At 40.4% G+C, this 72,089-nt stretch overlaps 1 long non-coding RNA gene across 1 annotated transcript; it reads right to left on the minus strand.

The window, feature by feature from the left end:
- Positions 1-905: 905 nt before the first annotated feature.
- On the minus strand, positions 906-35,396 carry LOC140704213 (uncharacterized). The gene is made up of 2 exons (XR_013542170.1): positions 22,510-35,396; positions 906-17,528 (listed from the first exon to the last, which is right to left on the minus strand). It is a non-coding gene; the product is annotated as an uncharacterized LOC140704213 (long non-coding RNA).
- Between the last annotated feature and the right edge of the window lie 36,693 nt (positions 35,397-72,089).

Below are 72,089 nucleotides of genomic sequence, written 5' to 3' on the forward strand. Positions count from 1 at the left end.
ATTTGGAATTAATGTTTTTTAGGACTCCTAATCATGAGAAGTGCCTTCATAAAGACTCTACTCTTCATTAAACTGGTGTCCACATGTAAAAAGCAATGAAAACTGCAGTGGTAAGGGGTGAAACTAGCAGAGTCCCCCTTCTTATGCATAATATTTGGAGATACGAGTACCACTTTTGATGATGATGATGATGATGATGATGATGATGATGATGATGATGATGATGATGATGATGATGATGATGATGATGATGATGGTGTCTCTATCACCCACAAAAAAATAACAGAAAGTCCTTGGGGGTGCACATTTGGCTTGTTGCCACATGATTCCCACAACAGCTAACATAGAGAAGGTTAGAAGCCTGATAAGGACCGTGACTGGCCAAAAAGAGAATTCCCTCCCCCACCACCATTTCAGCAAAACTTCCCAATTCCCGAGTTGCAATGGGGCACAAAAGGGGGCACTTGTGGAAAACAAGAAGGGCTTCCTGGCCATGCCAAATAGCAACTTTGGCAACTGAACAATTGCTAGGTTCTCAGGGTAGGAAGAAAACATGGCACACTCCTTATCTCTGCCCCATGGTTCTGAGGCTGCTCAGGTCCTTCCTTGACTGCTATTCAAAGGTTTGCACAAGATCAGGTGGATGGAATACGACTTAACTGTTTGTCCTTCAGGAAGATTCAAGTGCAGCTGCCATTGTTCTGTTGTTCATCCCATTCTACTGGCAACAGAAGCACAAATAACCCAGTGTGTTGTCAAACATACATTTTTCAAAGTAGGACGAATCCAAAATGAAGTTCCTCAGAAAATGTTAAACAAAATAGCAATCTTCTTGCAATACACTACACAGACTGCTTTTTTTCTTTTTAAAGGATAGACTTTATTGTCAGCTTTGTATGCTAAAATTTTCCCCTTCGTGATTTTGTTTTGGACTAACCACGTTCATGGTTGTTGTAGGTTTTCCAGGCTGTTTGGCCATGTTGTGGAAGTTTTTCTTCCTAACATTTCACCAATCTTTGTGGCTGGCATTTTCCGAGGGCAGGAATTAGCACTCTGTGTTCTGTCTCATTTCCATGGATGGACTGGAGAAGCTGGAGAAGACAACATACCCCGAAGGAGCCGCTGCTCCCCACCCTCAACTGAGTTGTCTCTTCATTTCTTTCCAGAGCACGTATTTTACATTGTTGTGGATATTTTGTCTAAATTTTAACCTTGATGAGAACAAGGATGCCTTATTATCTATTCATTTCATCATGATACATTTCACTTTTTAAAGCTTGTTAAGAACCCGCAGATCCTGCCGAGATTTTCTTTGATTTCCAGGCCCATCTCAACTCCGCTTTTGTTTCCTATATCGTTCTGCATAAGCACACTTGCCTCATCATTAAAGCTCATCAGATAGATCCAGAGAGCCCTCATTCTCTGTCATTTATTTCAATGGATAAGTGGTTAAATAGCAAGCAAGAGGGTTGGCAACACCAAATGAGTGGAAGATTTTCAAAAGTATGGTGGTACAATGCAAGGTGGCTGAAGTGCTTAAATGCCAGCAATCAGAATAATAATGAAGGGATGAAGCAGGCTGTTTTTAAAGTGCAAAGGGAGACACTAATGTGCTTTCTCCCTCTCCAAAGGCATCTCACACACACACACACATATGACAAAATGAACACCTGCTGAACACTTTCAGCTCGGATTGTGTTTAATGAAAGTTGCAGGTGCTTAGCATCTCTCCGAGATTGGCCAAAAGAAACCATAAACACTTTAATTTCGATCCCCTGACACCTTTGCATCTCCACATCACAGCACGATGTGGCTGATTACTGCTGCATAAAACATTTAGTGCTAAAGACAGCATTTTAGAAGGAAACCAGCCTTTTAGAATGTTACCATATTTCCTCATTTGTTCTTTGGCTCCAGGAATCATCTCTCTCTCTCTCTTTCATGGATATCATAGCACAGTTCAATGTTAAAAGTAATCATTATCCCAAAGATAGCCTATATGTTCTTAAGCTCTAAAATTTTTAATTAAAAATATCATTTATGAAGATGTAAACTTGGCATTTCTTTGTTCATAAATTAGGGATGCAAATTTGCCCTAAGAATGCACACACACACACACACACCCTAATCCCCTTCAGGTAAAAAGGCAAGATTTATTATTGTTGTTCCTGGTGATTCCTGAGATAATTTGTGGATTAGGGAGACTTTTTTTGTGTAAAACATAAAAACGATAATAACGTCTGCCTTGTCATTGTATGGATTTAGTGGAAACATTTGATGGGTTGCTTACGTCTTTGTGAGTAATCATCCTCTCCTTTTGTGTTTGCTGCATATAGGCAATTAGCTTCAGAAAGGAAAAAAAAATTAGAAATGCAGCATGCGAACTGTGGGGATCACAATAGGAAAGGGAGAAACACCATTTCTCTCAGCCTCACACTGGACACAGAAACTCCCACAATGGCCGGAGAATCCTCATGAGATGGTCTAAGTCATCTTCAGACAACCTGTCTCAACCACTGAAAAGACATTGGCAAGATTTTGTCACACCTCTATTCACAAGAGATAAATGATTGTTCTGTTTCATTTCTTATTGATGTGTCCACCTTTTTGACAGCAGAGTTTCTATGTCTTTATCACTCTAAGAATAAGCAGAAATAAGATAAGTATATCTTCCCCCAGTCATGCTACCATGTTGGAAAAGATTACATATGCACAAATTCTACTGGGTATGCCTTGCATACTTCCCAGGGAGGGGAGAAGTGGTAGAGAGATTCTGGTATCAGTAAAAAATTGGAATCCAAATTAGTTTTTGGAGTTTTAGCTGTCCAATATTATTGTACAGAGTTCCATACCAGAATATAATTGTGTCATTTTGAATTTGACCTAAAGTCATATTACTGATAATGGATTCTGGATATACAACTTACAGTATAAGCACTTTTGTGAACAATTGTGTTGGAGGTAGGGTGGCTGAATGAAAAGGAGAGCAGGACTCCTATACATTTAAGAGTTGTGCTGAAGAGGGAATATCAGCAAGTACAACTTGCCTACTGAAATTCCAATTTCCGTAAAACTATTATGGGTATAGGAGCCCAGTATCCCTCCCAGTGTATATCCTTCTCATAATGAGAGGATATTCAATTCTGTAAAAAAAGAAAAGAAAAAAAGAAACACAATACCCTCCCATTTATGAATGTGGGATATTGTGCTTCTGTTTCCACAATTCAAAAAGCCAGGAAATGGCCCAGTACTGCTGTATAATATTGTGCCCACATTACCAGCAGGAAAAATGATGCAAAGCTTTACATAACAACGGGCAGTCTGAAGGTTAACAACACCAATGGCAGCAGTCAAGATGATCTTTAGGATATGCTCTTCTGCTCACAACCATTCATAGAGTGACACCACACTCATGGGGACAGTTTTACTTTTAAAAAATCATGACTTAAAAATCATTTGCTCAAACATCTCCACATTTGGCACTTCTCAAGAACAGTCTGTTCACTGCTTCTGTGCCAAATTTGGTACTACTCCATGGTACAGTGTCAAAGTTATAGTCTTTTGGTTGGGGTCCCTCTATTTTTTCAGTTGGCTTATGGAATGCTGAGCTGAGCTGTCACACAATATACAGTATATTGCTGCTCTCTTGTGCAGCAATAATACACTGCTATCCATTTAGAGTGCATCTACAATTGTTATAGGAGAAATTCATGCCCCCTCAAGCACAAGAGGGTATCCTGAAGACCAGTGATTCCGAAAATTCGATCTCCAGATGTTATTGGACTGAAACTTCCAGAGCCTTCACCACTAGCATGCTGGCACAAGATTTGGGGGTGTTGTTGGGAAGCACTGGTGCCATTGATGTTGTCAACATTCAGGCTGCGCTTTGCTATGTAAAGCTTCGCATCCTTTTTCCTAATAGCAATGCAAAGGTGTGAGTAAGAGCAATACATGCAATGGAGAAACAGACACATACCTAATCTCTTAGGTAGAGTAATGTTGCGATGAGCACTCCACAGCATGCAGAGCAAAAAGCTATGTTCCAATTTCCAAACCCTTTCCCTGGGTATGTAACCTGAGGAAAAAATCTATATCAGACCAAAAGGACCACGAACATCTTGTACAATAGGAGGTCTTATTTCCATTGTTTTATGCCAGCTAGTCACAACGTTCTAAAATTTTCTGTCACTCTGGTAAACAAAAAATTATTTTGCAAAGCTTCGCATTCTTTTGTAAACACTGTAAACCAACAAAATGAAATCAATATTTTCACCTGGTTAATTATGGAATCACAGGAACTTCATCGGAACCCCAAGAATATTTTTATATAACATAATAAGAATATTGTACCCCCAAAACTGAAAACCTTTTTTTTTAAGCTTTTAATTTGAAACAGGTATAGAAAGACATTTATTCCATTAATTTATCCACTACATCCAGTGGCAGGTAAGTGAATTCTTTAAAGAGTGTTTTTTCCAGTTCAACTCCCCGAGGGAATTTCTATGGCTGAGTAGAGATTCGAACCCTGGTCTTCACAGTCCAAGTCTATCACTGTATCCACTATACCACACTGGATGTCTCCAATAAAAGGGATAATAAGTAAAATTTATAAAATATTAATAGAAGCAGAGGACTCAAAAGATTTTCTTAAGACAATATGGGAATATGATCTGGGAGAGAAATTTGTTTGGAATGATATATCTGGTTTGGAATAATATGTAGGATACAACATGAAAAAGCACATGTTGGAGAACAAGGGTCACAAAGAGATCCAGATTATGTGAGCAGTCCATTAGCTTTCGCCTCACAATGGGATGATTGTGAAGCTGCCAACAAAATTGCTCGAGCCATCCGCCGAGATACTAGATGCTGCAGCTAAGAGAAAAAGGAAAAATGTCACCTAGCATTGCTACTTGGGTGGCATTTACTGCCTTTTGAGAAGGAAAACAACAAACCTTGCAGTACAATAAGGAACATCCTTGGTACCCAATCACTAACAGATGTACTTGATATCACCTTTACAGCAGTCCATCGGATTTTGTAGATGTAGCATTTAGACCATTTTGTGCACAAGTGAAAAATGCATTCTGCCCCTGCCTTATTATTTGTGGCTGTTGGATGCTTCCTGCTGTACAAAACCAACTTTATGCTTTCTTACCTAGATCTACTAATAAATATTTCTTCCAGATTCCCAGTAGGCACACACTGTTCAGTAGTGAGCAGGCTGGGTGGCCATGTATCCAATATGACAGGGGATAACCTTGTGTTCAGACAGTCAAAACATAATCTGAACTCCTATCCAGCCCTTGACTTGTGCCCATAAAAAAGGAGAACAGGGGCCTTGAAGGTTTCTATCTCATTAGCACTTGGATAGCAGATGGAACTGGCACACAAGTCATCGGGTCATCAATCATCTTTCCCAGTGGGCTAACCATGTTCATTTCAACGTAAATTATAGCAGTCGTTTCTAAAGTTGCATCTATATGATGATGGTGATTCAAAAACACCAGGCACAGTCAATCAAAACTATAAAAACATTGACTAGTATTATATAACAGATACAAGCGTTAACAAAAAATGCAAGTATATGTTAAATATTGGTGCAGTGTCTACTCTGTTCCTAATATTGCTGTTTTTGGAGCTCTGATGGTGTGATTTCTGAGATCTGCAACTGCTTATATTACTGTGTGAAATTTCTTGATATTGTTCCCAAAGCCCCTATGACTACAGGGACCACTGAAGTGTGTTTGATCCACAAGTGAGATGTTTTGATGGCCAGATATCTGTATTTGTTAGCTTTTCCAGTTCCTTGTTTTCAGCTCTGGCATCCCCTGGAATTGCAATGTCAGTGATCAAATGTCAATGACATTTCTATTACTACTGTGTCTTGTGTGTTATGTTGAAGGTGTCTATCCATTTGGATCCAGAAATCCCAGAAGATCTTGACTTCCTCATTTTCTGACACCTTCTCCACCTGATGTTCCCATGGGCTTTTGGAGGCCAGAAAGTTATATTTTTGCATAATGACCAGGGCACTAACTTTGCCTCTCTATCGTGTCTAACTTTGTAATCTGTTTGTGCAATCTTTGGACATTCACAGATGAGGTGTGACATAGTTTCATCTTTTTCTTGGCAGAGATGACATTTGCTGTTAGCATTGATTTCTTGGATCTAGTTTGTTTGAAGGGCTTGTTCCTGTGCAGCAAAAATCAAGCCTTCAGGGTTTTTTCTTAAGGGTCCCCAGTTTTAGCCATGCCCATGTTGAATTATGATCATGCTTTTCATCCATATTTCTCAGGTGTTCTCTATGTAGTGATTTATTTTTTCCAGCTGTTTAATATATTTTCAAATTGTTGTTTCTTATATTGAACCATTGTTTCTGTTGTTTTAAAAATATTTTCTATTTTCATTGCCTTAAATAATTTTTCTCAGTTTGTACTGATATACTCGTTTGTACTGATATAATCGTGCTTTAGGCATCTGGCTGCGGAGCCAGAGGTTGGGAGTTCGATTCCCCACTGGGCCTCCTTAGCAGGGGCTCAGGATGATCCATATGGTTCCTTCCATTCCCCCTCATGGATTGCTCCCCTTCATGGATTGCTGCCTTGTTGTGGCGAAGGGGCTTGAGTAACTCAGAGAAGCTATGGGCTATGCCGTGCAGGGCCACCTAAGACGGAATGGTCATAGTGGAGAGTTCCAACTAAACACAATCCACCTGGAGTAGGAATTGGCAATGCCAAGAATGCCCCAAGATCAGAAACAAAAGGCTAAAAGATATGACGCTGGAAGATGGGCCCCTCAGGTCGGAAGGCATCCAACATGCTACTGAGGAAGAGCAGAGGACAAATACAAGTAGCTCCAGAGCTAATGAAGTGGTTGGGCCAAAGCCGAAAGGACGCTCAGCTGTGGATGTGCCTGGAAGTGAAAGGAAAGTCCAATGCTGCAAAGAAAAATACTGCATAGGAACCTGGAAGGTAAGATCTTGGGAAGATGGAGGTGGTCAAACAGGAGATGGCAAGAATAAACATCAACATCCTGGGCATCAGTGAACTAAAATGGAAACGAATGGGCAAATTCAACTCAGATGATTATCATATCTACTATTGTGGGCAAGAATCCCACAGAAGGAATGGAGTAGCCCTCATAGTCAACAAAAGAGTGGGAAAAGCTATAATGGGATATAATCTCAAAAAAGATAGAATGATGTCAATACAAATCCAAGGTAGACCTTTCAACATCACAATAATCCAAGTTTATGCACCAACCACCATTGCTGAGGAGACTGAAATTGAACAATTTTATGAAGATTTACAACACCTTCTAGAACTGACACCAAAGAAAGACGTTCTTCTCCTTATAGGGGACTGGAATGCTAAAATAGGGAGTCAAGAGATAAAAGGAACAACAGAGATGTTTGGCCTTGGAGTTCAGAATCAGGCAAGGCAAAGGCTAATAGAGTTTTGTCAAGAGAACAAGCTGGTCATAATAAACACTCTTTTCCAACAACACAAGAGGTGACTCTATACATGGAAATCACCAGATGGGCAATATCGAAATCAGATTGATTATATTCTCTGCAGCCAAAGATGGAGAAGCTCTATACAGTCAGCAAAAACAAGACCTGGAGATGATTGTGGCTCTGATCATCATCTTCTCATAGCAAAATTCATTCTTAAACTGAAGACAGTAGGAAAAACCACTGGGCTACTCAGGTATAATCTACACCAAATCCCTTATGAATATACAGTGGAAGTGAAGAACAGATTCAAGGAACTCAATTTGGTGGACAGAGTGCCTGAAGAACTTTGGATAGAGGCTCGTAACATTGTACAGGAGGCAGCAACAAAAACCAACCCAAAGAAAAGGCAATGCAAGAAAGCAAAGTGGCTGTCCAATGAGGCCTTAGAAATAGAGAGGAGAAGGGAAACAAAATGCAAGGGAGAAAAGGGAAGTTACAGAAAATTGAATGCAGACTTTCAAAGAATAGCAAGGAGAGACAAGAGGGCCTTCTTAAATGAACAATGCAAAGAAATAGAGGAAAATAACAGAAAAGGAAGAACCAGAGATCTGTTCAGGAAAACTGGAGATAATCGAGGAACATTTTGTGCAAAGATGGACATGATAAAGGACAAAAATGGGAGAGACCTAACAGAAGCAGAAGACATTAAGAAGAGGTGGCAATAATACACAGAAGAATTATATCAGAAAGATTTGGATACCCTGGACAACCCAGACAATGTAGTTGCTGACCTTGAGCCAGACATCCTGGAGAGTGAAGTCAAGTGGGCCTTAGAAAGCCTGGCTAACAACAAAGCCAGTGGAGGTGATGGCATTCCAGCTGAACTATTTAAAATCTTAAAAGATGATGCTGTTAAGGTGCTACATTCAATATGCCAGCAAGTTTGGAAAACTCAACAGTGGCCAGAGGATTGAAAAAGATCAGTCTACATCCAAATCCCAAAGAAGGGCAGTACCAAAGCATGCTCCAACTACTGTACAATTGCACTCATTTCACACGCTAGCAAGGTTATGCTCAAAATCCTCCAAGGTAAGCTTCAGCAGTATGTGGACCAAGAACTCCCAGAAGTACAAGCTGGATTACGAAGGGGCAGAGGAACTAGAGACCAAATTGCTAACATGCGCTGGATCATGGAGAAAGCCAGAGAGTTCCAGAAAAATATCTACTTCTGCTTCATTGACTATGCAAAACCCTTTGACTGTGTGGAACACAGCAAACTATGGCAAGTCCTTAAAGAAATGGGAGTGCCTGACCACCTTATCTATCTCCTGAGAAACCTATATGTGGGACAGGAAGCAACAGTTAGAACTGAATATGGAACAACTGATTGGTTCAAAATTGGGAAAGGAGTATGACAAGGCTGTATATTGTCCCTCGGCGTATTTAACTTATATGCAGAATGCATCATGCGGAAGGCTGGACTGGAGGACTCCCAAGCTGGAATTAAGATTGCTGGAAGAAATATCAACAACCTCCAATATGCAGATGATACCACTCTGATGGCAGAAAGTGAGGAGGAATTAAAGAACCTTGTAATGAGGGTGAAAGAGGAGAGTGCAAAAAATGGTCTGAAACTCAACATAAAAAAAACTAAGACCATGGCCACTGGTCCCATCACCTCCTGGGAAATCGAAGGGGAAGATATGGAGGCAGTGACAGATTCTACTTTCTTGGGCTCCATGATCACTTCAGATGGAGACAGTAGCGACGAAATTAAAAGATGCCTGCTTCTTGGGAGGAAAGCGATGACAAACCTTGACAGCATCTTAAAAAGCAGAGACATCACCTTGCCAACAAAAGTCCGAATAGTCAAAGCTATGGTTTTCCCTGTAGTGATGTATGGAAGTGAGAGCTGGACCATAAAGAAAGCTGACTGCCGAAGAATTGATGCCTTTGATTTTTCTTGCTGGAGGAGGCTTTTAACAGTCCCCTGGACTGCAAGGAGAACAAACCTATCAATTCTAAAGGAAATCAATTCTGAGTGTTCACTGGAAGGACTGATCCTGAAGCTGAGGCTCCAGTACTTTGGCCATCTCATGAGAAGACTCCTTGGAAAAAACCTTGATGTTAGGAAAGTGTGAAGGCAAGAGGAGAAGGGGACGACAGAGGATGAGATGGTTGGACAGTGTCATCGAAGCAACCAACATGAATTTGACACAACTCCAGGAGGCAGTGGAAGATAGGAGGGCCTGGCGTGCTCTGGTCCATGGGGTCACGAAGAGTCAGATACGACTAAATGACTAAACGACAACGAATCGTTTAGGCTTCTTTTTTCCTCCTCTACTGCCTGCTGTGTTTGCAGTAATCCATGGTCTCCACATCACTCTTTGGAAGTAGTGTGTGATGCATGTTCATTAGTTTCTGTGTTTTTCAATCCAATTCTTCTAGTTCGTTTTGAGTCCAATCTATTATTCCAGCTGGATATCTAATTACTGGAATGGCCCATGTGTTTATGGCTTTGATTGTATTTCTCCCATTTAATTTTGATTTTAAGATTTTCCACAGTCTTTTGATATATTCCTTTCTGTCAGTTCTTTAACTTTTGTGTGTGTGATGTTGTCTGCTTCTAGTATTCCACACTTTTGTGTGCACTATGTTATCTGCTTCTAGTATTCCAAGGTATTTATAACTTCCATCATTTAATAGGAGGAGGAGGGGATGATGATGATGTTCCATCAATTCTGACTTATGGTGATCCTTTTCATGGTTTTCTCTTAGACAATACTGAGAAGTGGGAGCATTCTGGGAATGTGCAACTTGCCCAAGGCCACATAGGCTGGCTCTACTTTGGAGGAGGCACAGTGGGGAATCAAACTCCCAACCTCTGGTTCATAGCTAGATTTCTAAACCACTAAGCTATCCAGCCAGCTAGAATTAAATTAGCACACACGAATCTTCACAAATAAGTGTTCTTATTTGGTCCCTTTAAGGGGTTAATTCATAAATTGCTTAGAAGCAAAAGAGGCAATAAATGGCAAAAAGGGCCATGCCATTTGCTGCCCGCTTTTTGAATAATGTGGTGCCCATTTGCCATCCTATCTGAGAAACAAACAATTGAAAATCCCATTTAAATGTCTGCCAAAACTACTTTCTTAGGATAATCAGGTAACTGGGTTTAAAGATGTGTGTTTGAGGTTAGATATATCTTTGTCTCTCAAACAGCTGAGAGTTAAAGATATCCACAAACTGTAATCTTGTGCCAATTACTAAACATTAATTGTGATAAAATAAATGCTGAGTGCTTTTGAAAGCCAGCGAACTGTATTATGCTATATGCAATGACAGTCAATGGGTTTCTTTATTATTGTTATTAGTAAGGTATGTATCGCTTTTGGAAAAAATTTAGTCTGCAGAAGCAGGCTAAATGGGTGGTCCTTGTGTGATTCCAGAGTGATGAATGGGCATAGGGTGACCAGATCAAAAACAGGACAAGATTCCGGTATCATCAGTAGTTTAGAAGAAGAAAGTTCAGCAGGTGTAGCTTGCATTAAAAGCTACACCAACCAAAATTTCCTCTTCCACGCAACTGACCAAGGTATAGAGGAGCCCTCTCCTCCTTTTCAGAACTGCAAAGCAAGAAACCACTGTTAACCCCCAGGGTGGAGCACAACAGAGCCTTTGTATTCCATTTTGCATGCATAGGGTTAAAAAGATGGGCAGGAATGTGAACTGAAGGAAGAGGATATCAAAAGGAATTCAGTAGACTCAGCTGCTGGCGACAACAGAAAAACCAAGTGATAATTGGATCTCACCCCCCCCAAAGCCCATGATTTCACATTGGACACTCCAATCATTGAGGCACTCGGGAAAGCTCAGAGTGAGGTTACCATGCTCTCTCTCTCTCTCTCTCTGTAGGTGTAGGGTGAAGGAGACAGAAAGACTTGCCATTCTGGAATATTCGTCTCTTTCTTTTTCTTTTTTAATTCTGTACAATGTTGTTCATTAAACTCTATTGAAATATAATTATATCGTTAGGACTGAATAGGTGGCATGGGGCTTCTGCACACATCTGGTTGCTGACATGTAAGTATGGTCATGTTTCATGGTATCACATTTCCTTTTCCTTCTTTTTTATAATTGCCAAACGGGACAGTATTTCTTGCTGAGACTCTTCTTGTTGTCTAGTTATTTGCATATGATTAGCTTTCCTATAAGAAAATTCTTTCTGATTTAGAAAACTGTGTGGATCAACTCACACGGAACAGCTAAGTCTTCCTGTCATGTGGTCTGGTAGACCAGCATAAGTGGTCCCCCAAAGTCAATTTGCTTAAAAGTAAGTCTTGTGTCCTGCTGTGAGGAATAGAAGATTCACTACTTTCCACAAACACAGATTTACTCCTGGAAGACAACCAAGGGTGGTGTTTATTCTTGTCACGGTTAGTTAAAAGAAGGATGTGTGACAACAAGCACTGTCTTTCAAGAGTCTTCCAAATCACAGTGTCAGTCATTTGTTTCTGAATAATAATGGAATACGATATATGGGGTGGGAAAGGGAATAGCTGTGCATGTTTGTGTCTCTGAGTGTAGATTGTGGATCTGTACATATCTGTAAAATCTCATGGGTCATCATCTGTCCATATGCTGTTTCTAAAACTAGCTCATACTATCACTATTACTGCAGAATTAATGCCCATTGTTATTGGTTATTCAGCTAACTGATTCTCCTTGTAGTCCTACTTCATCCTCACAGTCACAATTCAGGCCTGGCTTTATTACCCAGAACCCTTTGGGAAGCTGTCACCTAATATGGGCCCTCCAGTCTCTGCATCTGTTTTCCTTTCCTTATTTCAGTAGATGTACAGTAGTGCCCTGCTTGATGACAATAATCCATTCCAGGAAAATCGCTGCTAAGTGAAAACGTCGCCAAGCTTAAAAAAAAAAAAAAAAAACCATTGGAATGCACTGAAAACCGGTCAATGCGTTCCAATGGGGAAATACCTCATTGTCCAGCGAAGATTGCCCATAGAGAACCGCCAATCAGCCGTTTAAAATCGCTGTCTTCCGAAGCAGGGGTCTGGAAAGCAGCCATTTTGCAAAGGGAGGGTAGCTATTTTGCAGAGGGAAGCCATTTTCCAGAACCGGAAAAATTGTCGTATAGCGAACAAACGGTTCGCGAAGCAGCCTCCTAATCAACGTAATGCGGATTTCCCCCATCAGAACCATCATTTTGCGATCGCAATAGCGATTTCAAAAAAGTCATCATTAAGCGATGTTGACATCATGCGGAGTAAGCATGTAGCGGGGCACCACTGTATGTTTATATGGCATTACTATACATTTTCCATGTTGCTCCATAGTACTTGGTGAAGCATTGCTCCAGGGCAAATTGTAGTGGCTTGGACCTCCTAAATTCATCCACTGTCACTAGATAAGTCCACAAGCCAGAGAGGCCAGTGGTGAAGTTAGAGAGATCACCAACTTGCCAAGGCTTGAGCTCCCTCAAACCTGGAGCCACTCTCTCATATTTGCTCATTAGGTCACCCACTCAAGAGACAGGACAGAAGAGGACGTGTAAGTCTTTGAAGCTTTCAAGGCCAGACTTGTCTAAGCAAATAAGAAGTAAGTTGAGATGTTTTTGTTGGAGTATGCAGATCAATTGTGTCCCAGTATGCAGGGGGTGATTCTGCCAATCGCTCAGTTCTACCCTGCTATTGTGGCGCTATTGTGCATTGGTCACTTCCTGCCCCATCTCTCTCCCTCGTGTGCCTTCTTCCTTAAAGAAGGGCCCTTTTCCAAGATGGAGATTGCCTGAGCATGTGCTATCTGACGGCTCTCTCTCCATCCACCCTTGCATTTATTTATTTATTTATTTATTTGATTTGATTTATATGCCGTCCATCTGGTATATCATACCACATCCATGCCATCCAGCTTTAGGGGGTGGTTTACCCAGTTTAGAAACATTCATCAAAGCTAAAGAAACTTTCCTGGAATATGTGAGACAAACAACTTCTTTGTTTTTTACTCAAATGCTATATTTTGATCTTTGCTACTAAAATACTAAAGTCTGTAATTAAAAAACCTTTTTCTAAAGTTATTGCAAGTTAACTCCATGTTTTTGACTCTGTACTTAATTTAGCTCATTGAAGATAATTTGTCAGAACACATGATGATCTCTTAACAATTTTAACCCTGCTCATGCTGCAGCCTGTCAGTGGTCAATTGTGTCTGAGTTCATCCTGCTTTACCCAGAAAGAATCCAAAGGCAAATTTTGTAACACAAAAGGATGGAGAGGAGAGATGGAATGCTCAGCCTAAACCAGAGGTTTCAGGTTGTTGGCTGTGGCCTGAATCCAACTGGAATTATAAACAGCACAGACCCCTTGACTCAATGGGACTGGCATCAGTGCAGGCTCATCATTCAGCAGCTTATCAGTGAATCTGCTGTGTTTCAAGCCACCAACTAGTATTTTAACCATGTGAGTTGGAACTCCAGGGAAATCCTGCTGTCTGAAGATAAAATCAGCCATCAGGCCTCATCTCTCCCACCTTTGGTCTTCCTGAATGAAGAGTCTTTAGCACACTTTAAAAACAAGCATCCAGAAAGATGGGTTAATACAACATGAAGCTGTGAATTTGAGGAACAATTATGACACTTATTTGCACAGAAATATAAATATATCCAAACATGTTGTTACTAATGGCACTAATGGGATTTGGAAGGGGAATGCTTTCCTCTACCCTTTTTGTGCTGTGTCTAGCCTGCTGTGCTGTGAATGAAGTTTTAAAGGGCAGTACATGATGAAACCTGACAGAGCAGCTCATTTCATCTCATGTTCCGCTCTCCATTCTCCCTCAGAAGCTCTTGTAAATCTTTTTAAGTAGACAATTCTGGGATTATTAAAAGCACCTTCTTGCCCCTTTTTTAAAAGGCATTGATGAATTGGTTGGCTGGGAATCAAGAACAAATGAAGTTAGTATTAGATCAGTTGTGGAAAGGATTGTCATGGCAGTGAATTTATGACTGTCAGTAGCTCACTGAATCAAATGTAATGAGAAAGAGGCTTAATTGGTAGAAATCTAGAACTGTGGTTCTACTACAGGAGGCCTTGGGGATTATGAAACCTTACAAACTGGACTGTTATGGGGTTGATTCCCCTAAAAAGCCAAATGCCAGATTTTTATGTAACTTCCTCAATGGTAACCCAATATGAAAGTTAACAGTGGAACATTAACTGTCATTTTGCATCCAGGTTATACTTGGTTTCAACTATTAATGTTAATATTGGTTTGATAAGGGGGACAAACCGTATCTTTCTAATGAAAATTGGTTATCAAACAGGCTGCATTTTGCAAGTACAGTGGTGCCTCACATTACGACATTAATTCGTTCCAGCGAAATCGCTGTAGAACGAAAACATCATAATGTGGAAAAAAAGCCCATTGAAACGCATTAAAACCCATTTAATACGTTCCAAAGGGCTGGAAACGCACCGTCCAGCGAAGATCCTCCATAGGGCGGCCATTTTTGCTGCCTGTGCAGCGAGGAATCCGTCCCAGAAAACTGCGCTGAGCCATTTTGTTTACCTGGCTGCCATTTTGAAACCGCCAATCAGCTGTTTTAAAATCGTCGTTTTGTGAAGAATCAGTTCCCAAAGCAGGGAACTGATCACCGCAAAGTGAAAAAAAACCATTCAGACAATCGTTTTGCAATCGCAATTGCAATCACAAAAAGATCGTTGTAATGCGGTTTCGACGTAAAGCGAGGCAATCGTAAAGTGAGGAACGACTGTATAAAGTTGCTTCAATTTACTAGAAATGCATTGCAACATACAGAAAAGGTCATTCTAAATAGTGCAGCACTTCCCTCCTTTTTGTTTGTTTTGATGTATGTTTGACTGTCTGACTCTGGGTTCCAGTTCTATTGTTCCTTAAACCAACCTCCTCCCCCTTAAGCACCAATATAAGAAGCCATATGTTGGAAAGCTAAAATAGTTAAGAAAGTGATGCCTATACTGGCTATGTGGCTGCCTAGCGACTAAGCATGTGCTGTTTTGGCCCACAGGCACACCTACAATTCAAGGTTGGAAAAATTACTTTTTGGACCAACAGCTCCCAATGAATTCCACAGCCAGTGTGGTCATTGTTGGAATTATTGCACCCTCGTGTCTTGTCCTTAAGATTTTGACTGGGAGGGACATTTCTGGATTGGGGTGAACACCAATCAATTCAGTAGCAAGCAATTGTTACCTCTCTGACTGAGAATATGAAGAGAAGCACAGCTCTCTACTCAAGTCTCCTTTCCCCATTTCTTTCCAGTCAGGACTCCGAAGACATACAGCAATGTATGTTAGTCAGTCAGCAATATGAGTCAGTTATGCAGCTAGTTAATTTGTTTATGTAATCAGTCACTATTTTTCTACTATATATTAATCTATGAAGAAATGTGAGTAAATGGAAGCTTTTATTCTTTTCTCTTAGCAGTTTCTCTGAGTTATTGGGACAATAGGTGCTGGTTGAGGAGAACCAAGCAATAATGGGTGGTCTACTGTGGGGTGACTTGAAGCTAATTTTGCTCTGTAGATCACTGAATGTTTATCTTCTGTGTTCTTACAGATTTTTTAGCCATTACATTTCTACACGGAGCCAATAGGCTGGGGGATTTCAGGAGCTGTAAGTAACTCTTCTAATGGCTGCCCAAATATAGCAGCTACTCAGATACTTCCATTGGCATAGGAGGAGGATTGTGGCCTATACATGCACAATATTTTAATCTAAGCCTAGAATTTTGCTTCAAATGGGTTTGTATTGATAAAACAGATTCTGTGATAAAGTCTCTGTTAAAGTAGCAGAAACTGAAAGCAGCCGAAATGGAAGAATATGCTTGGAAAAAAATATGAAGAAAGAAAATTATTTAAAGTACAACCAAGGAAGCTGATTGCCATGTGTATCAGACTGTACAAGATTGTGTTTACTGCTTTTTTGAGAAAGATTCAAATAACAAGAAGACAGCTCTATTCAAAGTGAAGGTCAGCCTAGTCCAAGATTATGTACATCAATTCCACTTAATTAGCTCCTTGTGTGTTTCACATTTACGATACATTAACTAATTAACAGCTCTTCCAAATCATTATTTCTTTATCCTCCTGAGTCGGCTGACTGCCTGGCTTGTAGTCCCTTTGCATCTTCTGTCTTGTTTTGTTCGTAGTGAGCTTTCAAGGCTCAATTCCCTTTTGACACACTATATCTTTCCTTTTAATAATGTGCAATCACTTCTGCTTCTTCTGAGAGACAAACAGTTTAATCTATGCAATTAACTGGAGTTTACGTAGCCCTCTGTCGGAATCATCATATGAATATGCATCAATATTTGGATATATCAAAGAGTGTTTATGATTCCTGTTTGCGTTCTACGATATGCATGATCCTCAGTTTAAAAACAATAGTTTGGACAACCTACCCACCCCACCTTCCTTTTTACAATCCATCAAAAGGCACTTGTGTGTAAAAAAAGAAAAGAAAAGGTCACTGTATAATTTTAAACAAACATACAAGAGAGTAAGGGCAAAAACTGATGCTATAATAATAAAGTTTAGTGTGGTCATATGACCCCTACAAGTACATACTGTAAAGACAGTGATCACATTGAGTCCCATATGATGGAAGTGTACCACTTGCCAAAGGAGAGCAGACTCTATTTGATAAGGAGAACAATTCTTGTTTTTTGATACTGTAAAGTCTCTGGGTAAGTGCTTTGTAGGCTTGTCCAATCTACGAGCATTAGAACAGAATTGAAGGACATATCCAAGGACCTAATCTTATGTCGGATCACAGATAGTTACTTACTGGTATATGAATCAGTTAGCATATGGTACACATAATCAAAATGCCCAGCTACTCCAGTTTCTCTTCAGATCATATAAATCTTTCACTTTTTACTAAAGAAAAACAGATGATATAGATAACCTGCCATTAGAGCGGGAAGCACGTTAGCGTTGCAGAGACATGATTCAGGCAGTATTTTCTGTTTGCAAAATCACACTGCAATGGAATCCCACGTCCTGAAGAGCTGTCACAGAAGCAGAAAACCAAACAAATTTACAAACTTTGGAAGGTAAGAGACATTACTGCTGTGATACTCACACACAATAAATCCTCAAAAAATGTTCTCTTTTAATGATAAGGTATCTTTGACTTATATAAACTAATTGATTTCCTAACAGAAGTTCTACTCTGATATTTGCTAGTCCCTGATGCAATTATTATGTAAAAGATTCATACTTGTTTATTCTATATACATTCTATATACATTCTATATACATTCTACATATATATATCTCGTCGTCTAGTCATTTAGTCGTGCCCGACTCTTCGTGATCCCATGGACCAGAGCACGCCAGGCCCTCCTGTCTTCCACTGCCTCCCGTAGTTGTGTCAATTTCATGTTGGTTGCTTCGCAGACACTGTCCAGCCATCTCATCCTCTGTCGTCCCCTTCTCCTCTTGCCTTCACACTTTCCTAACACCAAGGTCTTTTCCAGGGAGTCTTCTCTTCTCATGAGATGGCCAAAGTATTGGAGCCTCAGCTTCAGGATCTGTCCTTCCAGTGCACACTCAGGGTTGATTTCCTGAGTGTATATGTCTATATGTCTATGTCTATGTCTATGTCTATGTCTATGTCTATGTCTCTCTCTCTCTCTCTCTTTCTCTCTCTCTCTCTCTCTCTCTCTCTCTCTCTCCCTCTCTCTCTCTCTCTCTCTATATATATATATATATGTTTCATATATATATGTTTCATATATATATATATGTCTGAGAAATAACTGTGTGAATGTGATTTATTGGGATCAATCTGCTCAGCTGCATTATAGCGAAGGTTTAAAAACTGGTTTTGTTATGTATATTTAGAATGTGTATGTTTAGATACATATATGAACAGACCACTGAGTAACACTGTATTTGAAAGTACAAAGATACATGAATTCTTCATTGACTATTTGAACTTTATTTAAGCGTAACAGGATAGAACAGCTGTAGGATCTTGAAGCTGTTGTTGTTTATTTTCTTTATTTGTTTTCTTTTAGTCATATTAAAAAAATCACATCTGTGAATTTCTGAGCTGTGTAATTCTAGTCAAGCACTTAGCAAACCTCAGGCACTTAATTTTTCTGGCATACTTTCACTCTTTTCACTTTGAAGGCTTTCCCCTCCCACACACACACACACTAGCTGTTCAACAGAGGCATTAAATACTCAACTCAATCTTTAAACTACAATAAATTTGATACCTTTGTTCATAATCTGTTAGGCATATTTATTAATTTGCATTTCTTAATTAAATTAAGAGATGTTTGTCCCACCAAACTATTTTTGATAGTTTCCTAGCAACATAATGGCATATCATCCTACCAGTTTAAAGTTTAACTAGTCTATGCCCACAAAACGTAAAAATCTGTTATCCTATTTTGTTTTCATTTTCTTTTCATTTCATTTTCTAACTGTCATTAACTAAATACAACATTTTACTATTATGGAATTAGTTACTTTCTCATTTAATGATGATAAAGGGGGAAAACCTCCTCCCTATTTATGCAATAGGACTTGAATTAAGTGTTCGCTTAACAAATCTCATTCTTTCAGGAGGTACACCTGACAATTGCATTTAGCCTTAATTATTTTATATCTTCCCCCTCATGGATTGCTGCCTTGTCATGGCAAAGGAGCTTGAGTAATTCAGAGAAACTATGGGCTATGCTGTGCAGGGACACCCAAGATGGACAGGTCACAGTCCTGACTAAACGCGATCCACCTGGAGCAGGAACTGGCAAGCCACTGCATTATCTTTGCCAAGAAAACTCCATGGGCAGAAACAAAAGATATGACTCTGGAAGATGAGCCCCTCAGGTCAGAAGGAGTCCAACATGCTACTGAGGAAGAGCAGAGGACAAGTACAAGTAGCTCCAGAGCTAATGAAATGGTTCGGCCAAAGCCGAAAGGACACTCAGCTGTGGACATGACTGGAAGTGAAAGGAAAGTCCGATGCTGCAAAGCAAAATACTGCATAGGAACCTGAAAAGTAAGATCTATGAACCTTGGTAAGCTGGATGTGGTCAAACGGCAGATGGGAAAAATAAACATTGACATCCTGGGCATCAGTGAACTAAAATGGATGGGAATGGGTTCATTCAATTCAGACAATTATCATATCTATAATTGTGGACAAGAATCCCGTAAAAGAAATGGGGTAGCCCTCATAGTCAACAAAAGAATGGGAAAAGCTGTACTGCTATACAATCTCAAAAATGATAGAATGATTTCAATATGAATCCAAGGCACAATTTTCAGCATCACAGTAATCCAAGTTTATGCACCAACCACGGATGCTGAAGAGGCTGAAACCGACCAATTCTATGAAGACGTACAACACCTTCTAGATATGACACCAAAGAAAGATGTTCTTCTCTTTATAGGGGACTGGAATGCTAAAGTAGGGAGTCAAGAGATAAAAGGACGAACAGGTAAGTTTGGCCTTGGAGATCAAAACAAAGCAAGGCAAAGGCTAATAGAGTTTTGTTAAGAGAACAAGCTGGTCATCACAACACTGTTTTCAAACAACACAAGAGGCAACTTTACACATGGACATCACCAGATGGGCAATACTACAATCAGATTGATTATATTCTCTGCAGCCAAAGATGGAGAAGCTCTATACAGTCAGCAAAAAAATAAAATAAAATAAAATAAAATAAAAAGACCTGGAGCTGGTTGTGGCTCTGATAGTCAGCTTCTTATAGCAAAACTCAAGCTTAAATTGAAGAAAGTACGAAAAACCACTGGACTACTCAGGTATAATCTAAACCAAATCCCTTATGAATACACAGTGGAAGTGAAGAACAAATTCAAGGAACTCAATCTGGTGGACAGAGTGCCTGAAGAACTATGGTTGGAGGCTCGTAACATTGTACAGGAGGCAGCAATGAAAACCATCCCAAAGAAAAGGCAATGCAAGAAAGCAAAGTGGCTGTCCAACGAGGCCTTAGAAAGAGCAGAGCGGAGAAGGGAAACAAAATGCAAGGGAGATAGGGAAAGTTACAGAAAATTGAATGCAGACTTCCAAAGAATAGCAAGGAGAGACAAGAGGGCCTTCTTAAATGAACAGTGCAAAGAAAGAGAGGAAAATAATAGAAAGGGGAAAACTAGAGATCTGTTCATGAAAATTGCAGATATTGAAGGAACATTTTGTGCAAAGATGGACATGATAAAGAATAAAAATCATAGGGACCGAACAGAAGGAGAAGACATCAAGAAGAGGTGGCAAGAATACACAGAGAAATTATACCAGAAAAATCTGGATGTCCCGCACAACCCAGATAGTGTGGTTGCTGACCTTGAGCCAGACATCCTGGAGAGTGAAGTCAAGTGGGCCCTAGAAAGCATAGCTAACAACAAGGCCAATGCAGATGATGGCATTCCAGTTTGAACTGTTTAAAGATGACACTGTTAAGCTGCTACATTCAATATGCTAGCAAGTTTGGAAAACTCAACAGTGGCCAGAGAATTGGAAAAAAGATCAGTCTATATGCCAATCCCAAAGAAGGGCAGTGTCAAAGAATGCTCCAACTACTGTACAATTGCACTCATTTCACACGCTAGCAAGTTTATGCTCAAAATCGTACAAGGTAGGCTTCAGCAATATGTGGACCAAGAACTCCGAGAAGTACAAGCTGGATTTCGAAGGGGAAGAGGAACTAGAGACACAATTGCTAACATGCACTGGATTATGGAGAAAGCCAGAGAGTTCCAGAAAAATATCTACTTCTGCTTCATTGACTATGCAAAACCTTTGACTGTGTGGACCACAGCAAACTATGGCAAGTCCTTATCTATCTCCTGAGAAACCTATATGTGGGACAGGAAGCAACAGTTAGAACTGGATATGGAACAACTGATTGGTTCAAAATTGGGAAAGGAGTACAACAAGGCTCTATATTGTCTCCCTGTTTATTTAACTTATATGCAGAATACATCATGCGAAAGGCTGTACTGGAGGAATCCCAAACCTGAATTAAGATTGCCAGAAGAAATATCAATAACCTCAGATATGCAGATGATACTACACTGATGGCAGAAAGTTCAGAGGAATTTAGGATGGAAGAGGAGAGTGCCAAAAATGGTCTGAAGCTCAACATAAAAAACAACAACAAAAAACAAAAACTAAGATCATGGCCATTGGTCCCATTGGCAAACAGAAGGGGAAGATATGGAGGCAGTGACAGATTTTACTTTCTTGGGCTACATGATCACTGTAGGTGGTGACAAGAGCCACGAAATTAAAAGGTGCCTGCTTCTTGGGGAGGAAAGTGATGACAAACCTAGACAACATCTTAAAAAGCAGAGACATCATCTTGTCGACAAAGGTCTGCATAGTCAAAGCTATGGTTTTTCCACTAGCGATGCATGAAGGTCTGAGCTGGACCATAAAGAAGGCTGACAACTGAAGAATTGATGCTTTTGAATTGTGATGCTGAAGGAGACTCTTGAGAGTCCCCTGGACTGCAAGGAGAACAGACCTATCCATTTTGAAGGAAATCAACCCTGAGTGTTCACTAGAAGGACAGAACCTGAAGCTGAGGCTCCAATACTTTAGCCATCTCATGAGAAGAGAAGACTCCCTGGAGAATACCCTGATGTTGGGGAAGTGTGAAGGCAAGAGGAGAAGGGGACCAGAGGATGAGATGGGTAGACAGTATCATTGAAGCTTACAACATGAATCTGACCAAACTCCGAGTTGTAGTAGAAGACAGGGGGGCCTGGCACGCTCTGTCCATGGGGTCATGAAGAGTCGGACATGACTTACCTACTAAACAACAACAACAACAAATTAAGATATCCCCTTTTAAATGCCTTATTTCAAGTTAGTTTGGCTGGTCAAAGTGGTTCCTCCAATGAAATCAGGATGAAGTCAGACGCGACATAGCATCAACAACAAAATTTTCTATCTTAATTGCAATATGATTACAATGATAAAAACACCATTTTCAAAAGAAGTACCTTTAATAGAAGGTTTGTACTGGATGTGGGAGATCCACGTCCTTCATGAAAAACACCTGGCAGCCTTTGGTAAGCCACTGTCTCTCACTGTAAATGAAATCAGAGGATTGACAAGAACATCCAGAGCCACAATAATGTACAATGACTAGCGATTGACACCTCTAGTGTTGCTTCTTCCATAGTTAAAACAAAAACAAAATAAAAAACACATATTCCTCCCATTTTATTTGTTAAGAAGCTGGCAGTTTCTGGTATGTTCTCCTTACTGAAAACACAAAATAATATTCACAACCATGGGCACTGGTCAAATTGAGTATGCTCAACTCAACTGTTAACCCAGCTCAACTATTATAAATGCTGTATGTAATAACTGCTTGTTATATACCTGTTAATGATGAGGAATCTGTTGAGAAAGAGAGATAGTTGACAGCCATGATTCAGCATCACAGTACACTACAAGCTGTGATTCCCAACTAAATTATAAAGAGCTATGGACATCTCTAAGCTTCTTCCCACATAGATGAATTTGACTATTTTCAAGTTCCTCCAATGTCTTAAAAATTGCAAGTTCTTTCCATTCCATTTATGAAGAAAGATGCAATCTTAAAAGTATTGGGGAAAAACCCAGATCAAATGAAATATTGCCCATCCCTTATAATAACCTCATTTATGCCACTCATTAAAATGGAAAATAAAATGAAATGGAATTATGTGATGGTCTAGATGCAGAAGTATCTGAACAAAATAAGGGTGTTTAGAAGAGTGGGATGAGATGGGCAGTCTCATCAAGGCCTCTTTCATGCGTAATAGCTTTCTTATTCCCCCCACCCCACTCTCTATCCTCATCAATTTCATTTTGCTATCTGAAAAGGGTCTAAGAAATGTATCAAGTTAATATATTCAGGATCTAAAGGATAGAGACCTCTGAGTTTCTGAATGTGGAGCCAGCTGATTAAAATGTACGTGCTGTGGGTTCACATATCATGAATCTTACTCCCACTTACAAGCTGAAAGCAAGCTATGACTGAAAGTGGTGGAACTGGTACAGGAGATTTGTCTGGATTGTCCAATCATAGGGACCACAAGTTGTCCCTTCACGTCAGTAGACCAGGTGCATTTGCTTTCCCCTTCAGTAAATAATTTTCCCAGTGTGCTGTCATGGACAGAGTGATGGTCTAGGACTCTGGAGAACAGGGTTCAAATCCCCACTTGGCCATGGAAACTTGCCAGGGTAGTGGTGGTGGAACTGGTAAAACCACTCCTTAAATATTTCACTTACCTTGAAAGCCCCATTAAGGTTGTTATGAGTCAGTTCTGACTTGACAGCACAGAACACATATGCACACAAATAATTTGCAATGCAGACTGCAACAGACAGTGGTCATAGTGATAGGACATGTTTGAGGGGTACATGCTGAGTACTTGCTGATGTGAGCAGATATGAGATCAGCTAAGCAGTAGCCTGAGTCAGCTGTGCAGTCTTCTAACTTAAGCTGAGGATGAAATTTCTTTAAGTATGAATAAATTAGATGTTGATGTAATAATATCTCTGCTGAAGTCCCAGCAATAGCTGCAGCCTTTTGGAGGGGATGGGTCACGCATCTAGTTTCCAGAGCAACCAAAAGCTTAAGCTATTGGGAGTGTGTAGATCTGCTTACAGGAGACATCTATGACAATAAGTGGTGGCAAATGTCTGAGATGTGTCAAACGTTGACACTTTCCCTAGGATTGGAGCAGATTCAGAAGGAAGTGTCAGGAAATCTCAACATTTACCAATACTGTACATGCAATTCACATGCAGCAGAACATTTCAGTGAATAGCCATCCCTTTCCCATACTGGTCTTATTTACCAGTCAGAAATATTCGCCACATCTCAGCTAAAAATGTCAGAAATACATTCATTGCACAAAAGACTTTTTACATTTTCCAAAGGGCGTTCTACAGTTTTAAAATAGTGAGGTAAATGTTACCAGATGAGTTATTTTGGCATATGAGACATGATATCCCACAAATACCACTTTGACCATACCAGCGACTGCAAAATAATAACAAATAAATAGTAGAGCTCTACACTTGTCCCTCAGTTTTGAACAAGAGGACAAAAATTAGGACCTGACTTACCCTGTGCCTTTTTGATGATACTGAGGTCTCATCTTCATCTGTGTCCTTGCCAGGATTGCATGTTACTGGATCTCTAGGGAAATCCTATTCCTGTGAATGCAGAAATACAAATGGCTGAACCTTGGAGAACAGGTTACACAGCGCTGTAATATTTATTTCTGGCAGAATTATTTGCCCACTTTCATCCCAGAGAATACAAGGAAAAAAGAAGCATGAGACAATGATCATGAGCTTTGGCACTGACACCTCTGCCCCAACAAGGAAAGGTAAATCAAAGGAAAGAAAAGGAGAAAAAGAAAGACTATAAAGTCCTAAACCGAAGTTCTGAGCCAAACACTCATAACCCATACAGCATTCATATGCACATGCATCATTATTACTGTAGTATAAGTTATAACATCAAATTTTAAAAGGTGGGGGAGTAAGAACACTAGTCTCTTACTATATGTGTTACAATGACACAAATATATTGCTTTTGCACTGCAGCTAAGCCAAATGGGAAAATGCTGAATTATAAAAGTACTCTATAGAATAATTGAGTGGGAAGAGGCCTATAAGGCCATTGAGTTTAAACCATTGCTAAACGCAGATAAAAGTAGATCTGGCACATGGTTGTCCAATTTTCTCTTGAATACCTCCAGAATATACAGTCCAGTGACCTCACTCACAGACCCTCCTCAGAGTCGAATGATGGGTGTTTTAAAGAAAAGATCTTGGGTCTCTCTCTCTCTCTCTCTTTCTCTATGTATGACATCATTGGTCTTGTTCTCTGTTGTCACCCAGCGTTTTTCTCACAAGTTATTGATTAGGCATGTGCAGTGGACTAAATCAGATCAGATCAGATCAGGCATATTTGTGTGATGTCAGAGTGTCTGTGGACTGGAGCAAATAACCCTTGTTCATCCCTGTGTGCGACATCACCAGACTCTTTAGAAGATCCATGATGTAAGAAGGTAAATATGGTAAATACTCCCTTTATTTGCCTCCATTGATGCTGTAGTCCCAAGATTAATTATTAATAGAACAGAGTGCTGTCCTCTGAAGATGCCGGCCACAGAGACTGGCGAAACGTTAGGAAGAACAACCTTCAGAACACGGCCAAAGAGCCCGAAAAACCCACAACAACTATTAATAGAACATTTATGTACTGCATCTTATTAAAACAAATCTGTCTTGCTCTTCCTGTTCTACTGCTTATACTTTTATATTAACAACAGGCAAAATCAAAAGCAATGAAGTTTCTGTCACTTACTGATTGTTCTTACACAAGCACCACCAGAGAACCCAAAGACCAACATGCTATTAATAAAAAAACATTTTGGGAAATACCTTCAGGTACTTCACTAGAATTAAAAAAAAACCAAACGGGATATAATGGAAGAAAGGAAATAAAAAACCACAGGCAATTCAACGTTGTGACTCAGCAACAATGCAGTTGTAAAATAAATATAGCAATATATTACAACAGAAAGAGTAAAGGGGTATTAAAAATAAATATGAAGAGGGGTAGTGGTCCCACAGTGGGCAACAACTCAGATTAATTAAGAAATATGAATGTACACATCCAGCACTCTCCTAGCTCTTAAATATGGACCAGTTAACAACAATATGATGTACTGTCTATATGGGAGTTAATAAAAAAACTAATCATACGTTCCAGATAAGTTATACAAATAACTGAAATGTATATAGCCATACTTATTCTGCATAAACATGTTCATTTTGTATGCCCTGTTTCTCAGATAACTTACCTTTTCCTAACATTTGGGACTTTATTTGGCTAATATCAGGGAAAGTCACTTATTTACCATCAAAGAAGATATGGCAAAGATTAAATAAGTAGATGAGTAGTAGACATGTGGACCTGCAACAATGTTGTGGTATTCAGTGTGCCAGTCTGGTGTTCCAGCCAGTTTGTCATGATTTGTTCAAGACCCTTGATTCTATCCTTACCTGGCATTCTGAAGCCACTAAGATTCTCAGTGCTCCTTGGACTGTCTTTTAGGTTCTTCCCTTCTTCTTTTTTCTTTATAGACTTTTTTCTATCTCTTCAATACTTTGTGTTCCCCCAAATAATGTTTATTTATTTATTTATTTAAAATCTGTTTACTCTGCCTTTCTCCTTAAAGAGGTACCAAAATGACTTATACTATTAAAAGCCAATGTCACAGAAACATAGAATTATAGAATAACGGAGTTGGAAGGAGACGGTGAAGCCACCAAGTCCAATCCCCTGCTCAGTGCAGGATCCCAAATCAAAGTAGATCTGACAGATGGTTGTCCAATTTTCTCTTGAATGCCTCCAGTGTTGGAGCACTCACACCTTCCAAGGTACGTAATTGATTCCATTGTTATACTGCTCTAACTGCTAGGAAGTTTCTACTGATATTCAGCCAAAATCTGGCTTCCTGTAAATTGAATCCATTATCATACTTTCTGCACTCTGGGATAATCGAGAACAGATTCTGACTCTCCTCTTTATGACTATCTTTCAAGCATTTGAGAAGTGCAATTCTATCTCCCTTCAGTCTTATTCTCACAAGGCTACACATGTCCAGTTTTCTCAGTCATAGGGTTTTGTTTCCAGTCCCCTGAGTATCCTTGTTGCCCTCCTCTTAGCTCGTTCCAGTTTGTTGGCATATTTCTTAAAGTGTATTGGCCAGAACTGGACACAATACTCAACATAAGGATTAAGCAGTGCCTAATAGAAGGGGACTAGTACTTCATGAGATTTGGAGACTGTACTTCTGTTAATGCAGCCTAAAATAGCATTCGCCCTTTTCGCAGCCACATTGTACTGTTAGCTCATATTCAACTTGTGATCTACAACAATTCCATGATGACAAGTATACAAATATTTTAAAAAGGCAAGGATACAAATATTTAATAACAATAAAAAAATACCACACTAAAAATGGTAAACAACATGAACACCAAAGCACAAAAATCCATTTAAAAATGCCTCTCAGACAGCCAGTCACTAAGGGAAAACCTGCATTAAAAAGAATGGTCTTAATGAAAGCTCTCAAACCTGCTCTGCCTCTGCTCAGACTTCTGCCATATCTAATGCATATAGCTAAAAATAACTTGAGTGGGTTTGGGTACTGTGCACCTTGATGTGGTGGGTGGGAAACTGTAGCTTTTTCGATTCAGAATGGCTCCAAGAATGGCTATCATAAGATGGTAGTTGTCTAGTCTTAAGGTGCCTTCACATATCTGCATGTTCATGTATGGTATTTTAGGCCAATGTATCAGTTTATCAAGTTTTGTCTATAGCATCAATTTTATGATAAGATTGTTATTGTTGTCACCACCACTTTGCATCACATAAATAATGTGTCTGTGTGTCTGTCTGTTTGTTTGTTTGATGACTAATGCAGTACATTTCTCAGGGCATTGTACAAAATAAACATAAAACATATTATTGATATTTAATTTTAAAACAGATGACTAAATCCAATTGTTAGTCCCAACTGGACCTGCATACAGATTTTCTGATTCAGCTCAGATCCTTGCTTGGCACTTCAGAGTTAGACTGTTATTGATCCAATCTTGACCCCAAATCCAAACTGTGATTCAGAATGCCAACCCTCAGCAGCTCCTGTTTACTTGAATAGGGAAAATCAAACAAATAACTATAAATTCCACCATGAAATTTGGCAACATGGTAGACCAAAAAGAAATAATTCCAAATTCCAAATTGCAGACACAAAGTTCTCCAGGTAGTTCTGTCGACTACCTCCAAGTTTTTCTAATGCCTGGTAGTGACCCCTCAACCACGCCCAAATGAGAAAGGGAACAAACAAAAAGTAGAAGGACACAGGCAGTATCTTGTCTCTGTGGACAATGCTTGAGGCAGGTTCAAGCCAATTGCAGCAAATTTGCTTTGGCCAGTGTTAAAATGTAAATGATGTCTAGGCTTTGAGTGCAAAGTCCAGACAAGAATGCAGACCCCTATGGCAGTCACATGGTCACTCCATCTAAAGTACATCAAAGTGAAACAAAATCTCTGAGCCTGTCCACATATAGTTATGATTTATATATCTCTGATGGCATTTTTGGCATGAAAAAAGGGACCACATCTGCCTGCATGTATTTCTACTTAGAATGATCCATCCTTTAAGAGCTGTCCCCGCACACCATTCTGATATAGGGCTAGAGCATTCATCCTTTTTGGCATGATTGGGAGCCCAGCAGGCTGAGGGAAGACATATCCTCTGAGGTGAACAATTTTTAAATCCAATGTGATGTGTGTGCGCGTGCCCATGTATGTGTTGTTGGGGGTGAAAATACACCATAAACCTTGAAACCCTGAAGTGAAGGAAATCTGCAGCAAACATGTGACAGCGATGCTTAAACAGCAACTTTAGAAGGTCAGAGGGGAAAGTGAAGATCATCTTTCAGTGCAGGTGGGACAGAGAAGGGGGCAGGCATGGAAGAGGAAGAACAACTGACGGGTGACAAGCTGAAGCTGACAGCCCCTCTGAGCCACCCCGCAACTGTGGCTGGTTTCCTGCCTCCATTGAGATCACAGGGGATAGCTAAGAGGTGGGAAGAAACTGAATGAGAGATTGCAACCAAAGCACCCTCCAGCAGCCTGGTATCATGGCCACAGATTCTGAGTGAGTGTGGGGGGAGAAGAAGAGAAAGGAAGTAGGGCAGTAGGGAGGAATATCAGGGAAAGCACTTACTTAAGAGCTGATTGGGCTACAAGGGGTCGTTTGTTGTGGGGACAGAAGGAGTGCACCAAATGGTACATCACTCATCTCCACCAACCTCAGCAGAACCTATGTAGCCCAATCCACTCCATACCCCGAATGGCCAGTCCAGATAGGCCCTAAATAAGCTAATGTAGGTCCTACAGTAGCCTAGCTAGCTCTTAACTAGGATGAGATTGTGTGCAAGACAATAAAAAACCCAAACAACCACTTGCATTGATTCTCTCCATTCTCTCAGGGATTGGACAGTGCTAGAGAAGCCCTTTCCCTGTATTGGTGTTTTGAATCAGCAAAACCCAACTCACTCCTTTCCATCATCATTTCATACCGCTTCACCATCTTATTATGGAACCTTCCGCTACCCTCTTTGGTTGATCTTACCCTTTCTCCACTTTGCCTGCATGTCTTTATGCCCCCCCCCCATTCCTAACATTTTTTGGAGCACTTCAGGATCACCCCAATCCATCCTGGAACTGAACTGCGGCTGTCCACTTCAATCCAGGCCACCTTGGGATTGACCCCAACATCCACAATTATGATGCAGCCATAGCAGACCCACACCTATTGACCCAATTAGAGTAGACTCAATGAGAGCCAACTCTAAGTGTTGATTTAACAATGCTCATTCATTCCATCACTCTATCCTACTGAGGGTGATTTAAGATGCTGTTAGAAATTATGTATTATCTTCTATACAATGCATATCAAGTATGAAATAATTCTGACCTGCCAGGTTTTTCCAGGCTAGAACCAGCAATGTTTTTTGCCGTCTGTGCTTAGATGCAACAAGTCCATGAACTAACACTATACAGAGGCTAGCCTAAGAAATATTTCTGTTCCTGAAAGAGACAGACCTTTCTTTCTTTTAAAGAAAAAAAAACCTTCCTCATTTTTTTGTCTTCATCTATCTTTGCCTCTTTTGTGGTGCCAAGAGAAGGAGGTCATTTCACTCTGTGTGTATAAGGGACAGTCCTGACGATGCTGGTCTGAACTCAGTTGTCAGTCCTTATCCTCTGATGCTATGCAACATCTGTCTGAGGTTCAGTCTAGTGTTATCTTTAAATAACGTATGTTAATTAAGTGGGTCAGGACAATGCATTAAACATGCTCACCAGTGCAGCCTAAAGTAACAAGCAGCCCAATTCATGTTGCACCACCTAACGAGACGGAAGTCACTGAACTAGAAATAATAGGAGTTCAAAGAGAATTCTTAGCATCCAATCTTGCATAAATGAATGTGTATGCCAGTCCTTGGAAATGTAGTAACATATGGGATTTCCATTATCACTCAAAAAGAAGGGAGGGGGGAGTTATATGGGGAATCTGAAAGACAGTTACTGTTGCAAAAGGAACATTCTGAACTTAAGGATTTTTTACCTCTACACGAAATGGAAATAGGTAGCTCACTCTTTATGCACCCATTACTACAGGATGGTGGTCATTTTTCTTAGGTTGAGCTGTACGATGGAAGTCATGGTCTGTGGAAAGGGGAAAAAGCACCCTTTCACCTCAGATCTCACTTTAAATGGATAAATTTATTACAAAGGAAATTAATAACTGATGAGGAACTGAAGCTTACTATTTTAGTACTTGAAATGCCAGTTAGATATTCCACTTCAGGCATAAAAGATTTCCAGAGCCTGTCCCATTCCTCTCACGGGGTGCAGGTGGGGGGAGGAACAAAGTCACAAGTTGTTCCTGTTTTATTACCACCCATAATTAATAACTCCCTAACTTTCATAGGGCCCTACTTAAATATATATGTACATGATCATCCATTCTGTTTAATTAGAAATAAATTCCCTTTATATCACTGGACTGCCTTCCATTGAAAGGCTCCAATCCACCTAATGTTAATCATGATTGATTGATTGATTGATTGATTGATTGATTGATTGATTGATTGATTGATTGATTCATTCATTCATTCATTCATTCATTCATTCCAACCAAATGGTGGCTTGACCACTACTCTGGGTGGCAAACAGACCAGAATAACACAAAATACACAACAGACCCAATAGAAGATTCACATGAACAACAGGTGAGGAATATAATCTCAAGAATAAAATAACTAGTACAAAAGGATAATAACTATAAAGAATTATAAATCCCAACTACAGTAATAATAAGTGGCAGAACAAAGCAAGTTCACAGGTACAAGAAGAAAAACCAATAGCTCAAGCAAGACTACTCGATAATGGACTGGATGAGGGTCAATAAACTGAGGCTCAATCCAGAAGTGCTGCTGGTTGGTGCTCTGCCAGATAGGTTAAAGGGTCATTTCCCTGCCTTAGATGGGGTTACACTCCCCCTAAAGGACAGGGTCCACAGCTTGGGGATGCTCCTTGACCTGGGTCTGACCTTGGAAGCTCAGGCGGACTTAGTGTCCAGGGGTGCCTTCTTACAGTTGTGGAGAATATATCAACTTTGCCCTTATTTGGATGAGTGGAGCCTGGCAACAGTCACACATGCACTGGTCTACTGCAATGCACTATATGTGGGGCAGCCTTTGAAGACAGTCCAGTGACTGCAACTGGCACAGAACTGGGCTGCATGGCTGGTAAGTGGTGCTGCCACACGTACTCATATCACACTGGTTCTGAAAAGTTTACACTGGCTGCCGGTTGCTGCTCGGGCCCAATTCAAAGTGCTTACTTTGACATATAAAGCCCTAAACGGCTTAGGACCTGGTTACCTAAAGGACCGCCTTCTTCCATATGAGCCTGCCCATCCTCTAAGATTAGGCCAGGAGGCCCTTCTGAAGGTGCCATTACTGATAGAGGTGAAGGGGATGGCATGTCAAAATAGGGCCTTCTCGGCTGTTGCCCCCCAACTTTGGAACACCCTCCCTATAGAGATCTGCCTGGCTCCAACACTTTTGGCTTTTTGGCGGCGGGCAAAGAGCTGGCCACATGAGCAACAGGATTTATTAATATTAATGTTTTAATGATTGTATATAATATAGGATATTATTATATTATTGCTTACTTTTAATGGTTTTAATGTTTTTAAAGTTTTAATATTGTATGCCGCTCAGAGACCACTGGTAATGGCATGGCTTAAAAAAAATCTTGTAAATAAATAAATAAATACTCTGGGATAAGGCTGGGGTGGGCAATTAATTTCTATAGGGGGCCCACATGAAAAATCTGAATTGTGTTCGGGGGGGCCAAACCAACTTTACTTAAAAATAAAATGAAACAGTGATGTTATTATTGTTTTTATTTTAAACTTGTTAATTTTCACAAATACTAAAGAGCTTTTTTGTGGTATATTAAAGATAAGCAACTGATCAATTTTAGAAAAAAAGCTATAAACGGTTTTGATGTCCGGCGGGCCAGATAGAAGCAGCTCACGCGCTGTATGTGGCCCTCGGGCTGCACTTTGCTCAGGTCTGGATAAGACCATAAAAGGCTTGTGAGAACAGCCAGGTTTTAACTTGTCTTCTGAAACCAAGGAAGGATGGGGCTTGCTTATTTGTTTGTTTGTTTGTTTGTTTGTTTATTTGACTTTTATACCGCCCATATGGCTGCCAGCGCTACTCTAGGCGGTTCACAACTCTATCGTACCTCAGGTGGGAGCAAGTTCCAAAGTGATGTAGCAACTGCAGAGAAGGCCTGGTTTTGAGTGGCAGATTTCTGGGCCTCCCTCTGGGTCACCACCCACAGCATCCCAGTATATGAGGTACTGGTGGGATGGGTAGATGCTGCTCTTAAAAAGTAACAGGACTTAAATCCATTCCAATGAAGCTATTGTGGTGCTTTCAATGAGAAGCATGCCCCCTTCCTGTTGATACTGACTGCAACATGAGGTAAGTGGAGACATCTCCCAAGTAAATGTGCATAGGACTGCAGCAGACAGAAGAAGAACTGGGGATAAGTGAAAAATTAATTTCATTTTATATCTTCTTCTTTGTTTATGTCAGAAGCAATCCAATAGTGCTTCTCAGGTGGAAGGATCATCCAACAAGCTGCTGCCATTGCCCAATTGTTACACTCATTGGGGAGGCTCTTTTCAGGTTCATCATTCATTTTTGATACAAGTTTAATAAAATTTACAAATTTCTTTAAATTTGGAATCCAGTATTTTTGTGTATTCAGTGTATTCAGACTTGTTTCTGGCAGTGAAATTAGTTTTGCTGCTTTTTCCTTACTCCTAATATCTATTAAAACAGGTACAACAGAGTCCACCTACTGAATCTGCCCACCTACTGAATCATTTCGGAAGAATTTACCAACATTCATGCATTTCTTCATACTTGGACAGAATCTGAGACTATAAAAAATGAATGACAGCATCTTAAAAAGCAGAGACATCACCTTGCCGACAAAGGTCCGCATACTCAAAGCTATGGTTTTTCTTGTAGTGATGTATGGAAGTGAGAGCTGGACCATGAAGAAGGCTTACCACCGAACAATTGTTGCTTTTCAATTGTGCTGCTGGAGGAGGCTCTTGAGAGTCCCCTGGACTGCAAGGAGAACAAACCTATCCATTTTGAAGGAAATCAACCCTGAGTGCTCACTGGAAGGACAGATCCTGAAGCTGAGGCTCCAATACTTTCGCCATCTCATGAGAAGGGAAGACTCCCTAGAGATGTTGGGAAAGTGTGAAGACAAGAGGAGAAGGGGACCAGAGGATGAGATGGGTAGACAGTATCATCAAAGCTAGAAACATGAATCTGACCAAACTTGAGATGTAGTAGTAGAAGACATTGACCAGTATTCTCCACATTGGCATCATTAGCTTTTGCAAAATTGTGCAGTGTTGTAAAATTCTGCAAAATGAGAATAGTTGATTCTTTGATGGACATTTACGAATGAGAATCACTGAATTAGTTGCTTGTGTCTTTCAGAAGCCTTTTCTGTGCTTGCTCTGTATGTGCACACTTTGCTTCGTGGGCACCTTGGTTCAAACAAACTTTGTCTTGCTATCATTCTGGAGGAAAGGAATCTAGTGGAGACTGAACATTTCCATCAAAAAGAATGAGGATCTTTGCAAGTTTTCTTCATCTTTCTAATGCAGAGAGACCTAGAAGAAGATGAAGATGAGGAAGATGAAGATGTCTCTGGTGAGCTGGAGGAGAGACCAGCTGACAGATGACTTTCACAAGCTCACACCATCATATCCCAGCCCACCAAATGCACCTCCCTCCCTTTTTAAGTATCCCCCCTCTTTTACAGACATACCAAGCTGCCATACACACCAGCCCTGAAATAAAGCATAGACAGCAACAGTAGATTCAGACAAAAGGTGTTTATATGAGGCACTGTGGGAGATTAATTTTTTTTCAACTGACAACATCAACAAAATATTTACTAAAATGTCTTGTAAATTCAGGGCTAAATCCACCACCCAAAGGAGACACTCTGAAATGAATAGATGTATTGCCCACTACTATTCTAAAACCTATTGATTTCTATGGGTCTACTCTAGATTGGGCTAATGTTGAATTTAGCCCCTAGTATTATGTTGTTTCATTAACTATCAGAAAAGCGTTGAAAGTATAAGGAGAGGTTTTCAGTGCCTTCCAATAAATTTGTGAATCTCCATGACAAATGAGTATTTCAAGGCATGATTAAATAACACGTGCAGTGGAATATAAATGACACTATTAAAAGGTAATTTAGATTAGCCTCAGTTGAACTTGATTGGGCTGTTATATCTCATTGTATATTTTAGGGGGGAAATTTACTAATCAAATAAGAAGCACTGAAGCTACCACAAAAATGATATATTTCCGGTGTCTGAAGAAGTGCTAGAAAAAGGTTACAATCTGAGATGGGCAAACAGTTTGTTTGTTTACTTGCTGCTTACTTGTTTACTAAGTACATTCCAAAATTAGATGGAAATAATGAATGTGGGGGAAAGTAAAACTGATATGCTTAGTGGTCAAGCCAAAGAGCTAAAAAAGCTTATTAAAACTCAGGGTTTGAAACTTCATGTATTCCACATGGTTTCTGGTGCTGAATTAAGGTTGCTGACTGTATTTCCTAACAGAGCTCTGTTTTAACAGCTACATGGCAGGCCGGTACAACATGATCCACCCCATAAAGGGATTAACTGAATCCATTGAATACAGCTAGGGCAGATGGTAAGTTCTAAAAAGAATTTAGCAACATTTTGAATTTCTTTGTGAATTCAACTGATAGGTTTTGTGAAATCAAATTGAGGAGATAAACAAACTGATGGGTTCCTGTTATAGACTGCTCCATACTTGGTGCTGAGGTTATTCACAAGTAACATCCTGCTGCTCACTTTGGCTCAGCTCCGTCTAGGGATGCTTCCAATGTCATATGCATCCAACTACAGCACATCCAAACTGCAGATATAGTTGCCTCATGATGCTACCAAGCAGCTGGTCTTCCACTTGGCATTCTTAATGTTGTGTTCTCTGGGCTCCTTTAAGGCTGTTTAAAAGATGCCTAAAGAAAATAGTAATACAGAGAGGCATGTTGCTCAGTTGGATGTTTCACATTAAACGCTTGGCTATTTCCTAATGAAGAGATGCTAGAAAAACATTGATTCAATACTTACCTTCTGTTCCACGAGAGTTTATGTATGAGCCTCTTAGATTCTTCAGTAAACAGAACTGTGCTACTCCCACCTCTATGAAAAGCATGAATAATGTGTTCTTTTAACTAATGCCAAAAGATTTCCAATAACAACAAATAACTGGCTGAAATCCAATCAAAAGTGACAACCAAAGTAGGCCCATTGAAGCAGTGGGGATTTAGTAAGTTCACTCTTCCATAAATTTCATTGATTCAGTGGGCCTACTTTATTTGGGACTTATGATTGGATTTCAGACAGTAACTCTCAAAACCTGCTTTTTGTTGTAGTTGTTTGCTTGGTAACTATATTAATTTCTATGAAAAATCAACAGAGCATGATATTTTAAAGAATGTATCTCCTGAATAGTTAGGGAAATGTTTTGATCAGAAGCTCAATACAGTGGTGCCTCACTTAACGATTTTAATTGTTTCCAAAAAAATTCATCGCTATGGGAAAACATCACTAAGCGAAATGAGTTTTCCCATAGAGATGCATCGAAAACCGGATAATCTGTTCCAATGGGGACGGATTGCCATCCTTAAGTGAAAATTGCCATAGGAAACATCGCTAAGTGAAACGCGGTTCCCCCATTGGAATGCATTGAAACTTTTTCAATGCATTTCAATGGGGGAGGAAAAAAATGACCAAAAATTGAAAAAGAGTCAGAATGAAGCCAAATTTGGTTAACAAAGGGTTTATTAAGCGCACTAACGATTTCAAGCACTCTAAACCCTTTTTAAATAATTTAACACCTTTTAAAAATAGCAAAAACGGAGCTGTCAAAAACATCGCTAAGCGAAACAGGGGGACCTAAACTGTCATCGCTAAGCGAAGCAAGGTCCCGAACATCGCTATGCAAAATTCCCCCATAGGAAACATCGCTAAACAGAGCGCAAGATCACTCCTAAAACATCATCGCTAAGCAAATACATCGTTAAACAAGGCAATCGATAAGCGAAGCACCACTGTACATGGCCAGCAGGCATGAGAAGTAGATGCAAACTACTAAATCATGTTGGTTTTTTCTTTTTTTAAAAAAAATAATGCATGGAGTATAAAACAAAATGAAACAAAATATAACAAACAACATTTACAAAGTCTGACCCTGTTGGATCTTTGTATATTTCTAGTTAGTGTGCTGCAGTAGATAAAGTGACAGACTAGCACTCAGGAGATCTGGGTCTGAATTTGTGCCAAGTCATGGAAACCTACGGCATGTTTATTGCATCAGTAGAATAATTCCTTAAATATTTAGAGTGGACCGTTGGTCCAGATAGGCGGGATAAAAATCAAATATTTATTTATTTATTTATTTATTTATTTATTTATTTATTTATTTATTTATTCAATTTTTACCCCGCCCCTCTAGACAACGTCTACTCGGGGTGGCTTACAAAAATTAAAACACATTAAAACAATGTAGAAAAATAACTACCATAATGCAATTATTATAATTAATATTATCCAAGATGGCAACATTAAGAACCGGAAAAAAGGGGGAAAAAGAACTTAGGTGACTGGGGGGAAGGCCTGTCTGAATAACCATGTTTTTAGTTGGTTTTTGAACACACCCAGCGACGTGTGTTCAAAAATTTCACTCACCCCCAAACCCCTATCTGTGTTGGTTGCCTTAAATCAAATATGGCTTGATGGTACACAACAACAGCAGCAGCAGCAACAACATTTCTGACTCTGGGAACACTTGCACAATATGCACACCACAACACTATACTTCTCAGTGGTGGTGGTGGTGGTGGTGGTGGTGGTGGTGATGATGATGATGATGATGATGATGATGATGATGATGATGATAATAATAATAATAATAATAATAATAATAATAATAATAATAATAATAATAATAATAATAATAATAATAATAATAATAATAATGTGCTGTCAAGTCAATTCTGACTTACAGCAATCCTTTTCAGCATTTTCAAGGTACAGAATACTCAGAAATGGTTTACTATTCCTTTCTTCTCAGAGGTAACTCCTCTTGAATTCAATGGGGCTTATACCCCATAAATGGATATATTTTTTCCCAGACTATTAAGTCATCGCTGCAATTTCATGATGAAGATAATGTTTTTTCATCCTTCTCCTTTGCAATAGTGAGCTGTCCTTGCCTGAACTCCATCCCATTCAAGAGGCTTTGTTTGTAATGTTATAGACAACCTTAGACCTGCAGGCTTTGAGACAATCTTTGCTATCGAATGAACAGGACTAGTTTGCCTGCAGCTGGATTTGCAGATGCAACCCACCATTCCGGGAGAAAAAGAACTGCCACACAGAAGATTGCACCAAGATATATGACCTAGCTTTTATCTGAAACACCTACAGTATGTAGAGAAAAGATTACTTGAACTACTCATATCAAGGGCCTAGCATGAATGAAATAAAGCATACTATGACATTAAGCTACATAACAAAGAGAAAGCAATAGAGAGGGAAGTTTCCAAAATATATTGCTCTGTCCTTGAGGACAGAAAAACCCTAGACTAGAGATGGCTTTGACAATACTCCTCTCCTTAGGGATGGTGATTAAGGGAAGAATGCTGAAGGATTGCAGGATGGGAAGAAATAATATGCATTTTCAGCTTTGAAAAGTGTCAGGGGTTACTGACCCAGACATTTCTTAAATGTGAGAGACATCATCATAATCAAAAATCAAAAGGTGAAGCAAGAAATTATGTCATTGCAGGCAACTGCTCTCAGTCAAATTCCCATTATGGAAGAATGATACAGCAATGATAATCATGGTTAATCGTTTTGCAGCATTTATAGCACATAAATTGCTTTACAATGCTCTCGTTCATCTTCAGCCCAAAGAAGTAGGTCATCAATTTCCCTGACACTAGAGACACAAAATGGAATCTGAGAAACAGGGAATTCAAAATGAAGGCAAAACAAAAATATTCAGCCCTTGTCATTTTTTAGAATCAATGTTTGGACCGGGCCAAGCAAAAGCAAACCAAACCATGATCCAGAAGACAACTTTATTGTATTTTTAGACACACTTATGTGGACATAAGTCACTTTGCCTGAAATCCTGTTGCTTAGTGTATTTAGTGGTTTAGGTATCGCCAGAGGTTGGGAGTAGAGATGGGGATGAATATAAAAACGGATCGTCTTTTTCAACGAAAATAGCCAATTTGTTAAATATTCATCCCTTCACATTCATGGGTTCCAGACACCCCCACGAATACGAAGGGATGAACATTTTCCCATTTTATTCATCCATTTGTATAAAACAAAACAGAAAAACCATTCTGCCTACCGCCCACCAATCATCTGATCTGTGGCTGATAGGCAGCCACCCACCCCCACAGCCACCCCATCCCCACCCCACCCCGTTCCTTTCCCTACCTTAGCCCTCCCACCCCCGCCGATACTCCCTTACTGTAATCGCCACTAAGGTCTCCATCTGGCCTCCGCAGCCACGGCGTGTAAAAAGAGAGACTGGCTGCCCTTTGCGAAAATGGCGGCTGCAGCTTCCCTACCATAAATGAAGCTGCAGCCACCATATTTGCAAAGGGCAGCCAGTCTCCCTTTTTACACTCCATGGCTGCAGAGGCCAGATGGAGACCTCGGCGATGGCAACGACAATTTCAGTAAGGGGGTGTCAGCAGGGGTGGGGTGGCAGGTGGCTGTGGCAGCAGGGAGCGGGGGTGTTTTTTTTAAATAATCCTCCCATGAATCAACAAATAACTTTGTTATTTGTTGCTTCATGGGGACAACTAAATGCTTCATGAGTCATCAACTTTTGATGACTCATGAAGCGGGACAACTCACCATTTCTAGTTGGGAGCTCAATACGCCACAGTGCCTCCTTGACAGAGGCTGGATTCCATGATCCATAGGGTCCCTTCTAGCTCTGCAGGTCTAAGGTGATGATGAATCAATGGAGCCTATTGAGGAGTTGATGTGCACGAGATTGTATTGGACAAAAACATTTCTGTAATCAATATGAGAACAATTTGCTTTTTAAAATTTTCTGCAGATGTTTATATTATTAAACTGGAACATATTCCCTAAATCTACTTTCATGATTCTGCACCTTTTAATGCCTTTTCTACACAGTGCATTCACACCATGTAGAAACGGCATCAAATGGGAATGCTACTGGGAAAAAACTCTTGGAGGCATGTGTCATACTCAGGACAAAATTCATTGAACCACTCTTACATGGCGCAATCAGGTCTGGTGGCTTCAGGCTAAAAGTATGTGCTACTATAGATATGGTGTGTGTGTGTGTGTGTGTGTGTGTGTGTGTGTGTGTGTGTGTGTGTGTGTGTGTGTGTGTGTGTGTGTGTGTGTGTGTGTGTGAGAGAGAGAGAGAGAGAGAGAGAGAGAGAGTGAGTGAGTGAGTGAGTGAGTGAGTGAGTGTGTGAACACCCCATGTGAGAACTAAACAGGACTAAAAAGAAACCTTTTATTGATGTCTTTTTTTAAAAAAATCACCCATGTGGTTTGGAGAAATTTAGTGAAAAATGAATGTGGGGAAAAGATTTAAAACTCTCCTACCTCCAGGTAATGGCTCCTATTTAGTCTGGAGTCCCTTGTGCTTAACTGAGAAGAAGATTTATTGCAAGAAATGCTCTAAGCTGCCAAAATGTACATTTATATTAGGATGTGCTTTTAAGCATATGGGCTGTAAACATGCACACTGCTTGCTTGTTTTCAATTAACGAGGGCAGGAATTTAATTCTTAATTTTATCTATGTGTACTAATGATGAAGCCTTGTAATGAGCTAACTGATAAAACAATAATTTTTAGACTGCCTAACAGAGAAGCATTGCAGAACAACAAAAAAATTGTAATATCCATAGAGGTGAACAACTCTCTTTCTCTCTGTCTGTTTCCATTCAAATCTCTCTGAAGAATAAGGCAGACAGTAAAAAGAAATGGCAAGAAAATAGATACATTAACAGAAATAAATGCAATAACTTATTTTGTGTGGAATGCACACTCAACGAAAACTTTATGCTGGCACCTGTCTGTTCACACGCAGAGCTGGAAATGTGAATGTAAGCATGAACAGAAGTCCCGTCCCAAATGTCACAAGGGGCCAGCAGCATCTCAGACATTTGCACATGGTCAGAAACACCTGATTTGCTCACGTTCCCAGCTGCAGGAGCTCTGTAACTGTTCAACAAAGCCCTTTAGAGACTTTCTGAAGTGATGTGCAAAGATCTAGGAGGCTATCAGCCACCCACTGACATGTGGGAGGAGTAGGGCTAACCCATGTCCCAAAGCAATTCAGCCATATAGGTGAGCAGGTGAACATCATCATAGAGCTTCAATCTTAGGGAAATATCAGACAAAGCTATTAAAATATTATCACCCTGCCTCATCTCTGAATTTTACTGAGGCTTCCAGCTTCATCTTCCTCTACCCTTAGCCCTCTTTTGTTTGTTCAAGGGTTCTTCCATCTGATGGTTGTTTGTGGGTTTTTCGGGCTCTTTGGCCGTGTTTTGAAGGTCGTTCTTCCTAATGTTTCGCCAGTCTCTGTGGCCGGCATCTTCAGAGGACAGCACTCTGTGCTCTTTCTTCCATCTCCCCCTCACCCATATGATGGACATTCTGCATAGGCAAAAGAGGCAGAACAACAGTCTAACACTGCCTGATTGTTAATATGATAAGCTGCGTTTTAATATCTTCTAAATAAATGATTTTCCAAGGAAGTAGAAAATAGCTTTACTCATAAGGCTAATTGTAGTCAACTAAAATGCTAGATCACCCTGGAAAACAGGTGATGCTGCATTCCAATAAATCTTCAATGGGCAAAAGTCAGGCTTCGTCAATCTTCCTTTTCATCTTAAGTTTTTCTTAATTACTGCCTCTCAGTCTCAGCAAGGGCCCTCAAGGTTGTTTACAACAATGAGCTCTCCATACAGAAAGAAAAAGCATTAAAACCCAGAGTGCAAAATAAACAGAATGAAACCATAGCTAGACAGATTAAAAATAAAACCCTTCTGGAATTTACATGTCCTGAACAGATCATATAAAAAGGAAAGGGCCAGTTTAACTTCCACGGAGAAGGAATTGCTCTGATTCTGTAAATGCCCCTCACCATTGCTCCTTTTGAGTAATGGAATGCCAAGCCGGGTGCCTAAACAGGACTGCAACTGATGGGCAGGTTCATGGAGGAAGATGCAAGTCTTCAAACACCTGGGTCCCTGGCCATTTATGTAACAACCAGTACCTTAAATAAGCTCAGAAAAATACAACAAAACAAGACCGTTACAATATGGTGAGGAAAGTGGGTCGGAGAAGTTAATGCAGCTGCACTATTTTAAGCTAGCTGTAGTGGCTGAACAGATAGAGTGCCTTGTGGTAATCTAAGGGCATCTCTGCACTGGCAGAATAGCTCGCTATTTGGATAAACCTTTGTGCTATTTGTTTTATGGCATCCACACATATTTTTACTTAGAGCAATCCATCCCATCCCTTTTTAGACCTGCCCTGCTCCTTTCTGGTACAGTGGTAGGGCTATAGGGGTTTTTTTTGGGGGGGAGGGGCTGCATGGTTCAGAGCACTCCTACTTAGCCCTATTCTGCAGCTAAGCAGGTGGTTAGTGTGCATCAAAATAGAGCTGTAGGCAGTATTATCTGAGGTGACAACCCTGTGATGTATTTGATGGGTTGTGGTATTGAAAGTTCAACACTGAGTGCTCACTGGAAGGACAGATCTTGAAGCTGAGGCTCCAATACTTTGACCATCTCATGAGAAGAGAAGACTCCCTGGAAAAGCCCCTAATGTTGGAAAAGTGTGAGGGCAAGAGGAGAAGGGATGACAGAGGACGAGATGGTTGGACAGAAGCTACCAATACGAATCTGACCAAACTCCGGGAGGCAGTGGAAGACAGGAGAGCCTGGTGTGCTCTGGTCCATGGGGTCACAAAGAGTTGGACACGACAACTAAACAACAAAAGTATTGAAAGTGACAATAGAGAACCTCCCATACTCTATTTTCATCTACTCTACCTAAAAAATTTTTTAATATATGTATATTCCTATTGATGTAGTGCTATTCTAGATTAAAAAATACATTGGCTGTATTATGTGTGAAAAAAAAGAGAGCAAAAACAAAGTGTGCTGTTTATATACTGCTCTGCAGTGCTTAAAGCACTCTTGGGCGGTTTACAATTTTTAAATTATATAGGCTACATATTGCCCCCCACCTCATGAGTTGGGTACTCATTTTATCGATGTCAGAAGGATGGAAGGCTAAGTCAACCTCGAGCCGTCTATCAGAAGCTGTTGGTATCAAATGCTGACCATGAGCAGAGTTTTGGCTGCAATACTACAGTTTAACCACTGCACTACAAGGCTTCTAGTAGGTACTATAGTAGGTAGATGCATTGCTGTTTTACTTTGTCACTCACTTTATTTAACAAAGAAAGAAGAAGGTTGCCATGAGCTGCTGAATGATGAATGCAGGAAAAAAATGGGGAAGGAGGCGGGAAGTAGAATGTCATTAATTGAAAGGGAGACAAATTGGGGTGGCCCAAAGACCTGTCTGGACCATTCTCATGGGAGAAAAAAATGTCAGTCAGTGTGATGGAAGGATCACTCAAATGAGATACAAAATAGATTGCACTAAAGATGAGAACTGTTTAAGCACAAACCAGGCCACTCCAAATTCCCCCATCTGGACATGTTCTAAGATGGACTACTTTTCTTTCTCTGATAAGGGTTTCAGCTGGTGTAGCAGCCAAAGCTGGCTAAAAGGTTTCCTAAACACAGCAGGCCCCTGGCCATCCAGGGTTTAAGCATGCACCCAAATTAGGATCTGGTGAGGGTTGCCAGATCTCTGTGCACTGGCGGAAGTCTCAGGAGATTGTTGTGGTTCCCTGGGTCTCCAAGCAGGGAGACAAGTCTGAATGGCACTGCAAGATAAGAAAACATGATTTTTGCTTGTGAGGTGGCTCTAAATCCTTAGCAGCCATCTCCACCAGGAGATGGCACCAGGGCTCACTGGCTTAGTGAGAATATATTGACATGTGCATAGTGTTTACAAAGAGTTTGAAATCCAGGAGGAAAGGAAGGACTGTGGAGAGTTACTTGGTGGGGGAAGGCACTTGGACCTCAGTGCTTTCTGGAGGGTTGTCAGTGTCATGATTTGTAAGCTTTCTGTTTCACAAGCAACAGTTTAGAGCAAGGAGGGGTAATGACTTTTCAGAGAGGTTTTTCCCGCTCTCTATCTCAGAGAAATATGTTCCTGAAAAACAAGAACTTATTCCTACCCCTGCCCCAAAGTGTATTTCTGTATCAGAAGAATTACAGCCAACAGAGCTAGATTTCAGAACTTATCTGTGAACAGTTAATCATGTGAAGTGCTTTGGAAGATAACTAAGCTAATGGAAGAATAGTGCTCCCTTTGGTCCCATGAAACCTCTTAGTATTCAACAATTTTAAATATTTATTTACTTCATAGGTCACTCAAAATGCCACACAAGCCAACGGGCCATTTGGCAGTTGCTTGCACTATGTGAAAAATGCGGACTTGGAAAAGCCTTATAGTTGCACAGATGCAGCACAGAATCACTGGTTTCAACATTATTGTGGAATCTGAATTCTTTTAAAGATGTAAGCAAATGGCATGTCATCAAGTGACTGAAGAAGTTCTCTTTTGGGAATGAACTTCTATCACAAAGGTAATGACCTCATTGTCTTGGGGGAAAACAGCCCACTTACACACATTGATTTTTATTGTGCTTTGGTAAGCAGATCAGGAAAAAGGACTGTGGTTTACCTTCAGGAATTAAGCTTTTGTGGGACAGCAAAAAAGCGACAATCCATTATGCATAAGTTTCCTCAGTTCCCTTCCATGCAATTTCACTATAAATACTTTAGGGAACATTAGAGTATTTTTATTTCTTTCTGGAAAATAGGGAAGAAAATAAAGCAACTTTCTTCATGTTCTACATTCACACAGATTTTGCTAATATTTAAAGCATGAGGGAGAGATTATAATGTGTTTAGTAACAAAAGAGAAGAACATGTGTAACAAAATTTGCCTCCTTTGTATTAAAAACAAATGTGTTAATATATAGCAGAAGAAAACATATAACAGACTGAACCTCAGAGCCTTTTTGCTATGGCCACAGTTCAGGGGATCCTTTCTTTAAAATATTTTTTTAAATGGGGAGGGAGACATGAAACACCACACACAAAAGTGGTAGGGATTTCTGTTTAAACTACTTTTCAGACTATGGAATTTAAGAAGAAATGTGAAACATCTATTTTTTTAATCACAATTAGTTACAATGCTATGAGGTGTGAATGACTTTTAAAGAAGCCTGTAAAGGTGGTGAACTTCAGTTCAGACTTCCCATGTCTTCAGTATAGCTTAGTTTCATCTAGATGAGGGGAGGGCAAGATGTGGGAAAAGAAATACTACACTAATGGAGTGTCCTCTCAAAACACCAAAGACCTTCATGCCAGCAAAAAGCAGTTTTCTTGAAATAATGACAAATAACACCTACAGAAGCTTTATTGCCCTGATGTGCCACTTCAGCGGTGAAATAGGCCCCGAGACAAAATAACCTTAAATGGCAAAATGCCCCCCCAAGGCTTCTGAGGGCATGGTTTGCCATTTTTTTTTCTGCATTTTTCTTGAGACTGAAATAAAGACAACCCCCCCCCCCCCCGGAGTGTGGACAGAGTAAAATGTCCACCCAGATCTTCAACAGTTGCCTACTCCTGATTTAAATAAATCCAAGGCCACCACATTATTTTTTCAACTAAGAGCCAAGGGGTGAGGAAATCAACACATAATGAAGGAAGGCCATGACTGGAAGGTAGACTACATCAAATGAGAAGGAAGAGGCAAAAGCTGCAGAGGAGAAACATTATTTACAGAACGGGTTAAATTACTGGATAAATTAAAATCTTAGAATAATAATCTTAGAACTGCAGACTTGGAAGGGACCTTATGGACCATGGAGTCCAGCTCACATCAAGGAGGCTCAGTGGGAAACTGAATTCCCAACCTCTAGCTCTAAACCACTGAGCTACCCAGCACCTCTATGGATATGTTTCAACTGTGAATATGTTTTCCAGTTCTCATCCTCTGTTACTGCTATCACATTCAGGGGACTCAGCACCTCATAATTTTTAGAGTATCTATTTCAATTGTATTTTAATTGTTGTGAGCCACCCTGAGGCCTTTGGGTAGAGTGGGCAGCATATAAGTTAAAGATAGATAGATAGATAGATAGATAGATAGATAGATAGATAGATAGATAGATAGATAGATAGATAGATAGATAGATAGATAGATAGATAGATAGATAGATAGATAGACAGACAGACAGACAGACAGACAGACAGACAGACAGACAGACAGACAGACAAACAAATAAATAAATAATATATTTGCAAATAAATAATCACATTTCATGTACTTCTTTCCAATAATGATTTTTATTAGTGTTTTTAAAAAACACCTTAAATGTAAATTAAATCAATCAAAAATCACATAAAGCCCAATTTATTGCTTTCATACAACCAGGAGTTACCGGGTGCCCTCCAGTGTTATTGCAGACGATCTTTGTCTTGCTGAAGAAATTTACTGGTCTACACCAATGCACTATGCCCAGTGCTGAGACTATGGTTATGAACTAGGAGAAATCAGCTTCATCTGGTTATGTCATCTGTGAGCAGCAGTGTCAACTTGTTTACCCCAGGTGTCAGAAGCTCAGGGTCAACCATCTGATAATAAGAGTTCCCAAGCTAGACAGCTCAAGAATGTGTTTAAACTGCAATATCTGGTTCTTTTATCATTTTGCTTATTCATGAGGTGTTCTGTTATCCTTTTGCCAATTAATGAATTGTAATGGTAGAAAAGGTGCACTTAATTGTTATGCCATCAACAAGTATATAAGGACTGGATGGCTTTTTTCGTGAAGTCTCCATGTAGACGTAGATCCTGGGAGGTGCTGTGCAACTACTGTCAAGGTTTGTCATCGCTTTCCTCCCAAGAAGCAGGCGTCTTTTCATTTCGGGGCTGCTGTCTCCATCTGCAGTGATCATGGAGCCCAAGAAAGTAAAATGTGTCATTGCCTCCATATCTTCCCATCCGAAGAAATACTCTGTGGCAATTTTGCAGTCCTAGGCAAGGCCATTCTGTCCTGCCTCCTGAAGCATTGGGGCTAGGACCCAGCTCTGATTTTGATTCTGCTGTGCATCCTCTTGCCTCTAAAGGTGAAGTGTCCCCAAGGCTTCCTTCTGACCATGCTGGTTCTTCATGAACCTTGATGCCTGGTAAGACATGAGGGGACCTACTTTCCAATGACTCAGAGTCCTCATCCAACAAGGCCTCCTCCAGTCCATGCATGTTACTTTCAGCAATATGAAGAACTTTGGGGTTGGGTTTTTGATGTTGTTGTTGTTGTTCATTTGTTTCTGTGCCATCTTTCTCCCCATAGGGACGTAAGGCAGCTCACAATCACTTTACACTATATAGTATTTGCCACTAAAAACATTATAAGAAAGAACATTAAAAATTTAAACATATAGCAATATTAAAAACACCTTAAAGCAACTTCTAAAACATTTTAAACAATTTTAAAAAACATTATTGAGAGTACTTAATGAGAAGTTCAATCCTCTGAGGACGTGTGTCATAAAAATATAAACCTTTTTTAAAAGATTTCCAAAGAAGTAGCCATGGCAATCTGCCTCAGCATGCTGGCAAAAGAGAGAAAAAAGACAAAATAATGCAGCACTTGGAAGACTAACAGTTTTACTTCAGTGCAAGCTTTTGTGGGTCAAAATCTGCTTCGTCAAAATAATGATCTCTCTTAACAAATTCGAACCTCTGTTTCACAATCATCTCTTAGTATTCCTGTGATAGCTAAATCCAGCTGGCCTACATCATACCACCCTGCTCAGGACCCAATCACTAAAATAATTAACAGCTTGATACTCATATTCCTATGTTAATAAACCATGGCCACTTTGTCTATTAACTGTATCCTCACCGTGTCATGGGGATACATATCAATATACGGAATATATATTTGTCCTCTTGTGTCTACGGAAGTGGATTTTGATCCACAAAAGCTCACATTGAAATGCAACTGTTAGTATTGAAAACGCTACAATATTTTGCTCCCTGTTCTCCTTTGTCAATATTTTTAGAGAATGACTGGTTTTTCAAATATTTTAAACCCAACAATTATTTGAGTCAACTTCTTCATTATTATTTCATGCAAAATACTAGAATACTCAATCCTAACAAACCGGTCTGGCAGATCTTCCCTCTTTATGAGCAGCTTCTCAGTTTTGGTGAAGTTCTTCTAGTGCTACTGTACACTGTTGAGACCCATTCAAGAGCAGACAACTTGACATGATGGCAGCAACAATAGGGATTACACTTCCCCCTTTCATATGAAATGTTCTCACAATTCTTATTTTTATAAGCATTTGGAAGGCATACATACACTACTTTGCAAACCTTCACACTGTATTTCACCTTACCATTTATTTTACAATTATAGATAGTGAAAATTTATATTTTGGCTTTTCTTACTGTCTTATACTGTATGATGTATGATCATTGCACAAAACTGTGAAATATTTACATGGAAACATCTTAATATAAATAAATAAAGATAAATAAATAGGAACTAATTTTTTAATCTCTTTGGTGGACTATCACTGTTTTGGTCCACTGTTTTGGTCCACAATGCAATAGTCATCTATTGCATTGGCTCAGTTCAGCCATCAGAACAAACAATGATTTGTGTCTGGCTTTCAAGTCATAAGCAGAAATTCTGGATTGATGTAATTGCTGGATGATCTAGTTATATCTTTTGTTCCACTTCCAGCTGTATTATATGAAGCCACAAGTGAGTGTGTGAACTTAAGCTGAGACAGCAGTGATGATTGGCAAATAGCAATCATGGCATGCCTGTTGTCTATTTGAAATCTCAAAATCATGGCTTGTCTCCTAATTAACACTTAGTAAAAAACCTTGGTTCTCTATGATATCAGCACTAATCTGCTGGTAACTGCGCTTATTTTTAGTCCTGTGCACATGCTGTTAAATAAGTAGCTCTTAAACCAGCACAACAAATCACATACATTGAACCATCCAGCAACAAAAGAGTTTCTTGTTTTAATCCTAATCAGCAATCATAGGTCATTTATGTCCATATAATTTTAAAATTGCTTGAGAGGCAGAAAACATTTTGGATGTTTAGAACTACACTTACAAATATTTTAACAAATCTGATGTGAGCAGGTGTTGTTTTGAAGGATGAATGTCTGTTCACGTGCAAATATTTGCAACTATTTAACTTTGCAGCTGAGCTTTTATACTGCCCTTCTATTTTGGATTGGGTTGGTCTAAATGGGCTTTCAATTTGATGGTCTATTTCTAGTATATTTCTAAAGCAAACATGGCTCGGTCATGTATTTAAAATCATTCTTCTAGGCAACTACAAACAAAAGATTACATTCCAAATGCCCACAGTCTGATCACAGTTAGATTAGCAGAAGAAATAGAACTTTCATTTCAAAATAATGGAAAACTCACCAAAAAAGGCTTTCATTTTCATTTCTTCTGCTGGGCTGTGGGGGGGGGGAAGCTTTTCTAAATGAATGTTTCATTTAAACAAAAAAGGGGTGAACAGAAATTTGGTAATTTTTGTTTCTGCAGATATGCTTTTTCTTTCTTTTCATGCAATGTCTGTCAAATCCATGGGGAAACGTTTATAGTGCTGCAAGGGCTGCTGTCAGCTGCCAATCAGAATGCCGCTACTTAATACCTTCAGCTCTAGAGTCCTTTCCTCTCATTGTGCAGTAAGCAGGCCTCAGCTAGCTGGAACATCTCTCTCTGCCAACAGCAAAGCACTGCCTGGGCAACAAAATGACTGTAAACCCTTTGTAGCCACAAAGGGACTCTGCTCTCCACAGAGGAACTGTGCTTGAAGAGCATCTTCTTAGATCTTAGAACTGCAGAGCTGGAAGGAAGCCTATTGACCACTGGGCCCAGCCACTGTCAGGGTGGCACAGTAGGGGATCAAACCTCCAGTCTCTGACCCCTCAGCCAGATAATTAAAACAATTCAGCAATGAGGTCAAGTCTCTCTCTCACACTCACACACATAGAGATAAAATATCAAAAGAAAGTACTCTTCTCAGGAACCTCATGAAAGGGTGTGGGGAGGAGGACAGAGGTCACATGGAGAAAGCAGGGATAGCAGGAGCAGAGGTATCAGAAGAGGAGGAGAAGCTAAGGGAGTTTTACACGCTCAGACTCCCTCACACAAAAACAGACACGCAGCATGAATGAAACCTGCCACTTTTGTACAAGCAGTCAGGCTTCATACCAGATGCATGAACACACACGCACACATGCACGCACGTACATGTGCACAAAGGCCTGAGCAAGCAGCTCAAATCCCAGCGAGTGGGCATGTGTCTCATCCAAGTTCAGAAGCTAAAAGTTCTCCAATTTTTCATTGGCTCCATCTCTGTGTGCTTCTGGGGGGCAAATGCTGGGCAAATGTTCCTGAGAGATTTAGGAGAAAGGGCTGGCCCCATGCACAGAAGGCCATGATGCTAGGTTATGAGTCAGGACAAAAAAGTTACAGGTTGTACTGTCCTGACCGAAGGCTCATATTTATTTATTTATTTATCTATTTTATTTATTTAATTTATATCCCGCCTATCTGAATCACATAGGACCACTCTAGGCGGCTTACAACAACAACAATTTACAATAAAATTAATACAATTTTAAGATAGAGGAAAGGCAAGAACGAAGTGAAACGGAGACTAGGGCAAAGGAAAAATGGGGAAGGTCAGGAATTGGCTGTGGGGAAGGCCTGCTGGAACATCAGTGTTTTTAATTGTTTTTTAAAGATACCCAGTGAGGGGGCGGCACGAATGTCAGGGGAAAGGTTATTCCAGAGGCGAGGAGCCACCGCCGAGAAGGCCCGATTTCTTGTCTTTTCTTTCCGGGCCTCCCTCGGCGTTAGGCTCCTCAGCCTCACCTCCTGACTCGCGTGAGTGACAAAGGTAGAACTTGGTGGAAGAATGCGTTCCGCCAAGTATCGAGGCCCTAAGCCATTTAGGGCTTTATACGAAAGCATCAACACTTTGAAGTCGATGCGGAAACGGATGGGCAGCCAATGCAGTGTGGCCAGAGTGGGAGAAATATGTTGGTATTTTTTCATGCCACTGATAAGTCTGGCCGCAGCATTCTGCACCACCTGTAGTTTCCGCAGCAGCCTCAAAGGCAGCCCCACGTAGAGCGCATTACAGTGGTCTAATCTTGAGATTACAAGCGCATGTACTAAGGTAGTGAGGGCCCCCACATCAAGATAGGACCGCAGCTGGGCTATCTGCCTAAGGTGGTAAAAGGCGGTTCGGACCACGGACGCCACCTGGGATTCCATGGTGAGCGCCGGGTCCAGATGGATCCCCAAGCTACGGACCCCATCCTTGGCAGGGAGGGTCACCCCCCCAAAGGAGAGGGAGTTTCCCAGACCCCCCACTGTGGGGACACCCACCCTCAGCACCTCCGTCTTGTCTGGGTTCAGCCTCAGCCCGTTCTCCTGCATCCATTTCAGTACGGCCTCGTTTAGTAAGTTTCAACAAGCAGAACTGGAGTAACATTGAACAGAGCAGTTCTCCTGTGTTTGTGCCTGTGAACTTAGATGGTAGGCTCTGCACAGAGGCCAAACAAGAGATTAGGAAAAATAAACATTCTGAGGCTCATGAAAAAGAAGTGTGTCAAACTTCAGACAATGAGGAACAGGGTACAGTGGGGTCTTGACTTGAGAACTTAATCCGTATTGGAAGGCGGTTCTCAAGTCAAAAAGTTCTCAGGTCAAATCTGCATTTCCCATAGGAATGCATTGAAAACCATTTGATCTGTATCTGCTCTTTTCCGTCCATAGAAACTAATGGGAAGCTGCTATTCTGCCTTCGGCCACTAGAGGGGGATATTTTGTTTCTTTTTTTCTTAGGTCAAGAAAGGTTCAGGGAAGGCAGGGAAAATACAGTCCAGGCAGTACAGTACCAGGCAGTCTGAAGGCTGTCTCCCAATCCACTCTCTAAACACTGGGAGGAGTGAGGAAGCAGACAGGCACCCTTTTCACTGGCCAACAGTTAACTGAAAGTTCAAATTTTGCACTTTCCCTGCCTCCCACATGGGTTTTTTCAGTTCTTAACTCAAATCTAAGTATGTAAGTCAAGTCAATGTTTTCCTATGAGAGTGGTTCTTAAGTCAAAATGTTCTTAACTCAAGCCGTTCTTAAGTCAAGACCCCACTGTACTTCAGGGGATTCCAGACTAACAGTGTTAAGAAGTTCTGAGAGAAGTACAAAACGGATTCCACCACAAATATATGGGCGTGTAACAATTTGTAACATGACAGTTCCACAAAATTATGCGGACATACTGTATCAACATTGCCTGAGGAAGAACAAATTAACAAGGCCAGAATAAAACATGTGGGCATCAGATATGCAAACTTGAAAGAAGCAGTTCGAAGAAAGTTGGTTGAACTGATATATTGTCCAACAGAAGAGAACGAAGCTGACATACTAACAAAACCACTTGGGGTAATAAGGCATTACCAAATGTTAAGAAAGCTTGGTTTAAATGAAATGTAAAGTATATTGTGTTATTGTAAACATTGGAACAATATGTATATATATTCTAGAATTATGTAAACTTGTAAATATGTTTACAGAACAAGGCAATTGGGAGGGATGTCAGCATTTTGTATAAAATGTAATATGGAATTGCCTTGGTGGTTTGTGGAAAACCAGAAAAGGCTTAGTCACCCAGTTTGGCAGTTAGCCAGAATTAAAGGCATGTGACACTGCTGCACATGTGCAGAATTCAATCTGCTGTGTCACTATTGCATCAGACTACAATACATAAGCAAGGTGCCTAGAGTGGTCGTATAGACCAGATGGGCGGGGTATAAATCAAATAAAAAATAAATAAAATCAATTACTAAGCTTTTTTTGTTTGGGTTGATGTAGGTTTGGGTTGATGTATGGAGGAGCAGCACATTACTTTGTCTGTTGGAATCGTGGGAATTGCCAGTTCTGAGGTGCGACGTATGTACATTTGTAAATACACTCTCGGTGATGGGAACGTCTCTCTGTGTCCAGTGTCTTTGTTTTTGCTGTTTGGAGATTACAGAAGAAGATCTCAAGCAGCATAACAATTTTTGCTGTGTAACTCTTATCAAATCTTATCACTGTTCACTTGCAGGACAGCCCGTTTACTCATGCCCACCCATGGTGGCAGATTTGAAAGTGCAAATGAATAAGGAGTCCAACAAATGAATGGGGAAAAATGGAATGAAATGACCTGAAAGAAGTGGTCCCTCCTTTTTTAAAAAAAAAAAAACTAAAAGACTGGGTCACAATACAAATGAAAATGACAGAGGCACACCCCTGAAATGAAACAAAACAAAAAGCAAACAATTAGCAGCTCATTGTGCCCATTTTAATGGCAACCTGCCTCCATGCATAGAAATGCTAGGGAAACCATAGAAGGGGGGGAAGGGGGGAGTCGCAAAAGTGATTCGAATTTTAAAGGATATGATATAGGAGGAAATATTCATGTTGATTATCAGCTACTTCAATGTCCCCTTCATGTGAAATGTAGTTACAAGTAACAGAAGGGTGGTGCCTAAGTCCCATAGTGGCAAACTTAATAAAATTCCTACAAATGGCAGAACCAGTGGTGGCTTGTGCCCACTGAAGTGGGTGGGGCAGAGCAGCTAAGGGCAGGTGGCGCCATTTAGGCAGGTGGAGCTAGCAGTATCAACAGGCAGAGCCCCAATCAGAATGTAAAAATTCACAAAGCAGTGTCAAAGACCCATCACACAGCACAGGAAGTGCAATGCTTGTGATACATCAACTGTTGCATAAACCAAGGCACATAGGAGAACACCTTGTTACACTTTAAATCTGGGGATGGGGTGGGTAGTCTGCAGCAAGCAAGACTGATAATGTTCTCCAAAGCTAGTAGTAGTGAATAGTAATGTTGGAAGATCACGGTGCAATTGATAGTGTAGTCTTTTTAAGCAGTAATTTCTAAAGAGCATTTTTGGAAATTTTAAGAGGTAATAATTGTTCAGGTTGTATCTGTACTTTAAAACATTCCATGATGTTTGACGGATAAGCAAACAAGTCAGAAGTCCTGTCTGGGGGGCATGGGAGGGAGGGGAATTTGGCCATGTTCTAAGGATTCTCTGCAACTTGTCCATGTTCTAAGGATTCTCTGCAATCCCTCATCTCCCCATTTTCCAGTTTAATTAATTTATTTTTTTAAAATTGGGGCACTACAGCTTGCAAGGGAACATTTTAAGTAAACTTCCTTCCATTTTAAAATGGGGATGAAATCTAATCCAAAGGTCCACGGATGGACATGTGTGGACCCCAGATCTTTGAAGCTGGCCACTTCGGCCGTAAATACTGATTTGTGTAGCAGGGCATAAAGAGAAAAGAAGATAAGAAATTCTTTCTTTCTTTCTTTCTTTCTTTCTTTCTTTCTTTCTTTCTTTCTTTCTTTCTTTCTTTCTTTCTTTCTTTCTTTCTTTCTTTCTTCCTTCCTTCCTCTCTTCCTTTCTTTCTTTCTTTCTTTCTTTCCTTCTTTCTCTGATTTTTATACCACCCATCTGGCTGCCAAGGCTACTCTGGGGCAGTTTACAACACCATGAAACAGCAATTTAAAACAGTGAACATAATAATTATAAAATCAAAATTAAACACACACACACATATATAAAGGCAAGGGAGTGGAACTGATAATATAAATGTTAAAACAGCCGCTTTATTAAGATGTTACAGTGGTGCCTCGATTTACGGCCATTTTGAGTTACAACCAGCTCTGGCCGCAAAATTTTGCTTCAACTTGCGACCGGAGCTTTGAGTTATGACAGGAAAAAAGGTGGGGGGAAAGGTGGGGGAATTCAAATGTACTAACCATTGGTTGGCGAAGAGGCTGCTTCTTTGTAGCTCTTTCGCCCCAACCGTTAGAGAGTGTGCATCAGAAGAGGCTTCAGACTCCCTGGTGCCGCTTTCTGCTTCTGAGTAAGTACATTTACAGGGTTTTGCAGGGTGGGATTGGGCGGGGGGGGCTATGTTTCTGTGCTGTGATTTTTTTGTGTGTCTTTGGTGTGATTTTTTTTCAGCCCCAGCGCATTCTGATGGGGCTTGCATTTTTTATGTATTTACTTATTTATTTATTGGTGTGTGTTTTTTTCAGCCCCAGCATGTTCTGATGGGGCTTCCTCTTTTTTTTGCCCCAACACGTTCCGATGGGGCTTGCATTGTTTCTTTTGGGGTTTGGTGATTTTTTTTCCCCAGCCCCGACGCATTCCATTGGGGCTTGCAATGTTGTGTTTTTTTGGGAGGGGGGGTTTGGTAATATTTTTTCGGCCCAGTCACGTTTCCCAGGTGCTTGCAGTGTTTTTTGTTTGTTTTTTTGTTTTTGTTTGTTTGTTTGCAATTTTTTCCCCGGCCTGAACAGATTACTGGGGTTCCAATGCATTCCTATGGAAAATGGTGCTTTGACTTATGACCATTTTGACTTGCGACCATCATTCCAGAACGGATTACGGTCGTAAGTCAAGGCACCACTGTATAAGGCTCGGAAAGGCCTGTCTGTAAAACCAGGTTCTCAACGATTGTTTAAAAATTGTTTCTATGCCTCTGCAAAATACCAGACCGGGGAAAGAAACAAATTCTCAGAAGATCAGTTCAGAAGAAAAAGCAAAAAAATAAAGTGGGGAGAGGCACTTGCAGGTCATAGTGTCATCCAAAGTTGCATATGCCATTTTCTTTGTCAGTGCTGTTTCTCGTCTTTACATCAAGGGTGTTAATGGCAACTTAATGTGTTAAAATTTTCCTCCCCCAACCTTAATGCAAATGGATTAGATTTTCTAGCTCAGTCAAGGTTAATTAAATGTGTTAAGCCTGTCCTACTAACATTCGAAACTCCAGATGGAACGAAGATGATTTCATTTATATGTATAAAAGACACCCTACTCCTTCTTCTCCCTGTTCAGATTCACTCAGGCCCAGGGGCAAAGGCATGCTACTTCTTCTCATCTACCTTTCCCCAGTGACAGCAGCTGCCTCCTGGCACCAGAGTGCCATCTGGGACGTGAGGAGATACTCAAGAAATGACATTGCTTTCTCTTTCAGCATACACATATCTATAGTCACTTCTTCAGTGACTAATGAAAATCACACAGAGATACAGACACACACACACACACAATCATTCCAATAAGCAAATCAAACAAATCCACCACAGTCTTGCTCTCCAGCATAGTCTCTGCATCTTTTTCCAGTGACACCATCCCCAGCTGCACCATGATCTTCCTTCCCCACCCAGATACTATATTCCCCGCGTGGAGGCAGCAGAACCATAATTCGCACTTCCTGTCTCAAACAATTTTTAAAAAAACTCTAAACTTGATTGGTTGTTAGGGCGATAAGGTTACAGCCCACTTGTTTGTGGAACATCAACACATGACAGAGAGGGGCAATCTGGAGGAGGGGGAAGAGGTAACTGGTTATGGGCTGGCCTTCAGGAAGGGGTGGGAAAGCAAACTGAAAAACAAAGACAGCAGGACGTGGCTGCAGCCAGGAGTGGGGGAGTAAAATAAAACAATGGCTAAGGAGAGAAGCCAAATAACTAATAGAAACTTTTTAGCAGTGTAGAGCAGATCTGGTTATTTGCTTGGAAACTGGAACTTGTTGCAGGGTATTCTGCACAGGCATTGCAACAATTCTCCATGTTTCTTCTGGGGAATAAAATTACCAGGAAATAGAAATCTCACCAGATTGATTGACTGATTGGTTTCTCTCTCTTTCTTTGATTTCCCCCCTCAGTTTTTCACTTCTCTCTCATTTCCCTCATTCCAAATCCTTCAGTTACTTTTCTTTTAAGAGGAGGGGAAGGACAGAAAGGCTGGTTGTCTCTATTTTGCAACATAGAGCCAGACACAACTGTATCTTCATTTACGAGTATTCCCAGCCTTGGTGATCCTGGTAGGTGTATTCCTAAAATTAATTTGTCCATGCTCTGTGAAACTCATTGCATGACACTGGGCCAGTTGGTGTCACAGTCTGTACTCCTTTACAGGATCATTCTTGTTCTTGAAAATACAACCTAGCAAAAAGAAGCATGAACATGTACTCTGTAAATTGATTGTCTTGTGGTGCTTGAGAGCACATACTTATTTCCTTTATTCCAAAATAAAAATACAGTTTATTCTGTTGTTGTTGTTTAGTCATTAAGTCATGTCCGACTCTTCATGACCCCATGGACCACAGCACACCAGGCCCTCCTGTCTTCCACTGCCTCCCAGAGTTGGGTCAAATTCATGTTGTTAGCTTCGACGACACTGCCCAACCATCTCATCCTCTGTCATCCCCTTCTCCTCTTTCCTTCACACTTTCCCAACATCAGGGGCTTTTCCAGGGAGTCTCCTCTTCTCATGAGATGGCCAAAGCATTGGAGCCTCAGCTTCAGGATCTGCCCTTTCAGTGAGCACTCAGGGTTGATTTCCTTTAGAATGGATAGGTTTGTTCTCCTTGCAGTCCAGGGGACTCTCAAGAGTCTCCTCTAGCACCACAATTCAAAAGCATCAATTCTTTGGTGGTCATCCTTCTTTATGGTCCAGCTCTCACTTCCATACATTGCTACTGGAAAAACCATAGCTTTGCCTATGCAGATCTTTGTTGGCAAGGTGATGTCTCTACTTTTTAAGATGCTGTATAGGTTTGTCATCAGTTTATCCTTTAGGGGAACAAAAAAGGAAAAACACTGCCATGCACTCCTGTATTTTTAAGGATGGCGGGGAAGTTGGAACTGGGACCTTGGCTCGGTATTATCTAGAAGAACAAATCCATGTTGTCATAAGGAGGACCTATTTATAAATATCTTGCAAAATGGTGGAAGAGAGGCAGTGTTATAGTAACTAGAGCATTGGACTAGGACATGAGAGAATGGGATAAAATCCCCATTGAGCCATGAAGCTCACTCAAGTGACCACACATCAGTCAGATCCTCTCGGCCTCAGGATAGCCCCAGGGTTCCCAGATCTGTTTCAGGTAGAAGAATGGCTGTTAAAGCCATCCAGAAAGGAGGGGACAGAAATGAGAAGCTGTTCAGAAAAAATTAAAGCTAAACAGCCATTGGTCAAGGGTCAAGATCATTCTGAATACCTCCATCAACAATGTGTGACTAGATAGCAGACAGAGAGGTAAAGGAATCTCCTTCTTCTTTTCCTTTGCTTCCACCCCACCCCTATTCCCCTGCATCTCTCTCTCAGGATATGTTGTGATTATGAACTTTTGATTGTATTGTCTGCATTTTAGAGATGTTAGTTCAGTTAGATTCACTACAGCTTTGTTCTGAGGCAACACACATGGAAATAATTGCCCTGTTTGGTCTATGAAGGGCCACAAGAACACCCCCCACACGGCAGAATTTGCCAACATTTCCGGGATAAAGCAAAAAGCACTAAAAAGATATCCTCTTTTTAAAAAAATCTTTTTCACTGCCACCACAATGTGTCAAAAGCTACTGTGTCAACTACCTGGCCACAATACTGCATTCCCCACAATGTCACAGACCATCATAAGGTAAGCAGAACAGTGGAGGTGGTGGAGGGGTGATCACCACAATGAAGGCAGAGATGAGAGAGAAACAAAGTTGTCTTCTTTTACTATGAGAGTGAGAAAAAGAAGTCTCAGAAACATGCCCTCCTGTCATCAATATTTATTTATTTATTTATTTATTTATTTATTTATTTATTTATTTATTTATTTACTATTGTTAGTCACTAGCCAGTATCCAACGGTACTAGACATACCCCAACGCTGAAAAAAGTACTGTAACTATTTAACTTTCCAGTGAGGACATGATTCACGTTTTGCAGGTGAAGCTACATAACTGGGCACTGACTTGGCTCATTTGTTTGTAAGGCCCGTACAGGGAGGGTTCATATCCACCACCAGAGCTTGAAGAGATTAGGGCCGGCTCATGTTAAGAAAAACAATTAATCTTTGTTAACTAAGCAACCATTTGATGGCCAGCATTTTTTAAAAAATATATATTTTAAATATCAGATTTAGAAATTAATTGTTTTTGTTCATGGCTCCTCCCACAACACACACCCAAAACAAATTTAAATAATATGAAAGACCAATTTTAACTCAGAAAAATAAATATTTTCAGAATTTAATCATTAAATTAACAAAATTGGAAAAAAAGCTGTTGAAAATTACAATGAATTAGAAATGAACATATTATAGCTTTTAGGGTTTATTTCATTTTCTCCATTCTTTACCACCCTATCAGGAAGAATAGGTTGTATATCCTCACAACTCTCTTATCATATACCAAACAAACATTCCCCAAACAGTAATTGTACCTCAGATTATTCTTATGAAAGACAGGACCTCACCTCATTTCTGCCCATTCATTTCTTCCTATTATCCCAAATTGTTCAGATAGTTTTGAATTATGGTACTGACATCCAAAGTACCTGCAATTTCTTCCACTTTCATAGCTGCAAAATTTAAAAATGTTCTTTCTTTTCTATTCTGTATGTAATGAAGGAATACATTACATAGCACTGGACATGTAATGGAGATTTCTCATGCCTTCCTTGTTATACTTCTCAAGACATAAAGTGAATAATTTACTGCTCTTCCTGTATAGTTTGCCAGGAAATGATTGATGACTGACAGACTGATAGGTAGATAGATAGACTCTGCAGAACCTTCAACTGGCTAGTGGGCCTGAAGTAGGGATATTTGTGTGTTACAGGAACCGACACAAGGCAGTTCAAGAGACCCCCATTCTGGGCTCCCTGAAGGATAAAGAAAGGGAGCTGGTAGGAGGTTTGCTTACAACTGACAGTCCACTCCATTCCCAAAGCTTATGGTGCTGCATAGTACCATCTATTCCAGGTCTCAGCCCTTTGTTTTCACAGTTTTAGTTTCCCCCCCTTCTAATCTGTAAATGTACAAATATGTACAAATAACTGTAGAAACCCCAAAACAAAGTGGGCCATGCTACCTCTCAATCATTTTGAAGTTGGTTAGTCCCAAATTTCATGATCATTATTTGGACCCAAATCAGAGTGGACAGTATTCACAGTCCTCTAGTCTAGAGGTTGTCAACCCCCGGGCCATGGCCCATTGCCGGTCCATGGCTTGAGCCTGACCGGGCCATGAAGACAGACCTCCCCCCGCACACACTCCCCTCCCCACAGCTGCTTTGCGTGTGCACGTGTCAGCACTATGTGAGTGCTCCCTCACTCCTTCATGCAAGCCCCCGTGTGCGCAAAGCAGCTGTGGGGAGGGGAGTGTGTGTGGGGGGCGGGATGGAAGGTCTGCCTTTGCGGCCCGGTGGCAGAGGCGACTGAGGTGGGGGAGAGCTGGGAGGAAGAGCAAGGCCCGGGTGCTCTCCTCCCGGCAGCAGAGGCGGCCATGGGATGGTGGGGTGAAGAAGATCCGGGAGGAAGAGCAAGGCCCGGGTGCTCTCCTCCCGGCAGCGGCTGCGGCGACGGGATGGGGGTGGAGAAAGGCCATGAGGAAGAGTAAGGCCCGGGTGCTCTCCTCCCAGCAGCAGCGGTGGCGACAGGTATATGGGGTAGACAAGTGCCGGATAAAATAAAATTAAAATTAAAAAGACTCCCAGGCTTCCGCCGCTGCCATGGGTGGGCAGACGCTTCTGTGCGCGTGCATCAGAGAGGGCAAGCACAAAGGGCCACCCCACCTCCCTCAGAGACTCTGCCAGTCTGCACTAGGAAAAAGGTTGGAGAACACTGCTCTAGTCAATAATATATATCTAACACTGTTTACAGGCTAAATGTTAAGCTGGCAAAAACACAAAGGGGAGAGAACTGCAAATGAGAAAAGTAGAAGATAAATGTAAGAGACAGAAATGCCAGGTTATGAGAAACTGCCCAGTCATGTGGCAACTGCTGAGGATTCTTTCTAAAGCAGTCCTCAGACAAGTAAGACCTAGGTACACTTCACTTCCTCCTCTTCCGCCTTGGTAAAGATATGGGCTTTACTATGAACCAAGTCTTGACCTGTATTCCAGTAAATTCTGCTTTTCTACTTCTTTGCCAGATCCACTATCGAATAAACCAGAGACTCTTGTGCTGGTGCTGAATTGGTACAAGAATTGTTAAGAATTACAGTCAGGACAATAGAAAGCCCAGACCAAATGGCTCTTCCACACTGTGACCAGGCCACTCATGGAGGAGGTGTCAGTATTAGAGATGGGGACAATTTTTAAAAAATGGTGATTCATTTTGATCTGTTAACGGATCAACAAATACGAATATACAAATATTCTTTGATGAATTGATCTGTTAATTCATCTGCATTTTAAACGGCTATAACACTGGTCCTTGACAACATTGAGACACTGGGTTTGCAGGGAAGCTTCTTCAGACACTTTTCTACACGTTCTGAAAGTTTGGTAAACATTGGATAGTGGGCCCCTGAGTTATATAGTCACAAAGAGGAACCCCCCCCCCCAGGAAAGCTCCCACCAGGTAGAGACTCAAGAATCACAACAGAGTTTCCTGTATCTTTCCCCAACACGCCTGCCAACGTTGGTGAAGTTTGGATATCAGACATCTGAGTTATTCACCCACAAATTGGGTCCCCCCAGGAGAGTTTACCACAAGGCACAGAAGCCCATTCAGCCTACCGGCCACCAATCAGCTGATCAGAAGCCGATAGGCAGCCACCCCCCACACACAGCCAGCCACCCCAACAGCCTACCCCAGCCCCTTCCTTTCCCTTCCTTTCCCTGCCTTAGCCCCCACCTCACTCCCACCAACACCTCCTTACCTTAATAGCTGCTGCCAGGTCTCCAACAGGCCTTCGCAGCCATGCCTTGTAAAAAGGGAGACTGGCTGACCTTTGCAAAGATGGCAGCTGTGGCTTCATTTTGGGTTGGGAAGCTGCAGTTCCCTTAAGGCAGGCTAAGGGAATCCAGGCTGCCCTTTGCAAAGATGGCAGCTGCAGCTTCCCCACCCAAAATGAAGCTGCAGCCACCATCTTTGAAAGGGCAATCAGTCTCCATTTTTACATGCGTGGCTGTGAGACCAGAAGACATCGGCAGTAGTGATTGTAGCGAACACGGGTTCGAAAACACACGTGTAAGCTTGGACAGAGAGCAATCAGGAGTTTGCACATGCTAAAATGGGCTGAAAGAGTCCAATTCAGCCAGCCATGCTACAACACTCCTTCTCACAGGTCTGCCCACATAAGAACACCCTGGTACTCTTAGATATTATTGTGAAAAGGTCAAGTGGGCTTTGTAGTCCTTAGACTTAACTTGCACCACTGACAGGACTCTAAGTAAGCTAGGCCGAGGCAGCACTCTCAGATGACCCTATGACAAGTGTACTGTTCAGGAAACTAAATGAGTTTTATAATCTTTATTTTATTAAAGAAAAAGCATGTTACTAAATATTCAAAACCAAATTAAACCAAAACAAATAAACTAGCATTGTGCTGTTTAGTTACACAGATGTAGTGAGGCAAAGAAAACATGAAAAATATAAAAGAGTTCAAAAACCTTATTAAAAATACAAAAAGACATTAAAAAGAATCAAAACAGTTTCAGTCCAGGAAATCATTAGTAAGAACAAGTTAATCCAAGTTGGTTATAAAAAGGCTATAGTCCTCAATGATCCTATAGAATAAAAACCCCTAAACAAAAGTAAAAATCCATTATATGTCCCATAGTCCTTAGAAAAGAAAAATCCAGTAAATATACCATAGTCCTTACAAAATTACAAGAGCATAGTCCATATGGAGTATTCCAAGAAAAGAAGTCCATAAAGAATATTCCATAGAACAGTCCATAGAAAATAGTCCATGCATAGTCCTTAGAAAAAATCCCATAAGTCCAAAAGTAATCCAGCAAAGCATAGAAACCAGTCCATGTAGGTAGTCCCAAATGGCTGAAGAATAGGTCACGAATCACTGAAAGGTCGGTCTTGGAAAGACAAAGTCTATAGGCAAAAAGTTCCTTTTTCAAGAGTAACTGGCAAGGGCTTAATGCACCTTCCCACGATGTCATCCAATCAGAGTTCGTTACTAGGCAAACAGTCCTGTTACATCACATGAATTCTTTCTCATACACAGCAGATGTTATTTGGGTTTACGGTGGTTTCTCAAAGAGTCACAACAATTCCCATCTATCTAATCACACAGTCCTTTCTCAGGCCTTCAGAATAACATTCTCTCTGCTCGCCTAGAAAACAACTTGTCAGCATAGCACAGATACTATATACAAAGAAACAAAATGGAACCTCTCTGGCTTATTTCTTAATTACAAAACCCATATGCCTTAAAAGATTTTAACTCAAAAACCCATCTCATCACAAGCCCCCGGAAGATTAACAAAATTCCTAAACAATTTAAGTTTTAATTTTGATAACTGAATAAGATGAGATGTCATAATTAAGCAGTAACAAAATAGAGAAAGATATTACTTGAGCATAAAGTCATACATTTCAAATATGATTCTAAAATAGCAAAACAATTGATACATGAGAACTATTATAATTACAGTATTTACCATACATGAGAGAAATTTGCGTTAGACACTTCTACTAGTCTGAAAAACAGAAGAATAAACATGTTAGTATACTTAATCAAATACATCACTCTGCATATGCTCAGATAATACTCTAGTCATCAAACAGTAAAATAATGAAACCAGGGTTAACATCATAATAACTTGTTAAACCAAGATACTGATATGAAGTATTAATAGTGAAAACACTCTATGTATGCTCAGGAACATTGTCATACAAAATATCAAGAAAATCAAACATCAGAGCTTTATCAATTCTAGCCATTTTCTCCCCTTGCATCTGCACTAAACACTCGAGATAAGCAGTGGGGAATTAAAGCCTCCTTTCTAAGTAGATGTTTTACATCAAAATCATATTTTTGCAATCTGAAATACCACTGCATTAATCTTGGGCTTCGATGTCTCTGCTTCTCTAAGAATGTCAAAGCATTTTGGTCTGCTTGAATTGGACCAGGGCTGTAAATTACAAGGTTGTCTACATAGCCAATCACATAATATAAATCACCAAACAATTCATCAACCAATTTCTGAAAAGTAACATAGGTATTTTCCATTCCAGGTGCTAGTTTTCTGAGTTGGTAAATTCCCTGAGGGCAAGTAAATGATGTATAAGGGCGATGTTCCTCTTTAATTAAAATCTGATAAAGCCCTCCTTTCATTCCAATCACAGAAATATAATCAGCGTTTGCAACAATTTCTACCAACATCTCAACATCAATTGTAAGGATGGATTCAGTCTTCAGGAACTTATTTAACTGGCTAAAATCCAATTCCACTTTAGGATTAGCTAACACAGGCTCCAATATCTGTCCTGGGCCAAATTGATCAATGCCTTCACCCCTGGACACATGTATCACTGAATTAGCTGTGCTATCAGGTTTGGTCACAAGAGGCCGCTGTTGCAACAAAGTTCCCTCGGGAGTACTCTGCATAGCCTCAGAAACAGTATCAGCATTCTCACCACTTCCTTGGAAAATAGGCTGTTGAAAATAAGAATGGTCCCCAACCTCTGCTTTTCTTTCTAAAGATCTTTCTGAGAAGATTAACTGTGGTACTGGGCCAAAGTTTTCAGATATGATTTCAGTCTCTGGAGAAACATCAGCACTTTGTAATCCCAAAAAGTTAGCGCTTCCCCCAACATTGGTTGTGTTAGGAACAGTCTCACAATCTGACAGGTTCAAATGCAGCTTTCTATCTTTAATCAAGTTTACAGAGTCATTTGTACTATCGCAACAATGTGAAAGTCCATGCTGCAAAACTGCTCCACTATCACCTCCTATGGCACTTGGCAAAGACTCTGAGAAAACCTTCACTCCTCCAGCTTTCTCAGCTGACTTTTCCGGTACCTTGAGTAGGCCACCCCCTTGGTATATTTCTTTACTTCCGAACTGCCATGAAGTACACGGGGTCTCTGCCAACCTAACAGGGTCTGCTTTCGCTGTTCCCTCTGGGCTAACAGAAGGGGGGTTGTTTGAGATCTGACATGCATCAAGATCTGCTGACACAAGTCCTGGCAAACCCATAGTCTCATCCCGAATTATTTCAGAACTTCTCACCTGTCCTGTGCTCTGAGAAAGAGCTGAGGTTGGTTCTGAGTTGACTTCCAATGCACTGCAATTCTCTGGAGCACTGCAGTTTTCCCTTGCGTAGTCCGATGTTAATTTCCTCAAGGACACAGCTTCTCGGGGAACTTTCGCCTGCATTCCTTTCTCTGCGCGCGGCTCCAGGGCCTGTGAATCCTCTGTTTGGACGGGCGATGAATCGCTGTCTTCTCTGGAATGCTCCTTAGCATTCCACTGGGCCTCGTTAACTCTTTCCACACAAGCATCTTGCATCTCAGGGTTGCTCCCAATTGTTTGGAGCGTCTCATTGCAGTAATCCCCAAAGGAACCCTGCTGAACTTGGAAAAACCTTTGCATTAAGCCAGGTTCTGTGCTAAGAAAACGTTTTAAAAGGATGTTTTCCTGATAAAGCTCACGTATCAGGAAATCTCTTTCCCTAATTTTCTGCTTGGCTTGTTCGAAAAATCCCGAAGCCACTTCCAAGAGTATATCCACGGTATCTGACTGGTTTTTCTCCTCCATTTCTGCTGGCAATCTAGCCTTGGCTAGGTCAGCAAACAAAACTTCTAATAATAGAAATGAAAATTTAAAAAATCTCCTCTGCACTTCTGACCAACTGCTGTCCCTTCTGCTATCCTAAGATAGGCGAGAGAACAAACAGCTGCCAAACCAAAATAAAATTAAAAATCTCTTCTGCACTTTTGACCAACTGCTGTCCCTTCTGTGACCCTAAGATCTGTGAGAAGACAGACAGCTGCCAAACCAAAATACTGAAAAATCCAAAAGGAAGAGAAAAGAAAAACTGTGATCACTCTGTGAACCCTAAAGTTACAGAGATGATCAATGACTGAACTGGGTGCAGATAGATACCTCTAAGATCATAGGGCATGACTCTAGGCTAAGCCAGATGCAACTAGGTACTCCTGCCAGATCCTAAGATCATAGTGGGGAGACCCAGAGCTAGTCTGGAACACGGCCAGGTGCTCCGGCAAATCCTAAGATTATAGGAGTACACTTAGGCCAAAAACAAAAACAAAAAAATTGGATGCAAGTTCCAAAACAATGTAGTCAGAGTCATTTATGCAATCCTAAGATTGTGAAATGACCTGCTCAACTTGGGTGCTATTACAGAGTGCAAGCACTCTAAAAATAAAGGACATGCATCTTGGAATTTCTTCACTACAACGTTGTAACAACCTGCACATGCCTACTGATTAAATCCAATTGTTTCCTAACAGTTTGCTTGTCCCACTGGGAATCTCTTTCTTAAAAGAGCACCCCAGATTCTAACACACATTACCACAGCCTGAAGATTTAACACCTCTCACCACAGCCTTTAGATCTAACTGCTGGTAAACAGTGTTTCCTAGGAAATTACTGTTTACACCCAGGGAAGCACCTAGCTCCTTGAAGCCTCAGTGTCCCACTGCAATCAAAACTTAGCTTGTGGATCAGAGTCACTCAAGCTGCCAGATAGAACAAAAATTGGTCATCCTGAGGTACTACAAAACCCAGCACGTGGTCCATCGCGCAGCTGCCACCATGCAGCGAACACGGGTTCGAAAACACACGTGTAAGCTTGGACAGAGAGCAATCAGGAGTTTGCACATGCTAAAATGGGCTGAAAGAGTCCAATTCAGCCAGCCATGCTACAACACTCCTTCTCACAGGTCTGCCCACATAAGAACACCCTGGTACTCTTAGATATTATTGTGAAAAGGTCAAGTGGGCTTTGTAGTCCTTAGACTTAACTTGCACCACTGACAGGACTCTAAGTAAGCTAGGCCGAGGCAGCACTCTCAGATGACCCTATGACAAGTGTACTGTTCAGGAAACTAAATGAGTTTTATAATCTTTATTTTATTAAAGAAAAAGCATGTTACTAAATATTCAAAACCAAATTAAACCAAAACAAATAAACTAGCATTGTGCTGTTTAGTTACACAGATGTAGTGAGGCAAAGAAAACATGAAAAATATAAAAGAGTTCAAAAACCTTATTAAAAATACAAAAAGACATTAAAAAGAATCAAAACAGTTTCAGTCCAGGAAATCATTAGTAAGAACAAGTTAATCCAAGTTGGTTATAAAAAGGCTATAGTCCTCAATGATCCTATAGAATAAAAACCCCTAAACAAAAGTAAAAATCCATTATATGTCCCATAGTCCTTAGAAAAGAAAAATCCAGTAAATATACCATAGTCCTTACAAAATTACAAGAGCATAGTCCATATGGAGTATTCCAAGAAAAGAAGTCCATAAAGAATATTCCATAGAACAGTCCATAGAAAATAGTCCATGCATAGTCCTTAGAAAAAATCCCATAAGTCCAAAAGTAATCCAGCAAAGCATAGAAACCAGTCCATGTAGGTAGTCCCAAATGGCTGAAGAATAGGTCACGAATCACTGAAAGGTCGGTCTTGGAAAGACAAAGTCTATAGGCAAAAAGTTCCTTTTTCAAGAGTAACTGGCAAGGGCTTAATGCACCTTCCCACGATGTCATCCAATCAGAGTTCGTTACTAGGCAAACAGTCCTGTTACATCACATGAATTCTTTCTCATACACAGCAGATGTTATTTGGGTTTACGGTGGTTTCTCAAAGAGTCACAACAATTCCCATCTATCTAATCACACAGTCCTTTCTCAGGCCTTCAGAATAACATTCTCTCTGCTCGCCTAGAAAACAACTTGTCAGCATAGCACAGATACTATATACAAAGAAACAAAATGGAACCTCTCTGGCTTATTTCTTAATTACAAAACCCATATGCCTTAAAAGATTTTAACTCAAAAACCCATCTCATCACAGTGATTAAGGTAAGAGGGTGTTGGTGGGGGTGGGTGGTGTGGCATGGGGCCTAAGGTAGAGAAAGGAAAGGGGTGGGGTAGGCTGTGGTTTTGGGTGGCTGTATGGGGTGGTGGCTGTCTTTCTGCCTCTGATCAGCTGATTGGTGGCTGGTAGGCAGAATGGTGGGGTTTTTGCTTTTTGTTTTAATATGAAGGACAAATAAAAATGGGTAAATATTCATCCCTTCATATTCATGGGGGTCTCTGGAACCCACAAATACAGATCGACGAATATTTAACGAATAGGCTATATTTGTCGGAAAAACCAATCCATTTTTATATTTGTCCCCATCTCTAGTCAATATCAGTGGGTATTCCCCCACTTCTTTGATCTGATTACCTCAAGCTTTCATCTATGTTTCCATTTCTGTGGATACAGCACAGCCCTATACTGCGCGTATATGGGAGACTGGAAGTGCCCCTTCATTTCTTACAAAACAAAATTCAGATGAAATTTGAAGGTTTGGTTCCCTCTTGGATGAAATATGTAAAATTTGAGGAAATCTTGAAAGAGCTCCATGAAGTCAATGGATGACAAATCTATTTATTTTAGTTTTCTCCTGTTTCTCATTTTTTCACTGCTAATTTCATTCCATTCCATTTCTCCTATCAATATGTGGCTTTAAAAAAAAGGTCTGCATGAAAGAACTTATCAATTTTATGTGTGTTTCCCCCACTACAACTGGTATTTTACCTAATAACCATTTGGTGCAAAGGGTTTTTCTTAATATAATGCTCTTCTATTGTCCTACCTCCCACTGCCACAAACATTTTTGGTGCACCTTTGCCTACTATATGTTAATTTACAAGCTTTAAAAAAGTATTGTTGAAAGACTGCATCATAAAATATTGAGAAGTGTAAACACTGAAGCATAACTATTCCAGTCGCATTCTGACTGAAAAGTGAAAATTTGGTAACTTTTTACCAACATGCAAACTGAAAGAATTCCCACCCTTCTCACACAGCCTCCCAGAGGAGGAACTTAGAGATAAAAAGAAAACTCAAATAACAAGCAATCCTCAACTTAAAAACAGCTTGCTTTACAACCCTTCGCTATTATAGTAATTCTAATACAGTTGTGCCCCACTGGACGATTACCCCTTTTAATGACGAATCCACTTAACGTTGAAGTTTAGGTTGGGTTTTTTCACTTCATGTCAATCAATTCCCTGTTTTGGGAACCGATTTTTCGCTGATCGTCGGGTTTCAAAATGTCCGCAGGCTTTCAAAATGGTCCCCCGCTGTTTTCTAGGACGGATTCCTCGCTATACAGGCACCGAAAATGGCCACCGTATTGAGGATCTTTACTGGACCAGCAGGTATTCAGCCCATTAGAACACATTGAACCAGTTTTCAATGTGTTTCAATGGGGTTTTTTATTTCGCTTGACGATGTTTTCACTCTACAGTGATTTCGCTGGAACAAATTAACATTGTCAAGTGAGGCACCACTGTATTAGCTAATCCTACCATCCCATCATCAAAAATTCACTTTTGTGACCCACATGACCAGCCTTGTAAACTGGTGTGTTTGTATCACCAAGAATGACAGCAAGAGAGCAGAAGTAGAAGAGAGAAGAGAGTGGAGGTTGGAGGGGAGTACCCAGCAAGCAAACATGAACGAAGAGAGAGAGAGAAAGAATCTGAAGGGCAAGTTAGAAGGCAGTGGAGGCTTCAGTTTTAAAGCATGATTATTCTCCACGTACCATGTCTCTATTTTACCACTGAGCCTAAATGTTTTACTTACAAAGCCTTACTTTACAAATAGTGTCTGGGATCCAATCAGGATGTAAGTTCAAAGATTCCCTGTCAGCGTCTTTTAGACATGTGGTGACCAAAGGCACACATTTGTATCTTATTTCCATTTTATTGTAGATTCCTCCAAAGATAATTGCACGGTGAATGCTGCAGATATTACCGTGAGAAGAGAGAATGGCAGCTAAACCAATTTAAACCACAGAATCATAGAGCTGGAAGGAAATCTTATATAGTCCAGCTACTTGCAAATGTAGGAATCTGCAGCACAAGTCTATTATAACCCATTTTAGTCATTTGCTATGAGAGAAGAGGGCAGTAGGCCCTCATTACCTTGATAAAATAGGGTTGCTGTTTATGGGAAGGTTTCTATGTGTATTCTCGAAGGCTTTCACAGCCGGGAGCTGATGGTTGTTGTGCATTTTTCAGGCTCTTTGGCCGTGTTCTGAAGGTTGTTCTTCCTAAAGTTTTGCCAGTCTCTGTGGCCGTCATCTTCAAAGGACAGGAGGCAGAACTCTGTCTGTGCTCTGGTGCAGTTTGTTTGGATAGTTGAGTATTTATAGCTGTGGGATCAGTTTTTGTCCTTTTCTGGAGATGGGTGATTGTGGTAATCAGCATGTTTTTTGTTGTGGGTGTATAGTTGTGATAAGAGGGAGAGATTATCTGTCACTGTGATTAATGGGTGTCATTAGCTGGTCTTTTGTGTGCAGTGATCACTGGTCCTTGTAGCTGGGTAGAGTTTGTTGACCTATAGATCTACTGTAGGGGGATTGCAACCAAATTTAGGCTATGTATGTCCCTAAAACACTGCTCAGGCTGTCTAAATGTGTAACTAATTATTTTGGTTCTAATATTCATTCAGTGTTTCTTTTCATACACATACACTTTCTTTTAAAGAGCATGTCTGATTTTACATTCTTAACTGGCATCATTTCTTATGGCAAGCTCTTGGATGCAGTGCAGCCACCTGAAACTTCTTGAGCGTAACACTTTTTATTCAGAGAATGCAGTGTGACCTTTTCTGTCTCTTGTGTGCCCATTTCCTAAGCACAAAGTGGGCATTAACTCTGTGAATCTGAGCCAACTTCATAGTTCTTCCACCCCAGATAGATTGTGTTCCACCATAATCGAAATAAAACTGTGGAAATGGTGGGGCTTATTTTTCTTATAGGTTTTGTGCTGCTGTCCAAAATCACCTGCAGATTTTCTTTCATTCTGGTCCGAGGCTTTCTATCTTAATCTTCTATCACTAGTTCCACTTGAGCCCCGTCCTTCACTGACTTTTCTCCCTGTGATGTGCATCATGGAAAAACCTAGAGAAAATTCAAGGTTATTTTGCTCAGCCTATGAACCAAAGCAAACTCCTTCAAACCCAGCATTCTTCAATGATCAAATATAGTGTAGTATAGGTGGAATAAAATCTAGCTGCACAAGTCTAACCTTTATACTGTACATTAGGATCTCTCCTTTTTTGAAAAAAAAAGTTGCATTGAATGCGGAGCAAGGTCTTTCCTTTTCTGACCTCAGTGAATATTCCAGTGTATTGAAGGTTAGCATAGCATTGTAGTTCAGGCTGGTGCACTGCCTTCAGACTAATCAGGTGTATGTGTGCAGTTCTCTTCCACCCACAGGGCACAGTAAAATATTGCTAGTCATTCATGGGGGTGGACCAATGACTCCACATATTCCCCATGCTAAATCCAATATTCATAGTCATCATGACTATAAGCATGGTAAGAGAAAGAAAAACAAGGAACATGAAAGAGAGTATGCTATCAGAAATGAACCTTACTTGTTTTTTTCTGCTGCAAAGTCATTTATTAAAGGACAAAAGTCTTTTGGCTGCAGCATTGCACTTTCAGATCTGGGCTACAGGAAGGGTGTGGACAGAATGGTAAGAAATTGTAGAACAACAGGCTCCCTCCATTGTCCTTTTAAGAAGAAATCAAAGATAGCTGTGCGGATTGCCTCTCTTTTTTTCTTTTTTTAAATTATTTTTAATTTTATCACACATATAGACATACAAAACTAACAGAGAACACACAAAACAAGCAAAGGTAATAAAAACAAAAAATAAAATAAAGAAAAAACAAAAAAAACAAAACAAAACCCCACATATAGGCCCGGTGGAGGCATTTCATACAATATTATCCATTATATAAATCTGACCGCATCAACCTTATTGCTCTTAAAAATTTACTTCAAATGTAAACCATCCTAAAGTTATAGTAATTCTAATGATTGATTTTTTAAGATAATTTCTCTTACACCCTTGGCTAACCAATTATATCTCAGAATATCAATACTTTACCATCATGAGAAATCTGCATTTCAGCAAAAATAAAAAACCCACAAAATATATTTATCTAATATTGGCTAC

Source organism: Pogona vitticeps, chromosome 2 (genome assembly GCF_051106095.1).
Source record: "Pogona vitticeps strain Pit_001003342236 chromosome 2, PviZW2.1, whole genome shotgun sequence".
NCBI lineage: Eukaryota > Metazoa > Chordata > Lepidosauria > Squamata > Agamidae > Pogona > Pogona vitticeps.